The sequence below is a fragment of the Dermacentor albipictus genome, chromosome 5, assembly GCF_038994185.2.
Source record: "Dermacentor albipictus isolate Rhodes 1998 colony chromosome 5, USDA_Dalb.pri_finalv2, whole genome shotgun sequence".
In the NCBI taxonomy this organism is placed as follows: Eukaryota; Metazoa; Arthropoda; class Arachnida; order Ixodida; family Ixodidae; genus Dermacentor; species Dermacentor albipictus.
In genome coordinates, this window is record NC_091825.1 from 65,495,591 (window position 1) to 65,567,679 (window position 72,089).

The 72,089-nt window shown below is 46.5% G+C and overlaps 2 protein-coding genes and 1 non-coding gene across 3 annotated transcripts in view; 2 read left to right on the forward strand and 1 right to left on the reverse strand.

Annotated features, from left to right (window-relative positions):
- Window positions 1-8,608: 8,608 nt before the first annotated feature.
- Chmp1 (charged multivesicular body protein 1) lies at window positions 8,609-37,685 on the reverse strand. Its single transcript, XM_065444105.2, has 6 exons — window positions 37,472-37,685; window positions 27,570-27,667; window positions 25,588-25,803; window positions 21,609-21,760; window positions 19,945-20,020; window positions 8,609-9,395 (listed from the first exon to the last, which is right to left on the reverse strand). Exons 1-6 carry the CDS (start codon window positions 37,488-37,490, stop codon window positions 9,354-9,356), a joined length of 603 nt encoding a protein of 200 aa, XP_065300177.1. The 5' UTR covers window positions 37,491-37,685; the 3' UTR covers window positions 8,609-9,353.
- Window positions 37,686-38,394: 709 nt separating this feature from the next.
- Window positions 38,395-38,478, forward strand: TRNAL-CAG (transfer RNA leucine (anticodon CAG)). Its single transcript has one exon. It is a non-coding gene; the product is annotated as a tRNA-Leu (tRNA).
- An 8,897-nt stretch (window positions 38,479-47,375) lies between these two features.
- Window positions 47,376-72,089, forward strand: part of LOC135912368 (uncharacterized) — a 28,456-nt gene continuing 3,742 nt past the window's right edge. Inside the window, exon 1 of the mRNA XM_065444821.2 lies at window positions 47,376-47,748. The gene's annotated coding sequence lies outside the window, so the exon portion shown is untranslated. The remainder of the gene's footprint in view (window positions 47,749-72,089) is intronic.

The following is a 72,089-nucleotide window of genomic DNA, read 5'->3' on the forward strand; positions in this document are numbered from 1 at the left end:
CAACCGCCGTACAAGCTCTACCCACTACGGAGGAATTCAATCACTGGCCGCCGACGACCTACGCGAGACTATCCGAGCTGTCGTGCGGGAGGAGCTACAAAAGCTGTTCCCATCATCACAGCCTCAAGTGGCTTCGATTGCCGACGCCGTGCGTGAGGAACTCCAACAACAACTTGGAGTAGCCCCTGAATCGCCGCAGCGTGAGCCGCAAGCGATAACCTACGCCGCCGTCGCACGCCGTCAAGGACCCCCTCCGCGACCGCGCCACGGCCCTGTCACGCCACAGTTTCGTCGTCCGCCGCCGCCGCCGCCAGCACGACCACCCGTCGCCCAGCGCACCTACGCGAGGAAGACGGACATCTGGCGTGCTCCTGACCACCGCCCGCTCTGCTACCACTGCGGAGAAGCGGGTCACGTCTACCGACGATGTCCGTACCGGGAGATGGGACTGCGAGGTTTCGCCGTCAACGCGCCGCGTCCACAGCTTGGCGAGCGCCCACGTGACATCGCCGATTACCTCGCCGCTACTCAGTGGAGCCCTCGACGGCCGTCCCGTTCGCCATCACCAGGCCGCTACCTGTCGCCGCAGCGCCGACCATACACTGGCCCAGCCCGGGGCCGGTCAGCGAGCCCATATCCGGAAAACTAAAAGGAGCAACCGATGGAGGTGCGGTTGTTGTTCGTCGAACTGACGAAGATCCTCCGCCGCCGACGAAGACGACGACGAAACGATCTCGACGACATAACAAAGACACGCCGCCGTCCCGACGAAGTCAGGAAGGCAAGACTACACCGACGAACGACGACTTGACGACGCGACGTTCCAACTTCAGTTCAACACGACGCAGCCGTGATCCGACGCCACGACCTAACTGCAACGCCAGACAAAGAACCACCGACCTCGACGTGCTTCTCGATGGCCACGCAGTCACTGCCTTAGTCGACACAGGGGCTGATTACTCCGTCATGAGTGGACACATCGCCGCCCAGTTGAAGAAAGTTAAGACTACGTGGGAAGGCCCTCAAATTTGAACCGCTAGAGGACACCTCATCACGCCGTCTGGAGTCTGCACGGCAAGAATTACCATTCATGACCGGACATACCCTGCCACCTTCGTTATCCTCCAACAGTGTTCTCGAGACGTCATTCTCGGTATGGACTTCCTGAACCAACACGGCGCAGTCATCGACCTGAAGTCGAAGTCAATAACGCTGTCGGAAGATAAAGCGATACCGCCAGAGAGCCCTCGTAGTCACCACGCCTTGAGTGTGCTCGAAGACCAAGTGAGCATCCCGCCCCGCTCCAGCATTGTTATTTCGGTCGGCACCGAAATACCCGCTGACGTGGAAGGTGTCATCGAAGGCGACCAACGTCTCCTGCTAGACCGTGAAATTTGCATCGCAAGAGGGATCGCTCGACTGCATTGAGGGAAAACTGAAGTGTTGCTGACAAACTTCAGCCCGGAGTTCAAGCACATCAACAAGGGCACGACGATCGCGTACATCGAGGAAATTCTGGAAACCGGTAATGCGTTTGTCCTCTCGGATTCCGCCGCATCTACCCCGACGACCATGGTTCCCGAACCAGACTACGACATTAATCCAAGTCTCCCAGTGATTAAGCAACAGCAGCTCAGAAGTCTGCTTCGACGATACAAAGACTACTTTTCGACGTCATCGAGGATTCGACAAACCCCAGTCGCAAAGCATCGCATAATAACCGAAGAGTGCGCTCGACCACTCCGCCAGAGCCCTTACCGAGTTTCGACGAGAGAACGCGAAGCTATAAGACACCAAGTCGACGAAATGCTGCGCGACGACATCATCCAGCCGTCGAAAAGCCCGTGGGCGTCTCCAGTTGTTTTAGTGAAGAAAAAGGACGGAACCCTACGTTTCTGCGTCGATTATCGTCGATTGAACAAAATCACGAAGAAAGACGTATACCCCCTCCCACGGATAGACGACGCATTGGATCGGCTCTGCAATGCTAAATACTTCTCATCGATGGACCTCAAGTCTGGCTACTGGCAAATAGAAGTCGACGAAAGGGATCGCGAAAAGACCGCCTTCATCACGCCAGACGGCCTCTACGAGTTCAAGGTTATGCCATTCGGACTGTGTTCGGCGCCTGCAACGTTCCAGCGCGTCGTGGACACAGTATTAGCAGGACTGAAGTGGCAGACCTGTCTCGTTTACTTAGATGACGTCGTCGTCTTCGCCGGAAATTTCGACGATCACCTTAGGCGGCTTGCCACAGTACTAGAGGCCATCAAGTCATCAGGGCTCACTCTGAAGCCAGAAAAATGCCGGTTCGCTTACGACGAGCTTCTGTTCCTAGGCCACGTCATCAGTAAATCCGGAGTACGCCCCGACCCGCAGAAAACAGCTGCCATCGCAAAGTTCCCGCAGCCCACCGACAAGAAGGCAGTGCGTAGATTCCTTGGCATGTGTGCCTACTACAGGCGCTTTGTCAAGGACTTTTCACGCATCGCCGAGCCATTGACACGTCTAACTAAATGTGATGTTGAGTTCAAGTGGGAAACGCCGCAGGCCGACGCATTTGAAGAACTCAAACGACGCATGCAGTCGCCGCCGGTACTTGCGCACTTCGACGAGCACGCCGATACAGAAATCCATACTGACGCCAGTAGCCTAGGCCTCGGTGCCGTTCTAGTCCAGAGGAAAAACGGAGTCGAAGAGGTGATATCTTACGCTAGCCGGTCGCTGTCAAAAGCGGAAGGCAACTATTCTACGACCGAAAAGGAATGCCTCGCCATCGTTTGGGCTACAGCTAAATTTCGCCCTTATCTTTATGGCAGGCCATTCAAAGTCGTCAGTGACCATCACGCTTTGTGTTGGCTAGCGAGTATAAAGGATCCTTCAGGACGACTGGCGCGGTGGAGCCTCAGACTACAAGAATACGACATCACTGTAACCTACAAGTCCGGACGAAAACACTCCGATGCCTATTGCCTATCGCGCGCCCCCATTGACCCGCCGCCGCAAGATGACGAAGATGACGATGCCTTCCTTGGCATGATAAGCGCGGAAGACTTCGCTGAACAGCAACGGGCAGACCCGGAGCTAAAAGGCCTGGTGGAATATTTGGAAGGGCACACCGACGTTGTCCCCAGGGCATTTAAGCGCGGACTATCTTCCTTCACGCTTCAAAACAGTCTCCTCGTGAAGAACTTTTCACCAGTCCGCGCCAACTACCTTCTTGTTGTCCCGTCAGGACTTCGTCCAGAAGTATTGCACGCCCTACATGACGATCCGACCGCTGGACACCTCGGTTTTTCCCGGACACTCTCGAGGATACAACAAAAGTATTATTGGCCGCGCCTGACCGCCGACGTCGCCCATTATGTCAGAACATGCCGAGACTGTCAGCGACGTAAGACACCGCCGACAAGGCCAGCCGGATTACTACAGCCAATCGAGCCTCCTTGCCGACCATTCCAGCAGATCGGGATGGACTTGCTGGGACCCTTTCCGACGTCAACAACCGGAAATAAGTGGATCGTCGTGGCGACAGACTACCTCACCCGCTTCGCTGAAACTAAAGCACTGCCGAAAGGTAGCGCAGCCGAAGTGGCGAAATTTTTTGTCGAAAACATCCTGCTTCGACATGGCGCCCCAGAAGTCCTCATCACGGACAGAGGAACGGCCTTTACAGCGGAGCTCACCCAAGCCATTCTGAAATACAGTCAGACAAGGCACAGGAGGACCACGGCCTACCACCCGCAGACGAATGGTCTTACGGAACGGCTGAATAAGACCCTCGCCGACATGCTAGCGATGTACGTCGACGTCGAACACAAGACCTGGGATGCCGTCCTGCCGTACGTGACATTTGCTTACAACACGGCGATGCAAGAAACAACACAGATCACGCCGTTTAAGCTGGTTTACGGCAGGAACCCGACGACGACGCTCGACGCCATGCTGCCCCACGTCACTGACGAAGAGAATGTTGACGTCGCTAGCTACCTCCAGCACGCCGAAGAAGCCCGACAGCTCGCCCGCCTACGGATCAAGAACCAACAGAGGACCGACAGCCGACACTACAACCTCCGACGACGCTTTGTTGAGTACCAGCCCGGCGACCATGTTTGGGTTTGGACACCGATACGCCGGCGAGGACTCAGTGAGAAGCTGCTGCGACGCTATTTCGGACCCTACAAGGTCATCCGACGTATTGGCGCACTAGACTATGAGGTCGTGCCAGACGGTATTTCGCACTCACAGCGGCGCCGCGCACGATCTGAAGTGGTCCACGTGGTGCGCCTTAAACCATTTTACGGACGCTGATGAACTTGGTTTGTTTTCTTTGCTACGAGTGCTTTTCTTTGTTACTTTCGTTTGTTTGCAGCATCGGGTCGATGCTTTTTAAGAGGGGGGTAATGACACGTGTACTTATCTTTATCGGGCAACCACGTTTCGCCGCTTGACAACTGTAATCGCACAGCGAGGGACGCGCCTGAATGTATCCGATGTTTCTGGAAAGTTATCGATGCTTCTACCCGGCTGTCTGTTGTCGCCGAACCTTGTGTTATCTGATTTCATCGCGTAACGCGAATGGTGTAGAACTTTGTGGAAGGCACACGGGTCTGAACGATTAGTCTAGAACATTCGACGACTGCTCCATAAAAGCCGACGCGCTTGACCCGCCGATCAGATTTTCGACGATCGCCGACTGTATTCGCCGCTATCGTTGTGCTTTAAGTGTAGCCTGTTTTGTGGGCACAGGTTCGCCCAATAAAAGCTAGTTTTGTCTTTCACAGTACTGCTACTGTGTTCTCTCTTCACCGTCACTACCACGTGACAATATAATCTCCGATACTGCCCTGCCTTATACTACACTTGGAGGTCGTCAGATTTGGTTGCATTTGGTCTAGAGTGACGTCTCCGTATACACTAGACAAGAGCATTACCGCATTGGCGATCTCTGCCACCGACGGTTGTCAGCGGTCATTATCATCATCTTCATCTGAGCAGTTTTCTGGCTGCGGGACAGCTTGACACACAATTTCATCATCCGTGAGCTTTGCACACAGTACAATGTTGCCATCAACACAAGCGAAGTTCTCAAATGTCATTGTGGTAAGAATGTCCGTGGCCACCACTTCGCAGATTACACATTAGGTTCTCCCATCCATCCACTGAATTGGTACCGTCAGTCGTGCTCTCTGTGTCGTGTGCCACGGGCGCTTCCGAAACGCAGAAACCTGCATGCTTAAAGCACCGTGTGATCCCCGCCCGTTTTACTGCCTTCCACGCATTGGCCAATGCATGTATGACTGCCAGGATGTCCACAGTGTACTTCTTCCCACCGTCAAGACGCAGGACAGTGGGGCCAAGCGAGTGGGTGCGGCAGTGTGCCTCAAGATTTCGGATCATGCCTCCATCCATCGGGTGCAGCATGCTTGTCGTATCTGGAGGCAAAAATCCCAGCCAAATGGCCTCAAGGTTCGGCACATGCACATCGCAGTTGTCTACGAAAAAAAATAACTTTCCTCTTCTCACAACTAACTTTTGGTCGAGTTGGCGTAAGTGTTCTTCAAACAAAGAGTGTGTGATCCATGCCTTGGAGTAGCTGTTATATTTCACTGGTAGGATTTTTACTGCTCTGCAGCACTTCGGGCTTTTTGTTTTTGCCAATTACGAGAAGTGGCAGTTTTTCTGTACTGAGTGCGTTGGCACCATCCATCACTGTAATCGCTTCTTTGCTGTGTTTACCCCCTTGTGCAAGATTAAGCAAAAGATGTGAGGGTATGATCAGGCAGCATCTTGAAGAATATCCCTGTCTCATCGCAATCAAATTTGTCCAAAGGAGCACATTCTTCTAGCAAGGACTTCAATTTGGTCACACAGTAGGCGGACACAATGGCCTTGTCTGCCGCTCTGCTTTCGTCACACAATATCTTGACCAAGTTCACCTTACCTCTTCTTAAAGCCACAAAGGCATCTGTTGGTAAACTTGACCTCCTGGATGTTCATCTTGAGGGCAAATGTATCGGCTTTATGCTTAAGCAAATCTCCTCACATGGGTAAGTTCTTTGCCAAGGCTCCCTTCAGCCATAGCTTTAGAACCTCCTCAAGGGCTGGATGTACCCTCTTGCTATCGCTCTTCTGGCTCGTGTTGTTTGAATTTTTGAACATGGTCAAAATCTTCAGGCAGTTCTTGACATAGTCAAGACAGTGTTTGCTTGGAGAGATTGTATTCTTTCACAACATCAACGAAGGAATGTTCACTCTCTAGGATTAGCATAATAATTGCCACATTTTTCCAACGCCAGCATCACATACTTTTTCACTTTTCTTCACACCACAGTCTCGCAATGACACAAATGCTGGCAACATGGCACCGAGCACACAAAATTTGAAACCGCACATACACACACAAAGATGAGCACGTCTCAAACACACACTTCATAGCTGACATACCACACGCAAAATGGTGAGTGGAACAGCCGGAACAACAAGAAACAAAAAGTGCATCTTGCACCAAGTGACGATGATAGTGCTGATTGAAAAAAGAAAGAAAAAGTGCCGTCCCCTGGAGTGTTTTGTCAGCTACAGAAGAGCGGGCATGGCCTCCGAGACTGGAGGATGGCGCGCACTCTATTGATAGCACCCGCCGTGGTTGCTCAGTGGCTATGGTGTTAGGCTGCTGAGCACGAGGTCGCGGGATCGAATCCCGGCCACGGCGGCCGCATTTCGATGGGGGCGAAATGCGAAAACACCCGTGTACTTAGATTTAGGTGCACGTTAAAGAACCCCAGGTGGTCAAAATTTCCGGAGTCCCCCACTACGGCGTGCCTCATAATCAGAAAGTGGTTTTGGCACGTAAAACCCCATATATTATTATTATTATTCTATTGATAGCGTGCACCTTCCAATCTTCTGATGCTATAAAGTGGGCCACTGGAAGCCAAGCCAGCAGAAAATCCAACATTGCGGCCTTTAAGATCGAGTAGCATGGCTCGGAACAAGTGATCTAATCTAGAAAATTGAACTTTGGGGCCTAAATTCGTCTGAAAAGCCGGTTGCGAAAATGTTTTAGCTCTATGGGAACCCTGACGGTGCATTTATGAAGTACAGAATATCCATCAAGAATTACTGGACTACGAAAAATCTGTCGGTGACTCTAGTGTCTTATAAGCTAATAAAAGGAAAGGGCCTAATAGGGTGCATGACGGCTCAGCAGACATCGAAAGATGAAAGCTACAATAATAATTGCACACTGTCAATTTCGGAGACACAGGAACCCATCAAAAATATTTCCCCATACAGTGCCCCTTCCAGAAGCTGGAATTACGCATTGGCAGCATGCATCAAAGGGGCCACGACACCGTCCTCCAACTATATTCAATTTATCATCGTAACTGAGAGTGGAAGGGCCAATATGGTTACAAGCACACATAAAACTGGGCTCTAGGAGCACATTATAACTGGAAATTTAAATTCGAAATTGCTGCCTTGAAGCTCATTTCACTGATGGCGACCACCATTTTGGTGCGCATTGTGAGGCATCGGGAAGCGTAGCGTCGCCCGAACTACTAGAAATAGTTCGAAATCATATTGGACATCTTGTTGTGCATGCTCTCACCCCCAACGATGCCGCAATAGTGTCACTGTTGAATTGTGTCTGCAATTTTTTCATTTAGACGAGAAAAGCAGCAAGAACTAGAGAACGCCTGCAGAAACTCTCTCGGGCTTCCCGTTGAGATGTGTACACAGAAACAAAGCAACACGTAGAGACCACGACAAATTTAGTGTTCTTGAAATTGTTTCCAGTGCTTCTAGTGCACGAAAGCATGGCCTTCAAAATTGGCTTCTACTAATGTGAGCGTGCTGTAGCTCAGGACGCAATTCATTTCTTCTCCAGTTAGTGATGAAAGACTCGTGTACAGTTCAACTGCGGGATAAAAAAAATTCCACTACAAACGTTCTACAGCACCGAATGGGCTCAAACATTGCCAGCTAGCTGTGGGATACATATGATTAAGCATGCATTACATAATTAAAGCTAAGCTATTTGGTGTTGTGGCCCCTTGATACTAGCAGAAGTCACTCCAAGTACACGAAATACTTCAGCCTACAATATTTCGCCAGAATATAGGTTTCTTACAGCTTTCCCTTGTACATTATAGTCTCACCTTGAGGATTCACTGCATACAAGATTGTTGTACTGACACGTTCAATGCAAGTTTAACGTGGATATAATTCTTTATGAACTCTTCCACTTCCCTTCCTGTATGCACACTTCTCCTACAAAATGCGAATAGACAAAACTGCCCAGATAACACCACTACTAAGCTATTGCTTAGGATGCTTGGACTATATGCATAAACTTCTCAAGCATTGATGGAATGTCAACAAATGCGAAAACACCCGTGTACTTAGATTTAGGCGCACGTTAAAGAACCCCAGGTGGTCGAAATTTCCGGAGTCCTCCACTACGGCGTGACTCATAATCAGAAAGTGGTTTTGGCACGTAAAACCCCATAAAAAAAAATGTAAACATGTCTTAATTAAACAAGTAGCTGAGAACAACATGCAACTGCCGAAAATTAAGAAGGAAATTGCAATATAGGCCTTGGAATACAACCTGCAAAAGCTTTTTTATTTGCATAAAAATGATGATTCCCACCAACTGCTGTCCACAAACATCTAAGCACCTATAAATATGGCAACAAAAATCGGCTTACTGGCCCTTATACCATACTTTATTTATTTATCATACTTTCTCAATTCATACACTTCTCTGCCATGTTTTCTTGTGGTAATCGTTACTGAATAACAAAACCACGCAGCATGTCCAACAGCAACGGTTGAGAAAACGTTGCCTGTAAACATTATGGCCTTCATGAACGAAAACAATTTCGAGTTGTCTCTTGAGCTAAGCACATGACGCAGTTGGTTAGGGGAAGCCACTTCCGCATGTTAATTTTATTTCATCTCAGCACTAGGAAGTCATCAAATCAAAGATGGTCGTGCTGGGCAAGACATATTCCTGTGCACTTAGTTGCTGCTGTCAGAATTTTCTATGTACAGAAAAAAAAAAGAAGACGAAAGCTCTTAATGCACTACACAGGAAAGGCAACTCCGGCATGGTTCCCAGGTTCCATGTTTCCAGAAGTGCTCTGTCTGGGTGCAGCATAACAGAGGCGGCACTGCTGCCCTCTAGATGACGAAGCTTGTGTTGCTCTTGACGCAAAAGAACGAGAAAAAAAAATATGTGTAAAGAAAATAAAAAGAGAAGCGGTGCACCCGATAAATGGGACTGTCTTTGCAGCAGGAACTTCGGGTGGTGTGTGTGCAAACGTTGTAGAGCACAGAGATGCCGATCACAGTTGCCTCAGTTTGGCAAGGCGTTGCGTTAGCTCGTCCTGCGAGACAAGACAAAGTGAACGAGTGCGTCAGGCAATAGTACTATAAGCAAAAAGACGCTAAGAAATGAATAAAAGAAAGGTTAGCAGACTACTGTGCCTCTTGAACAGGAGCCAAGCGTCATGAGTGAAAAAAATTGAACTACAGTCGCCGGCCGCTTTTCTGCACTTTGCAGGGACCAAAAAATACTCAGTCGCATGGCACATGTAATGTCATTTGCAGCGAATGAGATTACGTCTTAATGCCATTTTTGTTGCTTCTACATGGGCATATTGAATGACATTCACAGCTAATGGCATTCGCCCACTAAATGAGGTTCCAGAACTCCTGCAAGTGCGACTTGTGTAATCTCAACGGCAGGCTTGGCAAAAAATTATTAAATCCATAAGTTAAAACGAAATGGTATCAGAGAAAAGGTTGTCGTAATTGCTGTTATGAACTTTGATATAATTTTACGACATACAGCACAACAGAGTGTTTTAGTTGGGTGTCTTTATGGCATGCTCTGCTCTGAGTTGCCCTGCTAAGCCGAAGTGGAGCGGCGGGCGATTTTCACGTTTTAGTTAAACGTTTAGCACAGAGGAGCGGACGGACGGATGGATGGATGGCTGGATACTATAAACGTCCCTTTTAGAACGGGGCAGTGGGTTGTGCCACTAAGATTTTCCTATTATACTGCCTAATGTCCAAACTAAGTAAAAAAAAGAAAAGAAAAAAAATGCATGACTTCCTATAACTAAATTTTCTGACCCCCTTGTGAACTTTCTTTTTGTATGTCTCCGGAGCTCTCTGGCTTGAAAGGGTAATAAAAAGGGTAATATATATATATATATATATATATATAGCTTATTTGTCCATGACGTATCTAGACGTGCAGTTGTAATGTGTTACCGGTTCATTTTATCCCGTGGAAAATAAAGCGCCATCTCGAAGAATGCCACGTGATAGCCAGCGAGCTTGCTTTCTGCATCCGATACAATCCTTTCTGCCGCCAACGCTAGCCAACGCCCTGTGCAGCACGCTCCGCTCAGGCAGCTTCTAAGCAGACCACGTTCCTCGCTCCGCTAGCCCGCTTACGCCTAAGCGGACGACACATGCTCATTTGCGCTTTCGCTTTGCTCAGCTGCTGAGTGGAGCGTGAACACGCTCAACCAAAACACTAATAGCTGAAGTAGATCACGCAGTTACATTTTTATTCCCAGTCTCCGACCGGACGCTAGCATCTCTTGTCAGCGATGCTTACAAATGCTCGTCTGTCTTTGTTTGATTTCTGTATATATTTTTTAAAGTGGTGCCGTGCTAAAGCCTATCTGCCAACCACGGAAGCCAACTCTGCGGCTTCGTCAGAGAAGAATGGGAAGCAAAAAGTGCACTAGACCGATGGCGGGACGCACGCTGCTGAAAGTGTGGGAAGACCACCTTACCGATTTGCGCAGGGCGATGTGCAGTCTGAAAATATACATGTTGACTACCAAGTGTTTGTATGAGTACGGTGCTGATAAACATCGCCAAAAATTATGAATGTCATATTGTACACCTATGCAGACAGGGAACGAAATTACATGTGCCGTGTGACAGAGGTATAAGTCAAACAACTAAGGCCACGTTCAAAACAACAGTTCTGTTGCTACGGAACAGTATTTGCGATGACGAAGAGGCGAGCAGTGTGAAGACGACGATGACGATTAGAGCCTAGCGCAGGCTGTTGCCTCTTGCTAAGTGCGGCATAGATCCTTGTAAATATACTTGTATATAGCTTTTCGTCTGCGCCTTCCTACGAAACATATCTGGTGGAGGTGGACGTTCCCTGTACCTCATCACGGAGTTTCGCAGTGGACGATACGTCGAGCATTCCTTCATGGCTCCCGGTGACAACTCGACTCAGCCACCTTCGACACCTGCTGCCACTTCGACGACCTACATCGCTTTCCCCGCTCCCTGTGATCCTGGCGTATTCTCGGGCAAAGATGGGAAAGACGTCGAGGACTGGATCAGCCTGTAAGAACACGTCAGCCGCAGTAACCAGTGGGACTCTACTAGCATGCTCGCCAACGTAGACTTTTACCTCGGTGGCACACCACGAGTTTGGTTTCGGACACACTAAGATGAGCTCACCAGTTGGGATTCACTTAAGCAAAAGCTCCGAGACTTGTTCGGCAACCCCGGTCACCAACTTGCCCTGCGGAAGGCGTTATCCAGCTGTGTGCAGCCATCAACAGAGCCCTACGTCACTAATTCAGAAAGTCTTGGCTCTACGCCGTAAAGTTGACGCACAGATGACTGAGTCAGACAGGGTTTCCCATATCTTCAAAGGCATTGCCGATGACGCCTTCAACTTGCTCGTTTTCAACAATGTGGCGATGGTGGATGCAGTTATAAAAGAGTGCCACCACCTGGAACTCGCTAAAAGCTGACGTATGGACCAGCAGTTTGCCCGTCTGCCCAACACCCCAGTGACATCTTCCTGTGCCGACGCTCCTCGTCCCAACAACACTGGCAATGTTACCAGGATCATCCGGCGTGAGATCGAGGCTGCCTATCTGGCTGCCTTCGACTCCAGCTCCTCCAACGCACCTGCAGTCACGGTTTCTCTGATCCACGCAGTTGTCTGCCAGGAGTTCGCAAACATGGGTCCTCACACCATCTGCTCGGCCCATCGCCCTGATACCCACCCGGCTTCTTCGATTCCGCCCCGTTCCGCATCTTATTACCCACCACGTGTCCGCGACTCATCCGAATGGCGCACTGCTGACGACAAGCCCATTTCTTTTCACAGCCGTCGAATCGGGCACGTTTCTCGGCACTGTTGCAGTCGCTGGAGCTCCCCGACCCGGTCTACTTATACTGCCTACTCTCGCCCCCCAGGTGGCCCTTCTCGTTCCTATGCCGCACGCTCGGTCAGTGCCGCCACTGATTCTTCTGCACCGAACTGCCCCTATTCTCGTTTGCCTTCGCCCCAACGACGACAATCTCGCTCTTCCCAGCCCCGTCGCTCCTATTCGCTGAGTCCCTTCGGACGCCGTTCCCAGCCGGAAAACTAGACGATGCAGCGCCTCGAGGTGACGCTGCATTGCTCCCTACACCGCCAAATCCTCTACTGACGTTGCCCACTCATCTGAACCTTCTTGACATTCAAGTCAACAGTGTTTCTTCATCTGCTCTTATAGACACTGGGGCATATTTGCGGTAATGAGCGCTGACCTTTGTAACCACCTGAAGAAAATAATCACGCCCGCCATGACGCCTGTTGTCCATGTCGCCGATGGCGGAACAGCCCCCGTAATTGGTATGTGTGCCGCCCGCGTCTCTTTCGCCAATCGCTCCGCTACTGTGCTATTCACAGTCATCGCCCACTGTCCCCACGACATCATCCTTGGCTTAGACTTCCTCGCCGCACATTCTGCTCTCATCGATTGTTCCGCCAGTACTCTCCGCCTTGACCTGCCTGTTCTGGATCCCGCTGAACCACACCACAGTCGCCTCAGTTCCGTCGACTTCGTTCGCTTGCCACCTTCGGCACTGACTTATGTTGACTTAGTGTCATCCCCACCAGTGCCCGACGGTCACTACAGTGCGGCTCCTACGCAAGACGTCCTCCTTACACATGGGATCACAGTACCTCATACAGTTTTATCTATTACGGCGAATTGCGTCTGCCTGTCAGTGGTGAATTTTGGCTTGCTGCCACACGGGATGTCTCTGGCCCAGCTTTGCTCATTCGAGGATCACTTAGTAGCATCTATTGCTGTAGACGACAGTTCAGGCGATCCTCCTCTACCATCGCAGTCGGCAGCTTGTACCATCGCCGACTTACAGAAAATGATTGCACTTGACATGCCGCCCAAGCACGCTCGTGAGCTCTACCATGTTCTGTTTTCCTACCACAATATTTTTTACTTTAACGATCGTCCTTTGGTCCAAACTAGAGCTGTTAAATATCATATTAATACTGGCGATGCCCCTCCTATTCATCGCCACCCATATCGAGTGTCACCGGCTGAGCATCAAGTTATTCACGCAGAAGTTCCCAAAATGCTTGCCAAGAACATTATCGACCTGCCATGTAGTCCAAGGGCATCACCTGCTGTACTGGTAAAAAAGAAGGATGGCTCATGGCGCTTTTGTATGGATTATTGGCACCTTAACCGGGTCACCAAAAAGGATGTGTATCCCCTACCTCGGACTGATGATGCCCTTGACTGCCTCCATGGTGCGCGCCATTTCTCCTCTATCGACCTTCGCTTTGGTTACTGGCAGATTGCCGTGGATGATCTCGACCACGAGAAGACTGCTTTTGTAACACCCGATGGTCTTTATCAATTCAAAGTGATGCCGTTCGGTCTATGTAACGCTCCTGCCACTTTTGAACGCATGATGGACTCCCTTCTTCACGGTTTCAAATGGTCGACATGCCTGTGCTACTTGGACGACGTTATAGTATTCTCCCCAACATTCCCTACGCACCTCGAGTGCCTCTCGGCAGTCCTGGACATTTTTTTGTCAAAGCAAACAGTTTTGTTTTGACTCGGTGCAAAGCTGACGAGGATGAAGAGCATCGGCTACATCGTGATGTATAAATGCTGCGCGGGCAACCAACCACCTCACTGGCGACAAAATAATTGGTACGCGCAAGCAGCAGTGAAAAGGGTGTCTCAGATGAAAGCATGCGCCGCAGTAGTGCTGTTAACCCTTTCGCTGTCACGGACGTACCGGTACGTCATCTCGCTCCCGCCCCACAGTGTCACTGACGTACCGGTACGTTCTCTATCGTGCGTTCAAAATTTCGCGCCTGAGCACAAAGCTGGCGCTCCTGGATCGGCCACGCCATCTGTTGACTCTTTCTACAAGTTCGTATATTCGCCTCGACCTGTGTTAGTCCATGTATTGAAGAGTACGGTGCGACTGCCACTCCCCACTTTCTCTTTGCTGAGTGGTGCGGTGGCTCCGTGTTCGCTGGATCATGCGTCGCGCGCGTGAAGTTACGGGTTCAAGGGTTGTTCAGCCATCTCCGCTGGTTTGAAGGTTTTTATTTTTCTTCTGTTGGTGTGCCCGCTACGGTGTGTCAAGTTCAGGCGCAGGTGCCGTTGCCTCTCCGAAAATAGTGACTAGATTGCTGCTTTCGCTCTCTCGCCGCACCCTCGTTCCGACTTGCAGCAGTAAACGTAAAGCTCTTCGAACTTTGTTTTAGCCTTTTTCCATCTCCCTCTGTCTTCTTGATCACGCGACGTCACATTTCTCTCCGTTGTGCGGGCGACTGAAAGCGCATCCTTCCTGGGCGCGGTTACTTTCGGATGGCTCAGCGCGCGGGACCTTCGTCTGCTCATTGTAGCGGTGGCTCAATTCCGATTCAGATTACGAGCCGAGCTCGGATTTGGACTCGGACAGAGTCGCATGCGAGGAAGAGGGTTCCGCATCGTCAGATTCGGATGTTAAACGAATTTTATAGTCAGGCTGATGATGATGATGATGCTTACTAACAGCAGCTGCAGAACACTGAAATGTGCATATTGCATTGACTATGTTACTTGTATACCAATTATAATCAAAAATAAATTGCTATGTTCATTCCCTGTTATGCTCGTTCCCTGAAACCAAGCCGACACTGAGGGTGCGTCACGGCCAGAAAGGTCCGACAGCGAAAGGGAGCTAGTCAGTCACAAGGTGACGAAAACTGCAGCTTCTGCACTGCTCTTGTGCAGAATAGAAACAGGATTTCCTCATTCATTCAGTAAGTAAAGGTGTGTTGATCTAGTAAGCATTTGTTTATTGTTTCTTGATACCCTCAATTATTTGACAGTCAGTTAATTGGGAAATTTTTTGCAATCCAATGAAATACGAATTAACGAGGTTACACAGTATACTACAGGAAGATGGAAGAGGGCACCTTCGAAGGAATAAAATAAAAATTTTTTAATTATATAACTCCAATTATGCCTGTGCATGCATACTTGCGTGCATCATGTGTGCAGACTTCGTGGTAATGCCCATTGCAATATGCTCCTTGCCTGCGACATCTGTACTACAATTTTGGGTCTCACTCAGGCACATATTGCGGTAGAGTATCGGCCATCCTATTTTGACATGTTGGAAGAGGCATGGGATACAATGCACGGAGGCGTGACATGGGCAGGCGGCAGAGAGATGGCATATTTGCATTGTGAGGCCACATGGACGGGCATCACTGCTGAGAATCTGCCCTTAGACCTATACTCCCAAAAAAGAGCATTTTTAATGTGGTTGGATTCTTTTGAGAAATCGTCCCCGTCCCCCTTCATTGCGCTTCAAGTGCACTCTCGCTATCCCCAAACACGAGCACCTTGCTATGGAAAAGCTGGCTTTTCCGAAAAGCTCAGGTGTCTAGTGGCTGAGCGTGCTTTACATGCAAAATTTCACCAGCAGCAAAAGATGATCCACAATATTCAGCACAAGATAGGGTACATATTTTTAGATTAGATAAAAAAAATACTAAGAAACCCATTTGGTTTTGAACAGCCAGCAATATATTCAATTTGTTTCAAACATAGAATATTAAAAATATACCATTCGATGGTATTCAAAATTTTTGAATGTTCGCACGCCCATGACGAAAACACTTTAAAATCTGCGATACCACAAGGATGTATTGGCGCTGACAATGCGGCATTCTTTTAAACGTCACTTTGCCTTAGGGCATTAGAGGGCCTCTCATCAGGCCACATAGCAAAATTTTGGTTATGTGCTGGAAGTTGTTGCACGCTGTCTAAGCAGTGTTCTACCGCAACAATTTTTCAAATTTGTTCATTAATAGCAGACATACAAATATTCGAAGTACTGCGAACGCACAATTTCAGGATGCCAGCGTCACCACCATCATAGACACTCTCTCCACTTGGCCCATCTCGCCTCTGCAAACAAAATTCCTTTCCTGTGTTCTCTCATACCGGAGCCAGAGGATCACTTGGCGGATACGTCACAGGCCTTATGTTCGCTCTCTCTCTCTCGCACACGCGCATTTTTGCTGAGTGGTGCAGTTCTGGTGATGGTCTCACGCGCAAGCTGTTGCATTTGTCTCGCTCAATGCAGCGGACGATTTCGCCAACAGTGCACGAGAACAGCTGATTAGCTGTATAAGTCAGTGCCACAATCACGAGCACTGAGGCAGACACGAGAGGATGAAAGAGCATGATCACAGTGCTGGGACATGGTAGAAAATGACATAATTTTGTTCTCTGTGCATGCGACTGCACGATGTGGGAACAACTAGACGAAGTAGAAGTACACAGCTCCTGCTAGAGTACGAAGCAAAACAGAAAAACGCAGCCATTGGATTGGTATGTTTTATTATTTCTCTAAACCTCAATTAGTCTAATGAAGTAACAGATTAAACAAATCAGTGATGTTGCCTTGAATAATTCTCGAAGTCACTTGTCACTGTGAGTGACGTCACAACACTACCATATACTTAGGCGCACTTGTGTGATTGTTGTCGACTCTCCGGCTGGGAGCATGGCGCCCGCGAGGATAAGGGCAAATGGCGTTTGGTTTGAAATTTAAGCTCTGTCTGTAGCACGTAGGGATACTTAAGGGGGAACATGGGTCTTAACAAACAAAAATCGTGAAAAAAAAAGATTTTCAGGAACTACTTGTTCCGGCATCTGTAACGTCTAATCTACCCCCTATCCAAATGATTTGCCGAAAGACGCATCCTAAGTGTCTAAAAAAAAATATTTTGTCAGCACAGATGGCGAGGAACGACCTCAAGAACGGGCAGAAACACCGGATTTCACAGAGCTATTTTTCGTCTTTCACGTCGTTGACAGCCGCAATCTTGGTATCATTCGAAAGCTCAAAGTTCCACCTTTCAGTTCCTCACATCCTCACTGACGATAGCATAGAAAAAGTGCCAACATAAAACAATCAGGAGTCGACCTGGTAAAACCTGTGATGCACACGGCCCTCCTAGTGGCTCAGTGCGCCAGCGCGCTGACAGACACCTTCTGATTGGCTGTGGCTACGGCAACTAGGCCTAGCAGATGAGCTCCTGACAGTGGGTTACTTCTAAAACTGCTGATATGCTGTTTCTTTGTTCATCGTATTGCAAACGTAAGCAATAAATTGACCCTCTCTAAAAAAAAGAAGTTTGAAACCGAACACGCGTCCATAAAAAGCGAAGCGCAAGCTGTTTCTGCTTCCTACAGCAAGAAGGAGGTGGTTATCCCAAAGTTCAGGCAAGCCGATAAGATCACGCCAGAGATAAGTCACTGTTGGTGCATTTCAGATTCTGTTATGAGCCTATACGTGTATTAATTATATTGTAGTTATTGTTTTCCAGTTTTGAAGCTTGCAATTTATAATTTGTCATTTTTTAAAGTTTTTTTGTTTTATCTCAAGTATAGCTTTTCTGTCTCAAATTTTGGGATCAGCACTGTGTCCCTTCTACTCATTCAATTCTCGTAACTCCTTTTTTTCTTTGAATGCAGGCGAGTCAGTTTTTTTGCACTCTCTATGACGTAGTGTCTTAGGCGACTGAAATATTTTGAAATCCTGTAAAAATCCCCAACAAGAATTCACATTTGTAAAGCTACAACTTTTAAAATTTCATAACCTTGGCTGAAGTACAGATACAAACATCCAAGTACTAACTTGCAGTATTTGAACATCCAGGAACATACCTGCTTAATTTCAGCTATGTTGTTGAAGCACTTTTTTCCAAATCACATTCCCAATTTTGAACACAAGAAAAATTGTAACATTTTTATTGACTACAGAAAAAATTTAATTGAATATTTATAAGCAGCACTCAAGATTGGGTGTGTCCTGAAAGTTTCATGTGTCTAGAGCGAGTATCAAAAATGTATTTTCTGGGTGCCATGTCCCCTCATATTTAATGCTGTTTGTCTTTTGTACTTTTCTCAAAACACAAATTTTGGGCTCCATGTAATATTCAGGCCTCGATATCTTAACACCAAGAACAGATAGAAATAAAATTTTTTTTGCAGAATGGAGCCTAATGTATACTTTAGGAAGTATAGCAAGCAAATTTTTTTGTTCTCACTTTGGAAAATAATTATTTTTCTACAGTTCCTGCCACATGGTTGCCATATTTTATGGGCTTGTATTGAATGGGTTGTAAGATATCTATTAAAGGTCAGATAAAAATGTGCTTGCTATCCATTTTTTACTCTTTATGCTATCTAAACATGCCTTACAAATAATTTTTATTGTGCCATTTATTTTTCCATTGTGGCCTTAAACAATGGAAGTGAAATGTTAATTATCGTAGAAACTAACTGATCAACAACAAAACTATTTACATATTTAAAATCAACACAAAAATCTTAGGAGTACTGGAAAGTTTCATTAATATTGATGAAAAAATGATTAACATTGTTTCAGTAGCAGTGTCCCTCCTTAACAGACACAATCGTTAGGGTGCATTGTATGCACTGTGCTTGTCAGCTAAAAATGGCCAAAGCTGGTGAGGGACCTTTTAAAGAATTTTGCTACATGTGATTGTGAAGCCTTGCCTACCCCAGAAAGAAAAGAACTTTAAAAATGGGTGTTTGGCTGTAATTTTCACAGGGAATAACTTTCTTTCCCACCAAATCCATGAAAACAGAGCTGGAAAAGAATGCTTTGCTCCTCTAAACTGAATCAGCATTGCTCACCGTGTCCCTTCAAAATGAATTGGTGATGAATCGCTGACACAGATGGCACATAGCTTAATGTACTGTCTGGCCAGTTAATCAGCAGTGCTGACTCATTGCATACTTATCAGTAAGGATGTACAGCCGGTTTCAGTTACTCATGCGAATAACTGAACTTCTGCAAACATAGGCTTCTTAGAGCTCATAACAAACAATGTTTACCGAGTGATGCGCTTAAAAGCTCTAAATTTCAACAGTCTGTGAAAGAAGCACTGTACAGTATGGTCCACTGCTAATGGGAACATCTAACCAGAAGTAAAGAATATTTCAGTAGAAAGAACATAAAGTAGTACCTGGAACATTTCTTTGCCCTTATTGGAAGGAAGTGGATGATATCACCAACTAGATGTGCATTTACACATGAAAAGGTTAATCTGTGGGACGCTATGTCCTATCTCAGTGATAATCGATGGAAAGGTACTAATAGTACACTTCTTTCAACAGCGGACAATAATCTGTGTAGTTGTGAAGTTTAAGAGTCTGATGCACAATGTTCTTGCATTAGACTGAAGCAAGCCTCAATGGACACTTGATGACCATCCTAATGAATGCAAACTGCTGCTTTTGGCCCTGACATCATTGTAATTGCAAACTGTTGCAATTAGACAGTGCCACAGAATTTCAGATGATTGTACCACAAATGTCTTCTCCCTACATTGTTCCACTTTATGTACGTATCCCGTCCATGTTGGTCACCAATTTTCACGTTCGTGCTCTTTTTGCCCCTGTGGCAACAGCACAGCATGCAACACAACCGAAAACATTTTTTTCAGCATTGTAGGCATGGGACAGTTACTATTTGGCTAGGCCACCTTTCTAACTCTTTGCAGATCAGCCAAAAGTAAGACTCTGGCAAGCGTACCTGTTCTGTAGAGGCTGCTGTTGACTGGCCGATGGTGCTGTTGACACCCTGGGGCAGCTCCATGTTCAACTCCAGGCTGCAGACAAGTAAAAACAGGGCACGACATCATTACTGTTATAATTAACTAGAGGATAACGTACAATTAAAACTTAAGCTGCCAACACAGAATAGAGATTAGTTCATCATAAAAGGATTCTACAAAAGACATCACTTTTGTCTGTACTTAAAGACAAAAGCAAAAAAATAAATCTCCGTAAGAATAGAAAAACGAGAGAGACAAAAGTGCTACAGAGGGTCCAAACAATGGAAATCCTTTGTTGACAACACAAATTATGAAGACAAATGATGAAGTTAATGGGATTGTCAATAAAGTGTGTGGTCCGATTTTATCCAACCAAGCAGTAACTTAAAAAGACTATGCAATAGAAAAAATGCCAAAGCATGCCTCAGGCTGCTTGGGCCCGACTTGCTTGACACGCGTCAGTATCTCGTGTGGCAACGATTCTCGCTGAGCAGGCAAGTCAAAGCTTCTTACCCGAATGCCCCGCCCAAAGAAGCTGCTGACCCAAACCCAATTCGAGGAGGCTGAATGTAAGCTTTCTGAAGCCGCACAAAAAGTGACAAAGCACGTCTCTGCTCACCCAAGCCCTACCCGTTCAGTATGCATTGGCTCAGTACATTTTGCGTTATGTAGACGTCAACTAATGTCGAGCCTGCCGAATGTTTTAGTGACTCCGGGTTGTTTGTTTTCCAGTTAGCATGTCTTTTCTCTAGTTCTTTTTCTAAACATTGTTAGTGAGGTTCTAGTATATTTAGGCCCGAATTTGGAGCTGTGGCTTTACACAACAGTATATGGTAAGCTGATGCAATGTCAAACATCATCCAATCTGACAATCACTGATTGTGCTATAGTTGGTGACAGGTCAAGATTGTAGTGGCAAGTGCCCCAGAAAGTGCATGTGATCACCTACTCCTATCCTATCCCTTGTATCCATATCCACACATTCACTTTGCTCAGACTGTTCCCTATTGCAAAGCTCCTCACCCTGAAGGGGGTGATTTTTGTGTGTCAGGTGCACAAGATGCAACTTTTCATTCAAATTTGTATTGATGTGGTGTAATCTAACCTGTTGTAATGTTTTTTCTATTCTTTCTTAATTTTTTCCTGTAAACTTGATTTGCATGCTCTTCCTTGTTGTCAGTCGCTGTTTGCAATGCAGGAGAACGAAGTTTAATCAGGCGACATCAATTTTTTTTCCGTGGCAGAAGGGATCAATCGACCCATTCAGCGTTTCCTGGTAGTAAATCTTGTCAGTGGTGCACATCCCTGCCCAAAAATAGGGAGGGAGCATTGACGAGGAGGGTCATTGCGCGCAAGGCTGGTTAAACCTTTCTTATAATGCCCCTTATAAATGACTCATTTGTGCAGTCCGTGCCTTGCTAATTTCTGCTGAACTAAAGTATGTCTCCTCTTTGCTTCGCCGCTGGCATTCGTAAGCAACTTATTCCTCAAGGCACATAGGGATAAGTTCCTGCCATGCAACAAGACATAACTCCTGCGCTCTGTTTCAGTTGTTAGACTCTGCAACTCTTAATTTAGAACGAGCCAGGAAAGTGATCCGAGGCAAAAGAGGTACGTCTCCAATACACTGACAGACGCTCACCCAGCCTCGTCTGCGACTTGCTGCATGAGGCCCTCAACCTCGTGCTGTGGGGCAGTGACCGTGGTGGTGGAGCTCATGGTGTCTTCCATGCAGGACGCCTGCACGTCCAGGTCCTCAAACTGCTTCTCAAACTTGTCCATCAGGCCAGAGATCTGCGCACCAGGAAGTAACGAAATAAAAGGTTGTGTTCGGGCTAGTTAGTTCTTGATTATGGATGCAAAGCTGCTGTGCGTGCACAAAGTTTCTTACAAAAATTACTATATGGAACTGTGAAGTGAACAACTTCCCCCAAAGCACAAAAAAGAAAAAAAACCCAGAAAAACAGAAACAGAAAACTGACTGCAGGAAAACCACCTAGTTCTTTTTTGCTGGCTCCCAGCCCTCAACCTAACAAGTATTTTCATTTACATATACTTTGATAACTGGGGCAGCGGGTCTTCATGATCCTGCAATCTCGAATGCAATTTCACTTGCGCTTCCTTAAGCTGCTTTTTTAAAAATTAAGGCTTTGTCAATGAAACATGTACAAGTTATTAGGCCAAACACGTGGAGGTATCATTGACATAATAATAGGAAGGTGCTGACCTGACCGTTGCACCTGACCATCCACGATAGCTTACCCAAGTTTTTTATCTTTCACTGGTTCGACACATGCTGTGAGAACAGCGTTATTCTTTATTGGAGGTGCCAGACACAACACCCACAAGCTCTACAGCGACCCGCCGTGGTTGCTCAGTGACTATGGCGTTGGGCTGCTGAGCACGAGGTCGCAGGATCGAATCCCGGCCACGGCGGCTGCATTTCGATGGGGGCGAAATGCGAAAACACCCGTGTACTTAAGAGATTTAGGTGCACATTACCCCAGGTGGTCAAAATTTCCGGAGTCCTCCACTACGGCGTGCCTCATAATCAGAAAGTGGTTTTGGCACGTAAAACCCCATAATTTAATTTTTTTTTTAAGCTCTACAGCTAGCTCAGGGTGCAGCAAGGCTACTGAAAGCTGTGCTGTGGGATTAAGACAGAGGAGATAGAGACAAGATTGCTAATGCAATTTAAATCCCACGAGAGTTACACAAATCTAGCTTTCACAGATGCTTTGGTTAACCGTAATAAATGTGTATAAATAACAGAAATGAATTAAGTTTAACTTTTGCATTCACAGCGCAGATTTAATAGGAAGTTTAAAGACATTCATATCCTTAGGCAAGTGCTCCATTGCATAGCAAAGGCATAATAACAGCTCAGTTCAAGCCCACCAGGAACCACAAGTATTTTATAGCACAGTCTAACAAGAGGCTCAAACTGATAGCAGTGATTAGTTTTCTGTACATTTTCTTAATTTTTAAAGTAAGTATCAGTAAAATCAAAAGTAGTTTTTTTTAGTGTCTTCCTTGGTGCTTCTAAAGAAATTACAAATTGTAATGAAGAAGAAGAGCACAAGAACAAGGCCAGCCAGATCGTCTCTTCCATGCCTGCTGTGCAACCAGTGGGCCAGCCGGATCGCCAGTGCTTCGCACGAGTGTGAGCCGGTGAAACATTTCAAACTTTATTTGAATGACTGCTTCTACTTTGCTTTCTGTCGAGGAACCAACAAATAAACAGAAACTGATACATTTCTGACTTGCTCATTTTTTTGCATGGACCGAAGGTCTTGGACATTGAGACACTAGAGAAAATAGTGGAAAGCTTCCGAGTGCCCTACATATTTCATTGTAGTACTTCTTCTGCAAATCAGTTTTGGTTTAGTTTCCCAGGAGGAGTGTGTGTTGTGAAGCCATGACGCAGGTGGTGGCCACGTGAGAGTGGAACATCCCATCATTTTCATAATCGGTACAGCTCACTTGGTCCTCTGTGACGTGCCAATACTCTTGTGTCCGAGCATCACAGTGTCGTACACAAACAAGAGAGCTAGAGCCAGTGCCACAATGTCATACTGTTCTGCTCCCACATTCGTTTACTGACTTAACATGAGTGGTGTCATGTGCCCAGAGAAGCACATGAACAGTGTTCATGCTATGACTGCGAACACTTGCAGTCACAACTCCGGCATTATGAGGAGTTCTGGCAGGAGTGCTGGACTTAAAGCGATCGCTTCATGCTGCCACTGCCTTCACCATTTGAACTGCATTGAACCTCCGAAACTCAGCAGGTTATTAACAACACCAGTATATCTTTATGTCCACTGCAGGACAAAGGCCTCTCCCAGCGATCTCCAATTACCCCCGTCTTGCGCTAGCCAATTCCAACCTGTGCTTGCAAATTTCCTAATTTCATCACCCCACCTAATTTTCTGCCAGCCTTGACAGTGTTTCCCTTCTCGTGGAACTTATTCTGTAGCTCTCAAAATTCACCGATTATCTTGACAGTGCTTCCCTTCTCATGGAACTTATTCTGTAGCTCTCAAAATCCACCCGTTATCTACTCTACGTATTACATGGCCTGGCCAGCTTCATTTTATTCTCTTAAAGTCAACCAGAATATTGGCACTCCCCATTTGCCCTCTGATCCACACTGCTCTCATCATGTCTCTTAGTGTTATGCGTAACATTTCTCGTTCCATCACTCCTTGCGTGATCCTTAACTTGTTCTCGAGCTTCTTTGCCAACCTCCAAGTTTCTGCCTTTTATGTTAGCACCGGTAGAATGCATTGATTGTGCACCTTCCTTTTCAATGATAGTGGTAAGCTCCCAGTCAAGATTTGGCAATGCCTGCTATGTGCACTCCAACCCGTTTTTATTCTTCTGTAAATTTCCTTCTCAGGGTCAGGATCCCCATGAATAACTGACCCAGATAAACACACTCTTGTAGAGACTCTACAAACTGACTGGCAATAATGAATGCTTGATTTCTTGCCAGGCTATTGAACACTAGCTTCGTCTTCTGCACACTAATATTCAGCTTTCTCAGTTAAGGTCCTCAATCATTTGTTGCAATCCATCTGCAGTGTTGCTGAACAGGACAATGTCATCTGCAAACCAAAGGTTGCCGAGATATTTGCCATTGATCCTCACACCTAAGCCTTCCCAGTTTAATAGTTTGAATACTTTTTCTAAGCATGCAGTGAATAGATTGCATCTCCTTGCCTGACCCCTTTCTTGATAGCTAACTTTTCTTGTGGACAACGAAGGTAGCGTGGAATCTTTGCAGAAATTTTCGAAGATATTCATGTATGCCTCCTATACTCCTTGATTATTCAAAGCTTTCAAGATTGTTGGTTTCTCTACTGAATCAAAAGGCCTTTCATAAACTATGAAAGCCATATAGAGAGGTTGACTGTACTCGGCAGATTTCTCAGCATATCAAGTGACCTCCAACGCATGACTTGCAGGAAGACAGCGCTCGTGAACCTGCTAGCCTTACTGGCTCACCCTTGCATGCTGGTCCTTTGGCTTGGCATTCAAGGCAGATTACAAGACCTCCAACACAGGATTCACTGTGCCTGGGCCAGCCCAATGGCAGCATTGCACCTCGAGTGCTTTTAGAATTGTTATCGCAATAAAATCAAAGTACTATAGGGCTTAACATTCAAAAGCAATGCAAGCTCTATGGGTGGAAGACTCTGGATTGATTCTGGCTACCTTGGATTCCTCGATGTGTGACATAAGCTCAGTACCTGAGTGCTTTTGCATTCTGCCCCCATCGAAATGTGGCCTCAGAAACCAGAAATCAAATCTGTAACCTCATGGTCTGGAGAACAGCACTATATTCCCTTAGCCACAGCGATAGACAATTTGAAGAATTTCAGTCAGTCCAAGAACCTTATGGACTGCAGACGCTAAGGGTACAGATGAAGTGCCCTGCAAAACTATTCAATCCACGAGTTCCACTACCTACCTTACTGCAGATGTGCACAGTAAGCAGCAGGCACAAGGTCAATGAAAGACCAAAAGAATGCAAAGAACCAACCGAGTAGACCAATCTCCAACATTGCCAAGTTACTATGTTTTTAGCTGTGCAACGTCCTGGTCCCCGTGCTCACCTTTTCCAGGTTCATGCTCTTCATTGCCGCATCCATTGACTTGACGACACCCGCCATGGACGAGGTGACCTTCTTCGTGGTGACAGCCGTCTGCACACGGCTCGCCACGGCATCGATCCGCGATGCCATGCGGAGGTAGTTGAGTGCCTGGTTCTTCTGCCGGATTGAGTTTTCCGCATGAATCCGTGCACCTTCGAGATTGTTCTTTTGAATCGCCTGCGTGAACCAGGTGGCATAGGGGGTAATGGATGGCAGACTTTTTGAGTACGACCAGACTGCACAGCGAAATCTACGATTTGAGGTACCAAAATGGCAGAAAGTTTGCTAATGTTTTAGGTGTGCAAGTGCAGCAACCCTTATTGCGCAACTTGCACCGGGTCTTTCAAATGTACTGAAGGAGTACTTGACATTAAATTTCTAATTTCTCTTTCTTTCCTTTTGCATTATATGAAAGTGCAAACCTAAGCTATTCACCGGTAAGTGCCAAAGCACACTAGATAATTTACTCGGAAACTTATTCTTATAGACTAATTTAGGTTAAGTTCACTAAGAAGCGGATGTGTCACGATGTTTCGATACAGTGGCTGGCTCTGTTCCTGTGGTCACTGTCCTGCCACACGTGAGTGCACCCAGAAGGAATACGTAATATGTGCAGCACTTGCTGTTTTATGAGAAATGCCATCATACCCAGCCTTACATCTGCACAACTTCAGCAAATATTTATCTACCTCATGAAGTCTGGATAATGTCAGATGTGACAATGTGGGATGACATTAGTGCAAAATAAAATAGCTTTAAGTGTTCCATAAGCTTTATGGTTGCCAAGTTTGGCCAGTTGAAGTGCAAGAAGCACGTCGCAGACTTTGTACAACTCCAGAAAATCTGTATCAGTACTCCTCTAACATTCCAAGTGCACACACAGCACCCCCGCCAGTAACTGAATGCAGTGAATTACAACAAAGTCGGATGGGCAAACTTAATGACACTTTGAGTGAGCGCACTTCACCGCAGCCAGTGTCACTTGGGCAGTATGCTGCTAGGTGAGAAAGGAAAGTGGCATTTGGAACTGATGGCAGTATCGACTGGTAAATTAGTCAGCAAGTTATATGCTTATTTTAGGTAATAACTAAAAAAAAAAGAAACATTAACACAATTGATTCTGAGGACCATACGACACTGCATCCCACACCCAAGCGACATGCTGCACATGTGGAAGTCTTGAGAGTGGTGATGCGTGGGCGCACGATAAACAACACAGATTTCGTTGGCAGAGAAAGAATGGTTGTTTTCACAAGCAGGGATGCTTAGAACATTATAAATCACAAAAATACTGGTTTCAGAATCAGCACCGGCTGTCCACTGAGTATTGTTTTGCGTACATTTGAAGTACTGCCATCGCGGCTGTGTACTTTGACACAGCAAAGCGAGTTTGACAATGGCACTTGTAGACAAGTGTTTCTACAATGAATTTCATTTAACCTCGCGGTGCGACAGCCTACAAATGACAATAACGGCAAAGTGCACTCATTCAAAGTTGCATTAAATTTGTGCGTCTGACAGGGGTATTGATCAAAGCCTTCATGACAGCCATGGCGTTTGAATATGTGAAATCCTGGTCCTTTATGTTGCTTACACTAGTTTGTGGATTTGTAACCTTTCATCTGCAGCCTACGTTATGCTCTGACTTGGCAAGTCAACTCTGCAGGCTTGCCTATACCCTATCAGTCCACACAACAATGTCAAAGATGTCATTAGCTGCCAACACAATATGCTATGGTGAAACAGGAACAAGATAAAGGAGAAGCACACACACAAAATATTTTTCTGCACTTTCGGTGGCATTAAGGTGTTTTAGTCTTAATTATTTCTCAAGTGAATGAATAACTTATTGCTTCCTGCATGTATTGCAGCTCACAATGGCCAGGCAGTGCCCATTGCAGCTGCCAAACGCCCACACTAAGAGATTCACAGCAGTGACTTGCCTTTTTCAGCTTGGTCTTTTCCACCTTCTCTTCTTTCTCACACTTTTTCGCATTCCTCTCAAGCTCCTTGGCTGCAAACTTGAGGTTGAACAGGTGCTCTGTGCTCAGTTCGTCAAGGAAGCGGTGCTAGAGCCCGAGACAGACGTCATGGCAGTATGCATGCCTTTTTGAAGTATTCACAAGAACAGTCTGAGTTTATGACTCAACATACTGCAGTCTGTAGCAGACATGTATGTAAAGAATTGCATTTTTGTGATTAATGAGTTACATTTTTAAACAGTACCTTGGTCGTATTAGAATTGGTTCCTTTTGGTAAAAAATTACCAGTTACATTTCAAAGCGACACTTAAGGCAGATTTTAGGTCAACGTGGACTGTTAGAATACCACTCGAGAAACTGTGAACAATGTGTTTCGTGCCAAGACTTAGTTCCAGACAAAATTGTGACTGAGAGGGCTGTATTCTTCCAGCGAAATTCAATATGCAAAGCATGAGCAAGGTGGTGTGATGCTGATATGTCATCACTGCCTTTTACTCCAGCCAATGAGCAAAACAGTGCCAGAGAACTGAGACTACGGGTTTTCACATAAAAAGTGGCCAGAAGCCGAGCAAAGATATCATATGGATGTAACATATTCTGCTGCTTGCAGTTAGTGCGAGCTTTGCAAGCAAGGAAAACTAGCACCACAGTATGCGATACCAGAACTGGCAAAACATGAAAGTGCAAGCGTTGCTGGGTTGAGTGAAAATGAAACCTTTTCATCATCCACATTGTTGTCAAGGGTAACATCGATAAGTTATGTTTTTCTGCGAACAGGATAAAATTGGGAAAGTAGCATTTTCTGCAGTCTTATACTGCCATGCAGTGATCAGTGGTTGAGTACTAGTGACAGAATAAGAATGCGCTATTACAATGTCATAGGGCTAGTACTTGAAAGTTCTGGCAGATTCTCGAATCGTGTTCTACATTTATCTCAACTCCTTGCTTACTAAAGCTCTGCTTTTGATAATGTTGACGTTTTTTTTAGACATTTTTGAGAATTAGCTTATCACTTTAACTTTGTATTTGCCTTTAGTGTCCCTTAAATGTGATCGAGCTACTACCAGCAACACAATATTGAGCACACATACTGTGTGGCAAACAATTGTGCAAGTAAGAGTATTTCATCATAACAAAACTAGATTGGCAGCATGAAGTGTCATGTATGTGTATGTCTACACATACGCATTAGCCTTAGCAACCAGCAATTTTTTTCACTGTATTTCACAGTATAGGGAAGGTTAGGAAAACCATGGTAAAACTTGTAGGAGAATAAAAAAAACCAAATAACACATAGATGTGTAGGGTTGCCACCATTACCCAAGAAGAAAACGGGAGTGTGACAAGGCGTTATTGCACTAACTACTGTATGGAAAAAAAGAGAAAGGCAATACACTATCCATTTTACATGACCGAAATTTATTGAGGGGCTTTATATAGAACTTGGCACACATTGAAGTTTAAAAAGATAAAGATGGTGAAGCGAATAGCCCACTGTGCATCATTTCCATAGCCTAGGGTTGTGGGAAACGGGAGAATTAAACATTAATGCATGCTCATTTTGCTCATGCAGCCAAAACTGTTTATGCCAGCTGATGTGATAAGTGCCAACAGCTGCTGAGAACATACATTGGAGAGAAGCAGAAGTTCTGCATGGACTCATAGGAGAAAGTCCAGAAAAAAAAATTTGAAAGTGAAAGGAAAAAGCACTCAGTCTTGCAACTTCACTTAACACTAAGTTTCGGGACAGTGAACACTTTAAGGCTGACTGCTTCAAGTGTGGTCATCGACATGCTTCGACGCACAATTGTCAAGTGTGTGGAAAGAGACGCTTCTGCACTCCAAGAGAGGATATTTCACCCAGGTGTGTCACAGTAGCCGTTTCTTGCAGTCGCTGTCGGGCCATTGCCTTTGAGCACCCAGGTCACCCAGCCCTTATAGCCTGTTGCTCGCCTTTTAATTAAGTGATAGTCCAGGTAGTCAATTAGTTCTGCCAGTCTTCGATTCAACCAGGTTTTTTGTCGATGTTGAGACAAATGAGAAGCACCTATCCTCTTTGTCAATACCAGATCCTCGGCTTCCATTCTGCCAAAAGACCTGTTCTTGACTTGCTTTACTAAAGCTCAGATAATACCAGATCTTCGGCTTCCATTCAGCCAAAAGACCTGTTCTTGACTTGCTTTACTAAAGCTCAGGTAACTGATGAACAAAACCACCCCCCTGATGTTTGTGCACTGAGAACACACTGATCAATTTCTAACTCAGAATTATTGCTAGTTGCATCACAAGGAGCTTACAAATTCAAACAAATGGTTCATGGTCTACCGAGGCAGGCATACACTATCCCCGGTTTGTGCCTGGTGGCATCACTAAGGGTGCTGCTATGTCTGCAGAAATGTTCAGCTATTTCTTGCGAGGAGCCACATAGGAGCTGACAAGGCCAACAAATATCTTGCTTGAGAAATTTTTATGGCTGGGAGAAGTAGAACCTCAGTGCAACTATTAGGCAGCAGCAATTTTCCTGCTTGGTCTCCACAACATTTTCTTTCTAAGGCCTTCTTCTATGACTTGTTGCTATGGTGACCTTATAAGTAGCTTCCAAGTCACCTCGAGAAATGGTTTATGCATTTAACAGCTGCTCTTAACTGCTTTGGTGACTCTCATCTTTCTTTCTTCCCAAGAGCATATAAAACAATTACAGTAGGTGGTATTGAATTCATTCCATAACAAAGTTATGAAAAATACCAGTTGCAGCTTGAGGGGAAGCTGGCCACCTCATACAGCAGGCAGCTTCATAGAGGCTGAACAAAAGCACAAGCTCTTACACAACTTCATACTAAAAGACACAAAAACCACAGGCAGATTACGTAAACAAAATTATTGTGTGAACACTTCACACAGCATTTTTAAACAGATATGAGTCAGTGTGGCCTCCTGTCTGTACAAGATGGTCAACGGAAGAGTGCATTTGCTTCTCTTAGACTGGTTCTGGTTCCTATTACCATAGGCTGTTGCTAGCCTTTTAGGTTTGCATTTGTGACGATGATACTGTTTAGAATATCAAACAGAGAATCAATCTTGGCAATAATAAGTTAGATTAAATAAACCTGTTGTGGAATTCTTTGTCACTACAATTAGTAAGTTAAAACCATTATGAGTGTTGGAGAACCATTTAGACAACCTCCATGCAGAAATACGAAGCAACTATAGTGATTATGTAAGGTAGCCAGCACTTTTGGTATGGCCTACAGATGGGTACATGGAGATATCAAGAGCTTAAAGTTACAACAGCTACAGCTGTAAAATTAATCAGCAGGAATAGCAGAGCACCTGCTTTTATGTAAAATTTGGACACAGGTATTCAGTTCCAGAAAGGCCTACAAACACTTGCACATGTGTTGTGGTGAGTCCAAGCAGCTGAATGCAAAAGAACGTGGAAAGAGAGAGAGAGATCTTATTACTCCAAACAGATGTTGCCAGCTGATCTCCCACGCCTTTTCAAAAGGCTCTTCATGGAAAACACTTCCTGTGCATTGTTGCCCACTCGAGGGCAAATGTTCTTACTCATCCATGGTTAGTGCAACATTAAAGTTCACAATGGTATCCAAAAGATTTTGTAATTTGCGCACTATTTCAAGAAACTGTCACATGCCTACATTATGAATGCTCAGTAATTGTAAGCAGTTGCTTTCAAGAATAAGACAATCAGAAGGGCAAGCTCTCTTCAAATGCTTCCAGCTGTCCAAAGACATAGCTGGTAGCCTATACCAACCGTGAAATTGACAGGAGGACCACAAACCAAATGGGGCAGACAATGAGTATTTCTGCAGAGTCATATATAAAAGCATACCTGTCAACTGCTGTGAAGTCCATAACCAATGCACTTTAATTCAATTGAAACAAGTAGTTTTGAACACACTAAAACCTCATTATAATGAAATGGGATATAACAAAATAATTGATATAACATAGTAAGTTTAAGTACCCCTTGAAATTTTTGTAGAAATACATGTACTTAAAACATCATTTCAATGAACAGAATACTCCTGTCAATGCATATAACAAACTATATTTATTTGAAAGCAAGAAAGGCCCAACTCTTGCACGTCGAATATATTGCTTTCTGTGGGGTCTGGCAGATTTGGTGTAGAAATTCAACACTTCCAAGTCCCCGTGCAGAATATGGGTCGAGCAACAACGTTCTTTCTCACCACTGCATGTAGCTGAATGTAGGTGCGTGTAAACAGAAGCTCATTATTGCTGTCGCGCTTGTCTCTCACTGATGTGCCACGCAGGCTGGTGCAGCTAGGAGTGGCCTCCAAGATTAGGGTGCCTAGACGTCAGCGCTGCCTCCCGCCATTCTGGGTATTGATGGCCTTCGACCATGCTCGTGCTGCACTGCCGCCATATTGTGTTGGAGCTGTTGAATCGGCCGTACATGTGCAGGCATTAGTCAGTGTAGTGCTGTTGTGTTGCCTGGTGTTTGTACTTCTCACAGTGCCGCAGATATGTTTGCCAAGTTGACTCTTCGGGCTCGCAAACATAAGATGAAAGCTGCATGACAGTTTTATAGCTAAAAGCACTCCATCCTGTCTGGTTGTGCACACCTTTTTGCACCAGCGAAAGAGAAAACGATGCCTACGTCTTCAGATTTCCCTGCGACCCGAAATGCAGGAAAAGGTGGGCAAGAACATCATTAATGTAAGCCATGATGTCCCAATTCTTGTCTTCGTGTGAAACAGTGTTTAATAAATTGTTTGAAGCACTAGGCGTTTGCTGTCAGTCATTGAATCAATAAAATAAGAAGCCTGCTCAAACCCAACATGTGATTTACAGCAATCGCATGTCCATACGGAGGTTTGTCGCATTGTCACTCACCATTTACTTAAACCAATTGTACCAGCCAGATGTAAAGAGGAGGATGCACAGAGTGAAACCGCTGCAGGTGCAAACTTGGATTGATATGTTCATGCTTGTGAGAAATGCATAATATTAGCTTTGTTTCATCAATGTGCCCCGAAACGATTATGGCCTCCAGCGGCTTCCAGCATGTGAATGTGTTGATTATCTGCTAGGAACCATACTTTATTTCCAGGATGTTTTCGTGTGGTTTCACTCAAGTGACAGCTATATATTTTGGCAGTAAACATTTTATTTCGTTTGGTGATATGCGTCACTATCCTGCTCTCCCTCACATCACTATGCTCATCTAGTGGTAGTTGTATAATAGAATGTAAGGTAAACATGTTTTCCAACAAAACACTAAAGCCCATGCTTACCTCACATGCAGGAAATATTCACAAGCCGAACACATGGGCTAACAGTTAGCAGTCTGCAACAACGCTGTTAATTTACCAGTGTTTAGAGGTTGTAAAGCGAGCCTTACGTTTACACTATAGAGTGGGCCTCCAGAATAACCTCACGATTTTAACTATCTGGGGGGCTTTAGCGTGCACCTAAAGCTAAGTCCATAAGTCTTATTGCATTTTCCATGCACATCTCGTTCACTGAGGTGCACCGCTCAAGCTGGAGTAGTTAGGCTTCACCTCCACAGTCACATCAGCGCTGGTGCAATCTTGGAGGCCATGAGTCAGGCAAGCCAGAGCAGCAAGGTTCGCTGGCATCCTCCTTTACACAGTGGAGCGATGTGAGAGTGGCGGATCAGCCTGGACCAGCTGTGTAGTAGGCACACCGTGTTGTGTGCCACATGCTGCTCGACCCCGATGGACTTTGTTGGCATTACAGCATGCAAGGTCTTTTCTTTGATCACATCCACGTTTTGCAGATTCCAAAATGCTGTAGACGAGCCAAGTTCAAAGCGAGAATGAAAGACCATGGCCTTGGAACAGAAAGCCGCTGCACAGGACTGTGCAGACCATAGGTGGAAAGTTTTCATTTTCCTCTGGGGGGGAGGAATGAAGACTGCACCACCAAGAGACGCCAGATTCCAAAGAATCTGGCGTCTCTTGATGGTGCAATCTTCATTCGTGTAATCGTATGCTATCACTGATACTGTTTCGCCTTTCCAAACAAAACTGCAGCCTCTCTGTGTCTTTTCTTTTTCTGTGAGTCCCAAGTATAAGCGCTCCTGCGCATGACTGCTGTTGATTCTCACATCGAGTGAGTCCGGCTTTGCCTCATTTCAGTTACTGAGTGAATTTACAGCGTGTGCCAACTATCATGCACCAACACTTAAAAATAGAGCAGCTGCGTTACTCGAAGAAAAACTAATGCCTATTGTTTCCAGTACAGTGGAGTAGCCGCCAGTAATTCTTTCATTCCTAAAATTTAATTTGGCAATGAAAATTAATTATCTCATTCGAGAAGTACTGTCCGAATTATCAGTCAATGAGGCATCTGTAGGCAGGCCAAATGACCTAGCCGGCCAATTTACAGGCCCATGCTGCCCAATCTATTGCGCATAAAAAGTCACATCCAGCCAGTTTCGTGCTCGGCTGCTGCTGTGTGCTGGTGCTCTATCTTCTTGATACCACAGAAGTGGAAGATGTGACAGCGTACCACCACTCCTTCAAAAAGTTTGTCCACATGATGTTATTTAGTCAGTGTGTGATCAAAGAAGACGGGACAGATTATAGCAACGGCGTAGATTCCGCACCACACATTGAACGACCACAGGTAGTGGTGCCGATTGCGCTTTAACCAGTATGCATTGTAGTAGTCACTCCAATAGTGTGCATTATGCAAATTTACCTGGGCGTTCCTGTGAAAATTGGCTTCATCTGTGCACATGATGTTGCTCAAAAAGTGACTCATCAGCTTTTGTGAGGACCCAATACGAGAAATCTACACGATTCCACATGTTTACATCTTCCAAGCATTGTTGCTGGTTAAGGTGGCACAAGTGAAAGGCTGTCGTTCAGAATCCTCGCAACTGACGACTTGGGAATTGATACCTGGGCGGCCACGTCCCACAAGATAGCATGCGCGTTTGAGCCAATAAATGCTAGAACATCCATGCGTAGGCTAGGACTCAAAGATGGAGTCCTATGCTGCTGTTTCTTGAAACTGCCCGTTTGTCTCAGGTTTTCATCATTTCTGATGATAGTTGACGCGTTTGGTCTACCACCAGACTTCCAAGACTGATATATATATTTGCAGCCTTCCTCTCGTCATATGCTGCTCCCAAGGCAAGGATCGTTTTTACCTTCTACTCATTAGAGAAAGACATGGCAACTGGGACGAAACAAGAGATAATATTTAATGGCAGAAAGGGGGAGAGGTCGGCCTGAGTGAAGCGCCTGTATAGCCTGCTACTCAACACTGGGGAAGGGGTTTGGGGAATAATAGAGATAGGATGTGAAGAGGAAGGAGGGTGGTGGTATGGTGAATATGATGAGGGCTGCACAGCATACTGTTTTTGTGCAATGCGTATGTGTACACTTTACAGCACAGCACAGTCATCTTCGCGGGCAGGCACAAAACAAAACGCACCTTTAAACATTTGCAACAAAATTCACTTTTGTAGTGATAGGTATCGTGGTAAAACAACAACATCTGTGCACTTTATCTATGCCAAGACAACAGCTATCACAGCTTCTTTCCAACTAATACCAAATGTGACGTGTTACTTCGGCTGAGGCGTGTCAGATAAGGCACTAGCTCGATCACAATGTTTCACAGCGAAGCTGCATTTGGCTAGCTGATTTGACCGGCTGTCGCCTGTGTGCCAAAAACTCCTCCGGCGCAACCCAATGCTACGGAAAAAAAAAAGAAAACGAGAGAGGCGCGCGATCGGCTCTCGTCATTGCTCTTCTTCACAGTCGAGCGGGTGCACAGCAGTTTCTCTCCGGCTCCGAAGTGGGTGGGCCACGCGTCATACGTGCTCCTGAGGAGCAGGCAGCTTTCGATCAGCAACGCCGCAAGCATAACCAGGAACGAGCTCATCTATGCTGTCCCGATGCTGCAGCTCAGACACAAAAACAGGCTCATGCAGCCGAGCGCAAGTAGCAACTGCGTACCGAGGATCTGGCAGCCTACCCAGCCGTCATTTCATGAACCATCAAGATTAATCCAGTGACAAACACCAGGGCTGCACGTTTCAGCTTCACTGGTTAACCATCTGTGTGGAGCGCTTGGGTGGAGCTTTTTTTGTTTAATTCCTTTATTTCTTTCTGGCTAACTCAGAAGAAGCCTGTTTGAGGGCGCTGCTTTATGATGCGGGTGGGAGGGCGGTCACATGGTACTCATCATATTTCACAGGGTTTATTTATCAGTCGGAAAAAAATCAGTATGTAATTAGTATGTCGCTGAATATACAGCAGTTAGATGTCCCTTGGTTGTGCCTCAAAATGCCCCACTGACACTTTGATAATTATGATAGTGTCTTGAGTTGGATAATTAATTATAGTTACCTAATTAAACATCAGTAACAAAAATATTACTGGCAGTTACTCCACTGTACTGGAAATAATATGCACTGGGGTTTTTTTGAGTAACACATAGCTTTCTTTTTAAATCTTGGTGCATGATAATTAATTGGGACACCATGCATATACTTATGACCTCTGCATGCAAGTGACAATGTTTCCGTTCCGAATATATCTTGTAAATTATTAGAAGTTTTTTAATGAGCCGTCAGCTTTGCTTACTGGAAAGAAGCAATACTGGGACACATAAAATTTGAGTGCATTTCATACACCATTGATAAAAGACTGCCTAAGGCATCACTAAAGTCCCCAGTTTTTTTTCTTCAGGGTCAAAAAGGCACGCAAAGCATTTTGAAGTGAGTGAACATACAGCAAGGTATTCATTTTATTGGCATAAGCTATACATACCTTTAGAAATATTTGTTAATTGGCTACCTCCTTCTCTTAAAAATATAATAAACTTTGCCCTGTGTATATATATATAAATATACTGTGTATTTTCATGGTGTTTACAGTTGAAATTTAGAACAATGTCGAAGTGAGAAAATACGGATGAGACAGCCGCTGCTGGTACTTCTAATGCGCTTGTTCTCCTGTTGCCAGAATTTGCAGAAATAAAGCAAAGTATGAATTAAAATCCGTGCATGCCCCGGCCAACAATGATGCAGTAAGCTATTAGCCACAATAAAATTTTAAGAGAAAAGGTTGAGGCAAGTGAAAAGAAACCTCACATGATGTGGGTGAAAAAACGCTCACAATGACACGTTAGGTGTGTGTGGGGGGAGGGGCTCAGCCCCTCCCCGGAAAGCTCCGGAGGGGGCTCGGGCCCCGGAGCATACGTTAATTAACTGAATTGCCAGAACTCGCTACTTAGTTAATGGCACTTAATGCCACTAAATTTCAAATTGCGTGTATCTACCAGTTTGCAGATACTTGGATGTGTGGATCATCATGGTTTGGTATCACAGGAGGAAAATTAACCATCAATACACTGTACAATGACAAGCCTATAACCAAGCACGTAGGCCATACGGCTGCCTGTGTGCGTATCACTGTGGGATATAAGTTGAATAAACTGGGATAAAGTCAGACAGGCCGGCCGTCGTTTCGATAAGTGGACCTCTCCTTGTCATGCTTGGCGTGTCAGTTTTCGAGGGTAAGTAGGGTGATCTAACCTCGCAGTCGTCTATAACGGAAGAAACTGTTTCTTCTTTTAATGAACCGCCTGCGCTAGTGGCAGCACTACAGTGAAGTCACCGTGAACGAATCTGATACAACGCCCATGACATCGATAAACTGTTACGCCAATGACGCGAACGGTCTTACAAGCTACGAATACATTGAACAATGCGATTTGGTCGGAAAAGCGCCCGAAAAAAGAAACAATCCGTAATCAATACACGCTACAGAACGAAGTTACTGGCAGAAACTTACGATTGCAAAGGAATGACGTAAGCGAAAGCATAGAAAGGATACTTTCCATGGCCGTAGCCATTTCTTCGGCGATGAGTACCTCCTAGGCGTTTCTTACGTTTCACAACACAGCGAAAATGGAGCGTTGCACAGCACTTCACAGGAGAGGACGTAATCAATGCGATTGTAAGCTTTTTCGTACACTTTGTAACAAGCCAGCGGCGAAGCTGTGACAACTTGCTGTTACCGTGCGCTTCGAAAACATACAGCGGAAGCGGCTGAAATAACAACTTGCAATGGCTACGAAAGTGCAGCGATAGTTGGATGGAAGTCAAATTTTCGGCCAAGTGTTGCCATAGGTAACGCCTAGAACGTGGCGGCCATGACGTTTCACGGCTCTACTGTCACTTTCGGCTCACACAGTGCGCAAACGCGTAGCCTTCGAGATTGGCATTTGCTATCACTGGGGCGCGGAATTTGAAATGGCACCCTTCGAACGCCGTAATAGTAACGGACGAAGGCGTTTTTTGCTAGTGAGCTAATTAATTTCCCGCGTTCCTACGGTTGCCTTCAGCAAGAAGACAAACAGCAGATCTTTTACGGTACACTTGAACGCCGGTACCCGTACATAGTAGAACTTGACTTACTAGCTCCGCGTTGTCTATGGAGCACGACCGGCTGATATGGAAGTAAGATATAAGCAACTACTTAGTTCCCTCTTAGGGAGTTATTACCTCAAATGTCATAACATGATCTGTAGAAACGTGTAACCCACTACATGATCCCTGCTTCAGAACTTTGGCCAGCAGGGATAGCAACCCCATACTGCATCACACCACGCTGCTGCAAAGCCATTTTTCAGAGGTACACAAAGGTCATAACCATCATATCGAGGTAGTGCCCCAACGGTGAAATGTGCCACGACCACTACGCGTCATTTTATGCCATAGTGTCGCATCAGCCGGAGTAGCTCCACTTCGCGTTCTGTCAGGATGGCCGAGCGGTCCAAGGCGCTGCGTTCAGGTCGCAGTCTGGTCTTCCAGGCGTGGGTTCGAATCCCACTTCTGACAATATTTTCTTTCTTCCCCGTGTATTTTCAGGCGATCTTTATGAAGAGTAGTGCATAAAAAAAGGTATAGTCGTTATAGTCGCTATAGGACACTATAGTCGTTTGCGGAGATATTAATGTTGACCTTTTAAAACAGAATTGTTATGATTACACGTTCTTACTTGAATCACTCAATCTAAAAAAAATGTAATTTCTTCTCCGACACGTATTACAAACCACTCAGAAACTCTTATTGATCACATCTTGTGTAATCTTAAATTTAATGTATCAGCTGGTGTCTACGATGTTACCATTGCAGATCACAACCCCACGTTTCTCTTCTTACCTTGTAAATATATGTCCTCCTTGCGTAATACACGCAATAGAAGATCTTCCTGTATAAATTATGCAGAAGTACGACGATTGCTCCAATGCATAGACTTTAAGAAAGTATTTGATTTGTGTGATGTTCATACTCAATGTGAAAATTTTATTCAATGCATCTGCAAGAAATCTACGAGGGTATATGTGCGCCACAATTACGAGCGACCAGTGTGTCCTTGGATAAGCAGCACTATACTGGAAACATTAAAGCAGAAAGACTCTTTTTGCCGTAAATGGAAACGCAACAAATCAAATTCATATTACAGGGAGAGCTTTCAATACTTTAGAAATATCTCAGTTAGTATGATTAGAAAATTGAAAAAGCAATACTATACTAACCTTATTAAGAACGAGAGGGGTAATACGAAAAGGATATAAAAAATCGTAAAAGAAGTTATAGGAAAAAGCAAAACACAGAGAATTCAACCTGATAAACCATCGACCCAAGTAGCTAATGATTTTAACTATTATTTTGGTAACATAGGAACGAATTTGGCTAAGCAGATTTTATCTTGTAATCCCGTACCTGCCCTACCTAGAATAGTTCACAACGACTTTCAGCTTGAAGAAATAACTCATGATTAACTTATACCAAAGAAAAATCAACCGCATCTAAAGAAAACGGCTGGTCATGATGGTATATCCACTAGGATTTTAAAAGATAATATAGACATTCTCTACAGTCCCATATGCAATGTATTCAATCTAGCGTTAGCTTCCAGCTCGTATCCAGATATATTAAAAACAGCCAAAGTCGTTCCCGTATACAAGTCCGGAGATCCGAACCAACCAGAGAATTATTAGCCAATTTCTGTTCTGAGTGCGATAAACACTGTTTTTGAAAAACTAATTCCCAAGAGATTGAAGCAATTTCTAACTGAAAACAATGTAATTTGTCCTCAGCAGCATGGTTTTGTTCCCAACAGATCGACATCAACAGCAGTCCTAACACTTTCTCAATTAATAAATTCTGCACTTCATCATAATAAAATAATTGTAGGAATATTTTTGGATATAAAGAAGGCATTTGATACCGTTTCTCACTCTATACTATTGCAAAAACTTGAATGTTATGGCGTCACAAAGGACTCCCTCAAATATTTTTTCCAGCTATTTATCCTCACGGAAACAAATGGTAGTAATGGGTGATTATTATTCTACATACAGCACAGTCACCAGCGGAGTCCCACAAGGTTCAGTGCTCGGTTCTGTGTTATTCTCATTGTACATTAATGACCTCCCTAATGCTCTTCAGAACTCAAACGTTCTAATGTACGCAGATGACACAGCTTTATTATTCACAGGAGACACACTTTCTGCACTGCAAGCACATGTGACGTCCGAGTTATCAAAAATTTCTTCATGGTTCTTATAAAACAAATTGACTTTAAATAGCAATAAGACAAAATATGTAGTTTTTCGATCGAGGACAAACAATGTTGACACCAGTCAAATAAATATCACGTTAAATAAAAGCCCCATCCAAGAAGTTGATTCGTTTAAATATTTGGTTGCCATATTTGACCAGCATATACATTGGGAAGCACATATTCATAATGTATGCAAGAAGGTCGCATATGGTTGTTACTCCCTAATTAAAGCAAAGCAATATTTCCCCCACGAAGTTCTCAAATCCCTTTACTATGCGTTTTGCCATAGCCATATTAGTTATTGCTTAGAATCATGGGGCGTGATTTAAATGACATACTTACAACCTTTACAAAAACTACAGAAGAGGGCCCAGAAAATAATTAGCTCTTCAAATTATACCAATGATACATTAAATGATGTTTTTCAAACACATGCGTTATACGTTAATGCACTATGTAATCAGAAGATCTCAATTTCAGTTAATAAGATTTTATGCACTAACTTGCCTATTCCTCGAAACGTCTTTTCATTTCCAACTCGCAGTACAAGACATGCTTTAAAAGGTAACCTCAACTTACCAAAGTGTTACAATGTATACGGCGAAAGGTTAATTGAATTCAGTGGCGCAAAAATCTGGAATATTTTACCCCTAGAAGTTCAAACCGCAAGTAATTTCAAGCAATGTAGCAAATTCTTTTTTCTTGATAACCAGAATCTCTAGCTTACTTGAATTCATTATGCACGAGTATTTTTAGAATGTTTCTTGTCTGTATAACTCGTGACATGTTCCGGAATACAGTGCTGTTAAAAACTGTGCCTGACCTGTCTTTTGTAATTTGTCGATGGACCGCAAACTAGCCTTCCCTGGCTATCGGTCCAGATATCTGTTTAACCATGGTTTTGTAAAGAAAAATAAAGCACTTGCACTTGTAAAAATAAAAAAAACGAAAGGAAAGAATAAAAAAACTAAATTATGGGGTTTAACGTGCCAAAACCACTTTCTGATTATGAGGCACGCCGTAGTGGGAGGACTCCGGAAATTTCGACCACTTGGGGCTCATTAACGTGCACCTAAATCTAAGTACACGGGTGTTTTCGCATTTCGCCCCCATCGAAATGCGGCCGCCGTGGCCGGGATTCGATCCCGCGACCTCGTGCTCAGCAGCCAACACCATAGCCACTGAGCAACCACGGCGGGTCAAGGAAAAAATACGCTGCTAGACATCGCTGCCTCCCCCCTCTCCCCTTTTCTTTTTACAGCAAAAGCTGTATATGACTAACCTTCCGTAGTGTTTTTCGGCGTCCGCGTCAACAGAAATAAATCGTCATGTGGGCAGATCCTGGTGATAATGCAGAAAGGGTCCAAGCTCAATGACACATATGAGGGTCCTGTAAGGTCGGGGACCTGTAACGCGCCCTTAAAGGGAAGCTGAAAGGTTTTCCAGAAAAATTAGTGAACATCTATACACAATGGTTTTCAACCCTCCAAATTCGAATATCGTATCGAAATTGAGCCAAAGAAAGCACAAATATATTTTATTTCGCCGAAAAGTGCAGCAGCGGACACGCCCAGCTCGCGCGTCTCGTTTCCGCCTGTGATTGGTCGGGCTCCTCGTGACGTCAACTCTAGTAACCGACCGCTACCGCTGCACATGAAGCGCGGTGCCAGGTAGTTTGGTGCTGTTTTTCCGAGGCGGTAATGGAAAATTTAGAGAGACTGCGTTTTTCTGAGGAGTTCGGCGTTACTCCCTACATGTACGAACCGATTGCGAAGAGCCGGCCTCTCGAAGAAGCAAACGATGCTGGTGCGAGCAGTGCTTTCGACGCGAACGAAAGCAAAGTCTTGGGATCTCCTCGTGTTGGAAATGCTCTTTGGTGAGTATGTTTTTTGCAAAGCGATCTAGTGATCTCGCCGATCTTTCGCCGATCTAGTGAGCTCGTTTCCGGTCAAACAACTGTAGTGTTGTGTTCCTGCATGCCTCCTCGTGGAACGTAAGCGGGGATGCCATCGTCGGCATTTGTGCGCTGTCCAAAGCTGTCGGCAATCTACAAAGACGGTTTAAACGCGTGAAAAGTTTCCCGGTTCATGCAGTACGTGTAGTGACCTTCATCTGTTGACTACCACGTTGACTACCACTCACGTTGATTACCACTCACGTTGACTACCACGCAGGTTGACTACCCCTCTACATACACGCAGACGCACCAACGAAGGAATGCAGGGTCGATCGAAGCAGATTACGATGGCACGCACGCAGAAACAAGCGCGGTCAGGCACGGTCGCGGACGCTGCGAAGGAACGAAACACTAGAGTTGACGTCACAACACCGCGGTTTCCGGTCTCCGCTCGCATCGTCAGCGTCAGCAGCAGCGCGCGGCATTCGACGGGGGGCGGAGCTACAGCGCAATTTCAACCGACGATTACGTCGCTCCTAATTGAAAAAAAGAACCCCAAGTTTTACCTACATGGTTTATAAGATTCCCGCATCCGTATATGAGCGTCTTATTGAATTCGACAGACTCTTCAGCTTCCCTTTAAACTATCGTCATACGTGGGACCCAAAGAGGCCCCAGGCACCAGGGTAAGAACGTAGTGTTTTTAGCGTCCGGCAACGGAAACGGACTTAAAGCGAACAAAACCATACGGGTGCAGCACGGCGGCGCAGATCTCAAAATGCGGAACTGATGAGAGTGCTCGCCGTGAACAATAGCGTGACGTCAAGGTAATCGCAGTATATAAGCAGCAGAGGTATTGGCACTGAAAGCATGCGTTGTCGATTGGGCGGACACGTGTAGTTCGTGCAGACGAAGAACAACTTGCGTACGAGGAGCGCCGGAGGGAACAGCAACGCGAATGTAAACGGCGCCGGCGCGAAACGGCCACGGACGAAGAAGGTTCCCGCGACGCTGAACGAAAACGACAATCGCGAGCCCGCGCTCCTCCGAACGAGCAACGACGCCAGAATCGCAACGACGCCAGAATCGCAACGACGCCAGAATCGCAACGAAAAGAATGACAACCATTCCACTCTGTGAAGGTGGAATGGCAGCGAAAGCACTTTGCTTTTCGTTTGAGAGCTTTGACTGTCGCCAGCTTTCGGTGCCATTCCAACTTCACGGAATGAAATGGTTGTCATTTTTTAACCTAATTTTATTGCGCTACTTTCCTTAATTCATGTCAACACAACTAGCCCAGAAAAACGCTTTGCTCAGTTTTTGTTAATTTTTTAGGCAGCGTACTTTCTTTTTGTTAGTACAATGATTGTAAGTATGCAAGGTTATTACAAGGATTTAGTCTCAAGGTTAGTGGTGCTGCTGTCACTATCCATTTGCGCCCCACAGGCTCCCAATCCCGAACTCTGTGTAATCCGTGGTCACGTACGTGGGTCTCATAGTAGAGGTCGCGTGTGTAAGGCTTTTGTGGATCATAGGACCAGACTTGTACACGTTACAGAAAAAAAAGGTAACCGACTACAATAACAATTACTTCTTTCAAAAACGTACTTGATTACGATTACCGATGACAGCCCCACGAAGGTAATTGAGCAATTACTAAAATGTAACAGATTACTTCATGCCACTTTATCAACGTTGAACATATAAAGCATGTAAAACGAGTTGGGCTGGCCCTTTCGATGTGTCCTTAAGAATTGCTTTTCAAATTTTTCTTCAGTAATTTTCCATGTTTTTCTTGTGAAGGCATCAGCAGCGACACTGAAATCTCGTTCGGTGTTCGAGCTGCAGCCAAGGTCTGCGTTGTAGTTAGCGCGTACGAACACCAGGGGCGGCGCCAAGATTTTTTCGCTAGGGGGGCACCCACAATGAGCGAGTTCCTTCGAGGGGGGGGGGGGGGGGGGGAGGGCTGAGTGGTGGCCGAGTAACTTGGTAAATAGGATTAAATGGAAGAGAAACGAGAAGTTAATTTTCTCCAACAGACCCCTAGCTTCCGTTGCCCGACTGCTGCTTGTAGCGATGACATCGGCGAGACATACAAGGACAGCAGGAAACCTTTTCGTTGCCGCTGTGCAAGCCGCTATCTGGCAGGCCCATCGTATATCGCTGAGACGCTGCAGCTCTATCACTGGCGAAGACAACCTTTTCTGCACATCTACATACAGAAAGTGAATTGCAGGTCCACTCAGGGAGAAGTAGAGGCATTCTAAAGGAGAGAAAAAATCACTCACCCGTTTTATCACCTTGCAGACATCCACGATGACCATAGACTGAGGCGGTGGTTCATGCAGTGGACGTACACTGCCTGCGGCACTTCCTGCCTGAACAGCGCCTGGACGAGGTACCACTCATGGCCCTCGCACCATCATATGTTTGAGCAATGCACAGCTGAGTATCTATGCCGCTGCGATTCAACGTGTCCCCCACGTAGCCCAGGAGCGACCTTGCATCCAGGTGCTCAGGGTTGCGGAATACAAAAAACCACTCAAAGACAGCTCCACTTACGTAGCAGCTTGCTACAACTGATAATGGCTCCGTCTTGCTCAGGTCCTTGGTTTCATCGACAATGTGTGCAAAGGACTTGGACCTTCTTTTTCAATTTCTTCCTTTACATTTGTTAATGCGACGTGGCTGAGAATTTCGAGGATCTGGTCCTGTACCGAATGATGAACGTACTTCGCGTTCGCTTCTCCACCATTCAGTTTCTCCCTGACAATATCGTCATATTTGCCAAACAAGTTCAAGAGCTCAACGAAGTTTCCCTTGCTTTCACTTGTGGCACTTTCATCGTGGCCCCTCTGAGCGATTCTCTGAATGGCAGTGAATCATCTGACATATTGGAAGAAATTTAGGGAATGCCGAACTGAAGCCCTGAACCTCAACACGGCGCGAGACTTGACGGGGGTATCTACGGGACGCGGTTGAACAAGTCACCAGACAATTTCAAGCCACACAGGAAAACCCAGTGGTCGACAACCTTCTGAGCCACCTTTGGGAAGCAAGAAGAAGCCTTACCCAAAGATGGAAGAAACAACGGCAGAACCGAAAACTCTGAGAGCGCATAACACAGCTCACGGAGGCAGTCAATGCGTACTCGCAAGAGTTGTGCACTACGAACTGGAGGAATTTCTGCGACTATCTCCGTGGCCCTCTAAACACGAAGAAAACGTGGGCAATCATTTGCAGTATGCTCACCCTTGCAACAACACGAAGAGAAACGACGCTCTTCCTGAGGCGCATAGCTAGCAACTACGCAGGCTCAGGCGCGGAGCTACCGCATGAGCTTCAAAGTTCGTACGTAGGAGAAAGGGTGACCGCGACCACCACACCAGGTTACACGGGACCGGCTACCCCGCCCTAGACGAACCGATGTTGCCCCCCTTCCAGAAGTATACGCTGCAACACACGCTTTCAAGAAAAACACGACTCCCGGACCGGATCGTATCACAAACGCCACGATCAGGATCCTGGGCATCGAAGCTTTAGAGAAACTAATGCAGCTCTTCAACGATAGGGGTTGGAGAATAGGAGGCTGGAATGGAAAGAGGCTGAGGCCATTCTAATACCTAAGCCAGGGAAACCAAAATCGTTCCAGAAACTCCAAGCAATCTCGTTAACCTCCTGCCTTAGAACACTTTTCGAAAAATCATCCAAACGCGGCTTGGTCAAACAGGATGTCTTCCTACTTCTCCTTCGGGACGAGGTTCTCAAACCACCACCCCGAAGTATGAAAACAATACTGCTTGCCTTGGACCTGCACTAGGCCTCTGACAACATATCCCATGGCGCTACGTGACTACGAGAAGTAGGCTGTGGGGTGAGGACCTGCAATTACGTGCAGAGTTTTCTCAAATACAGAAGGGCGTTCATAGGGATGGGCCACCTAAGATTGGACAAGATTCACATGGCTGCACTAGGGCACTCCACGGATATCTATATTCTCCAAGCTACTTTTTCCCAGAGGGATGAGGAAATTGTCTCTAGTGTTGGAGGATGACCCGGAACTTGGAGTAGCCATCTGTGCGGACGACGTCACCCTTTGGGCGACCAAAGGGTCCTACTGGCAGAGACAAAACACTGTATACAAAGAACGATCAACACAACTGACGAACACGTGAGGAGGTCGGACCTGGGAAGCCAGCAGGCAACCATGGATCAGGCCGAACGAGCCGCTAGAGCCAGTGGGGCCCTGGAATAGGGGCTCCACCCGCAAGAACCTCAGTCTGCTACTTAAACAAAATGTTTATCCCGCACACTTAGCACCGAACTCCTCTAGCCCAGCCGTGCCAAGCCTCAGCTACTCATCATACTTCACTACATACAGATGGCGGTAGTTGTCTGGTCGGTCTGATCGGTTGACTAGTCCGGCGCTTCCAGCGTGCCAGACAGCTGCCGGCGAAGTCGGATAAGTCTGTCATTATCCAATCAATATAGTAATCACCATATGTTAAACCAGTATAGCCATCGCTATACACAGCTTCGCTGGTCATTGAATTAAATTGGATTCCGGGGTTTTTCGTGCCAGAACGCCGATTTGATTATGAGGCGCGCCGTAGTGGGGGACACCAAAAATTTAGACCGCCTGAGGTTCCTAAACGTGCTCCTATTTCTAAGTACACGGGTGTTTTCGCATTTCGACCCCACCGAAACGCGGCCGTCATGGCCGGGATTCGGTCCAGTGACCTCGTGATCTGCTAATTCAACACCATAGCCATCATAGCAAGTTAGAAACCATGGCGGGTTTAGCTGGCCATTTTCCTTCCCAGAGTCAAATGGCACTGAATTTTTTTTCTTCGTTTAACTGCTTCTTTCTTCTGCATTTACTCCTGCCGAGTAAATTTTCAAGTAACGATATTTTAGAAGGTTCCAGGGATGCATGCTTCGCTGTCCAAACATTCCTTACAGAATATAAACGAATGCCCTGCTAAATTATATTTTTTATTATTACTTTTAAATTTCTCATTCAACAGCACCTTCCTGATTTTATTTTAGCCGGTTATTCAACCCTATTCAATGCTATTCCCATAGATATTAGGAAATTTATGCTATATATTATTTTGGAATAATCCATCCATTTCTTGGCCAATCCCCCATCGTGGGTAGGAGCCACACGTGCCACAGGCTACAACAACAACAACAACAACTACTCCTGCCGCCTGATTTGCTCCGCATCCCCCTTGTGGGTACGAGCTGCAGCTAGAACCATCATCATCGTCGTCACGCAGTGTGGGCACGAGCAGCACGAGCTAGAGCGTGCTCCCAGAAGAAGGAACGCCATCACGAGCTGGCAATCGTGATCGCCGCCGGAGTGACTGCGATAATCTCCCTGCCTCTCTTGCAGCATCTCTAGATTATCCCCTGGGGCTCCTCAGCCGGTTGGCAACGCAGACAGACGCTCCCTGTCAGCCGATAACGTCAGGGCCCATAACGTCGTCTGTCCTCGCGCCGGTTCACCTGGTCACCTGGCGCCATGTCCGTGAGCCAGACGGTGTCGCCAGTGCCCACTCCGCGGTCCATTCTGGTCGACTCATCGCGGCGAAAGTCGGACCGCGTGCACACAGGACCCGACGAGTGCTCTTCCACTGTGAGTATATATGCACGCACCCAGCTTGCGGGACAAATTTCGAGCCCTGTGTTGTCATAGCTCTCCCTATAGGCGTTGTCCTACTTGAGCGCAACCTAAAGGGATGCCAAAAAACAGGCAAATTAGTTGCATGCCCCAGAATTTTGGACATTGCCCCTTTGGCTTTCTGTTTAACTTCACTGAAGGGCACCAAGCAGTGTAACTAAACGGGCAAGATTTTCAAGTAACGATATTTTAGAAGGTTGCCCGTCAGGTAGCAACGTCGTGAGAGTACGCGCTTTTATTAACAAGCGCAATTAGAACACCTAATCCTAACTTATTTGCTGCGTTGTAGAGAATTTTTCCCAATGTTAAAACACTTCGAAATGCAACACGAAAGTCACGAATAAGTGCGGTAAATATCGTTTTACTGGAAGGGCATGCCTTCTCGATGTTGCTAACTGAAAGTTGGTTAAATTGAGGCCGTGTTCTGAAAGTCCATTAAATATATGCTGCCTATGAGCTACGCTGGTGCATAGGAGCTAAGTTGGACAGAAGGCCACCCGCCGTGGGGGCGCAGTGGCTTTGGTACTGCGCTGCCAGGAGCGGTTGTGCAGGATTAAATCCCGGCCACACTGCCACACTTCGATGAGGCTGAAACCCAAAGACACCCGTGTACGGGCACTAGGTGTACGGTTAAAGAATCCCAGCTGGTCAGAATTATTCTGGAGTCACCCACTATGCGGAGTGCCACATAATCATATCGTGGCTTTGGCGCCTAAAACATCAGAATTTAATTTAAATTGACAGACGGTCGCAGTCGCAACGTCCAAGATTCTTGAGTACGCGCTGTATATTAGTAAACTAGCATTTCATAGTAGCAAAACAAATGAAAAATTTGACCGCTCTTCGACTACTGTGAAGATGGGTGCAAGCGAAACTCGGGATCCGCGGCTCTTCGTTGTCGCAACTACTCGGCTCGCACTGCCTCATGGCCAAGTCGGCACGTCGACGACGAGCGTTTTCTCAAGCGAGTTCTCGGCGGCGTTCATCAAACGCCGCCCGTTCTTCGGCCGAACCGATGGCCGAACGCACGACGCGCGGCCAGCTCCCGCTGCCGTTCCTTCAACGCAGCCTGCTCTTCGGCAGAACGAACCAAACATTGCCTGCCCATGTGAATGCCGGGCCTGAACTGGCGGGAATCGCCGGTGCGAGGCAAACGAACACGTGATCACACCCTTTCCCTCCGGAGCGAGGGGACGCCTGTGATTGGCTCGCTCTTTGCGCTGCGTCTACTTCAGGCACATAAAATCCCAATTTATAGGGCGCGTATGATGAACCCACAATGGCTGAATCGGTTAGCGTGGTGGTCGCGCAACCCGCAGCCCGACAAGCAATTCACATTTTCGCGCGGCCTGAATTGTTTTGTACGGCGACGCCGACGCAGGAGGGGAAATTGAAGCTTCGCTTGAAAAACATAAGCGAGAAATCTAAGTTACCGTGCGAGCAGGCTTGGTAAAAAGAACGAAAGGCGGGCACTGCCGCTAACTTGAAGCGAATGCGCCAGCGCGATCGCCGTGACGTCATGAATTTTGAGTGCGTGCGATTATACGTAGGCAAATATTTTTTATCAATACAGACCGTCAAAATTGTATTCTGAAAGAGCAAAAGCTACAACGGCCAAAATATGGACCAAGAAAGCGAGATAGGTGAATTGACGCGGACGTGTCGGCGCTGGAGTTTCAGCACGAAAAGAAAAACAAAGAAAATTGAGCTGAACTTTTTTCTGATAGCACATTATAATTAGGCTAGCGAAGATAGAGCTTCAGGAGAATAGTTTATCTGTTAGAACTGATTTAGTGGTCGTCGTCACTATTAAAGCAACGGAGTGAGAGCAACGGTACGTTAATTGATAGACTTAAATCAGATGTAAGTGCATTTTCATTAATTTGACGATGTCATTAATTATTAATATCGTCATTAATTTGACGATATATATATATATATATATATATATATATATATATATATATATATATATATATATATATATATATGGGTCATTCCATCTCAAGTGTACTCGGTGTTTTATAGACCATCTGCGATTCTGCTGAAAAGAATCATACTGTTTTACCTCAAAGTGCGAAGTAATTATTCAAGCGATTTTTCTTGAAAAAAAATTTTCTAATGCCTTGAGAACGCTTTGAAGATTGCGCACACAAGTGAAAGTATGCCAGGTAGAAAAATTTCTACAAAGTTATTGCTTTGACCTGTTACTGCGAATATTTTTTGAAATAGTCGCCAGACGGTGCTCTTTCGTGACTATTGTCGTTTAATACTTTTTGTTTTAATTTACATAATTTTTAGCCGTAAGGAAAAGAGGACAATGCCCCTTTTTTAATATTTTTTATAAAAGAAAGTAACGTTTCCATGAAGAATATATTTACAATAGGGGCTTGGTATGTGTGTATACTAGATGATAAAAATATTCGTATAAGAAATAAAGCCTAAGCTTTTGCTTAATGTCATGGTAAATATGAAAAAAATTACGTTCTGACTCAATTTGTGGGTTCATTTTCGCAATGTAGCGTTCCAAGTAAAAATATGGCATAGTCGGCATCGGATAGTATTGTCACGTGGGAGTGACGGTAAAGAGAGAACACAGTAGCAGTACTGTGAAAGGCAAAACTAGCTTTTATTGGGCGAACCTGTGCCAACAAAACAGGCTACACTTAAAGCACAACGATAGCGGCGAACACAGTCGGCGATCGTCGAAAATCTGATCAGCGGGTCAAGCGCGTCGGCTTTTATAGATCAGTCGTCGAATGTTCCAGTTTAACTGACGGGACCCGCGTGTCTTCCACAAAGTTCTACACCATTCGCGTCACGCGATGAAATCTGATAACACAAGGTTCGGCGACAACAGACACGCGGATAGAAGCGTCGATAACTTTCCAGAAACATCGGATACATTCAGGCGCATCCCTCGCTGTGCGATTACAGTTGTTAAGCGGCGAAACGTGGTCGCCCGATAAAGATAAGTACACGTGTCAATACCCCCCTATTAAAAAGCATCGACCCGATGCTACATACAAGCGAAATAAAAACACCCGTAGCAAAGAAAACAACAACAAAAAAATAAGGAATTTCGTCAGCGACCGTAAAAGGGTTTAAGGCGCACCACGTGGACCACTTCAGATCGTGCGCGGCGCCGCTGTGAATGCGAAATGCCGTCTGGCACGACCTCATAGTCCAGTGCGCCAATACGTCGGATGACCTTGTAGGGTCCGAAATATCGTCGGAGTAGTTTCTCACTGAGTCCTCGTCGGCGTATCGGTGTCCAAACCCAAACACGGTCGCCGGGCTGGTACTCAACAAAGCGTCGTCGGAGGTTGTAGTGTCGGCTGTCGGTCCTCTGTTGGTTCTTGATCCGTAGGCGGGCGAGCTGTCGGGCTTCTTCGGCGCGCTGGAGATAGGTACGGGCGTCAAGGTTCTCCTCGTCAGTAACGTGAGGCAGCATGGCGTCGAGCGTCGTCGTCGGGTTCCTGCCGTAAACCAGCTTAAACGGCGTGATCTGTGTTGTTTCTTGCACCGCCGTGTTGTAAGCGAATGTTACGTATGGCAGGACGGCATCCCACGTCTTGTGTTCGACGTCGACGTACATCGCTAGCATGTCGGCGAGGGTCTTATTCAGCCGCTCCGTAAGACCATTCGTCTGCGGGTGGTAGGCCGTGGTCCTCCTGTTCCTTGTCTGACTGTATTTCAGAATGGCTTGGGTGAGCTCCGCTGTAAAGGCCGTTCCTCTGTCGGTGATGAGGACTTCTGGGGCGCCATGTCGAAGCAGGATGTTTTCGACAAAGAATTTCGCCACTTCGGCTGCGCTACCTTTCGGCAGTGCTCTAGTTTCAGCGAAGCGGGTGAGGTAGCCTGTCGCCACGACGATCCACTTATTTCCGGTTGTTGACGTCGGAAAGGGTCCCAGCAAGTCCATCCCGATCTGCTGGAATGGTCGGCAAGGAGGCTCGATTAGCTGTAGTAATCCGGCTGGCCTTGTCGGCGGTGTCTTGCGTCGCTGACAGTCTCGGCATGTTCTGACATAACGGGCGACGTCGGCGGTCAGGCGCGGCCAATAATACTTTTCTTGTATCCTCGATAGTGTCCGGGAAAAACCGAGGTGTCCAGCGGTCGGATCGTCATGTAGGGCGTGCAATACTTCTGGACGAAGTCCTGACGGGACAACAAGAAGGTAGTTTGCGTGGACTGGTGAAAAGTTCTTCTTCACGAGTAGATTGTTTCGAAGTGTGAAGGAAGATAATCCGCGCTTAAATGTCCTGGGGACAACGTCGGTGTGCCCTTCCAAATATTCCACCAGGCCTTTTAGCTCCGGGTCTGCCCGTTGCTGTTCAGCGAAGTCTTCCGCGCTTATCATGCCAAGGAAGGCGTCGTCATCTTCGTCATCTTGCGGCGGCGGGTCAATGGGGGCGCGTGATAGGCAATCGGCATCGGAGTGTTTTCGTCCGGACTTGTAGGTTACAGTGATGTCGTATTCTTGTAGTCTGAGGCTCCACCGCGCCAGTCGTCCTGAAGGATCCTTTATACTCGCTAGCCAACACAATGCGTGATGGTCACTGACGACTTTGAATGGCCTGCCATAAAGATAAGGGCGAAATTTAGCTGTAGCCCAAACGATGGCGAGGCATTCCTTTTCGGTCGTAGAATAGTTGCTTTCCGCTTTTGACAGCGACCGGCTAGCGTAAGAGATCACCTCTTCGACTCTGTTTTTCTTTTGGACTAGAACGGCACCGAGGCCTAGGCTACTGGCGTCAGTATGGATTTCTGTATCGGCGTACTCGTCGAAGTGCGCAAGTACCGGCGGCGACTGCATGCGTCGTTTGAGTTCTTCAAATGCGTCGGCCTGCGGCGTTTCCCACTTGAACTCAACATCACATTTAGTTAGACGTGTCAACGGCTCGGCGATGCGTGAAAAGTCCTTGACAAAGCGCCTGTAGTAGGCACACATGCCAAGGAATCTACGCACTGCCTTCTTGTCGGTGGGCTGCGGGAACTTTGCGATGGCAGCTGTTTTCTGTGGGTCGGGGCGTACTCCGGATTTACTGATGACGTGGCCTAGGAACAGAAGCTCGTCGTAAGCGAAGCGGCATTTTTCTGGCTTCAGAGTGAGCCCTGACGACTTGATGGCCTCTAGTACTGTGGCAAGCCGCCTAAGGTGGTCGTCGAAATTTCCGGCGAATACAACGACGTCATCCAAGTAAACGAGACAGGTCTGCCATTTCAATCCCGCTAAAACCGTGTCCATCACGCGCTGGAACGTTGCAGGCGCCGAGCACAGTCCAAATGGCATAACCTTGAACTCGTAGAGGCCGTCTGGGGTGATGAAGGCGGTCTTTTCGCGATCTCTTTCGTCGACTTCTATTTGCCAATAGCCAGACTTGAGGTCCATCGAGGAGAAGTACTTAGCGTTGCAGAGCCGATCCAATGCGTCGTCTATCCGTGGAAGGGGGTATACGTCCTTCTTCGTGATCTTGTTCAGACGACGATAATCGACGCAGAAACGTAGGGTTCCGTCCTTTTTCTTCACCAGCACAACAGGGGATGCCCACGGGCTTTTCGACGGCTGGATGATGTCGTCGCGCAGCATTTCGTCGACTTGTTCTCTTATAGCTTCGCGTTCTCGCGTCGAAACTCGGTACGGGCTTTGGCGGAGTGGTCGAGCGTACTCCTCGGTGATTATGCGATGCTTGGCGACTGGTGTTTGTCGAATCCTCGATGTCGTCGAAAAGCAGCCTTTGTATCGTCGGAGCAGACTTCTGAGCTGCTGTTGCTTAATCACTGGGAGACTTGGATTAATGTTGTAGTCTGGTTCGGGAACCATGGTCGTCGGGCTACATGCGGCGGAATCCGAGAGGACAAACGCATTACTGGTTTCCACAATTTCTTCGATGTACGCGATCGTCGTGCCCTTGTTGATGTGCTTGAACTCCTGGCTGAAGTTTGTCAGCAACACTTCAGTTTTCCCTCCATGCAGTCGAGCGATCCCTCTTGCGACGCAAATTTCACGGTCTAGCAGTAGACGTTGGTCACCCTCGATGACGCCTTCTACGTCGGCAGGCGTTTTGGTGCCTACGGAAATGACAATGCTGGAGCGAGGCGGGATGCTGACTTGACTTTCGAGCACACTTAAGGCACGGTGACTACTAGAGCTCTCCGGTGGTATCGCTCGATCTTCCGACAGCGTTATGGACTTCGACTTCAGGTCAATGATTGCGCCGTGTTGGTTCAGGAAGTCCATGCCGAGAATGACGTCTCGCGAACACTGTTGCATGATAACGAAGGTGGCAGGGTAAGTACGGTCATGAACGGTAATTCTTGCCGTGCAGATTCCAGTCGGCGTAATGAGGTGTCCTCCAGCGGTCCGAATTTGGGGACCCTCCCATGCAGTCTTAACCTTCTTTAACTGGGCGGCGATGTGTCCACTCATTACAGAGTAATCGGCCCCTGTGTCGACTAAGGCAGTGACTGCGTGGCCGTCTAGAAGTACGTCGAGGTCGGTGGTTCTTTGTCTGGCGTTGCAGTTGGGTCTTGGCGTCGGATCACGGCTGCGTCGTGTTGAACTGAAGCTGGAACGTTGCGTCGTCAAGTCGTCTTTCGTCGGTGTAGTCTTGGCTTCGCGACTTCTTCGGGACGGCGGCGTGTCGTCATTAGGTCGTCGAGATGATTTCTTCATGTTCGTCGACGGCGGAGGATCTTCGTCAGTTCGACGAACAGCAACCGCACCTCCATCGGTTGCTGCTTTTAGTTTTCCGGATATGGGCTCGCAGAGCGGCCCCGCGCTGGGCTGGTGTATGGTCGGCGCTGCGGCGACAGGTAGCGGCCTGGTGACGGCGAACGGGACGGTCGTCGAGGGCTCCATTGAGTAGCGGCGAGGTAGTCGGCGATGTCACGTGGGCGCTCTCCAAGCTTTGGACGCGGCGCGTTGACGGCGAACCCTCTCAGTCCCATGTCGCGGTATGGGCATCGGCGGTAGACGTGACCCGCTTCCCCGCAGTGGTAGCAGAGTGGGCGGTGGTCAGGAGCGCGCCAAACGTCGGTCTTCCTCGGGTAGCTCCGCTGGGCGACGGGTGGGCGCGCTGTCGGCGGCGGCGGCGGTGGTCGACGGAATTGCGGCGTTACAGGGCCCTGGCGCGGTCGCTGAGGTGGGCCTTGACGGCGTACGACGGCGGCGTAGGTCATCGCTTCGGGTTGGGGTTGCAGTAATTGAGGTTGCACCTCCGGAACTCCAAGCGACCTCTGAACCTCATCTTTGACGATGTCAGCGATCGAGGCCACTTGAGGCTGCGACGACGGGAAGATCTTCTGAAGCTCCTCTCGTACGACTGCCCTGATAGCCTCGCGCAGGTCTTCGGAGGCGAGTGATTGAACTCCGGCATAGTTTGTAGCGTTGGTGTGGCGGTCGAATTGCCGGTTTCGCATCTCGAGTGTCTTCTCGATGCTAGTGGCGTCGCGAAGAAACTCGTCGACCGTCTTCGGCGGGTTTCGTACCATACCGGCGAAAAGTTCCTCCTTAACACCACGCATTAGTAGCCGGACTTTCTTTTCCTCGGACATTTCCGGGTCGGCGTGGCGGAATAGGCGGCTCATTTCTTCTGTAAAAATCGCCGTGGTCTCGTTGGGCAGCTGCACTCGGGTTTCCAGTAGTGCTTGGGCTCGTTCTCGGCGAACGACGCTTGTGAATGTCTTCAGAAAGGCGCTTCGGAAAAGGTCCCAGGTCGTTAACGTGGCTTCTCTGTTCTCGAACCACGTCCTGGCAGCGTCTTCCAATGCGAAGAAGACATGTCGCAGTTTGTAGTCGCTGTTCCAGCTGTTAAACGCAGCGACCCTCTCGTACGTCTCGAGCCAGGTTTCCGGGTCCTCGAATGTTGAACCGCGGAACGTGGAGGGCTCCCTGGGCTGCTGCAGCACGACGGGGGATGCTGTGGCTGCCATTGGGGGGGACTTGGTGGCAATCTTCCTGGTCGTCTCAGGTAGGAGTCCGTGCTCTGGGGGCAGTCCTTGCAGCCGGCGCCTAGCTCGCTGGTCTTGGGCGACGGTGGTTTTGTCCTCGGGCTTCGGACTTGGATCGCGGCTTTGCGGGGGCGTTCGGTACATGAACGCACAAGCACCTCCACCAGATGTCACGTGGTAGTGACGGTAAAGAGAGAACACAGTAGCAGTACTGTGAAAGGCAAAACTAGCTTTTATTGGGCGAACCTGTGCCCACAAAACAGGCTACACTTAAAGCACAACGATAGCGGCGAACACAGTCGGCGATCGTCGAAAATCTGATCAGCGGGTCAAGCGCGTCGGCTTTTATAGATCAGTCGTCGAATGTTCCAGATTAACTGATGGGACCCGCGTGTCTTCCACAAAGTTCTACACCATTCGCGTCACGCGATGAAATCTGATAACACAAGGTTCGGCGACAACCGACACGCGGATAGAAGCGTCGATAACTTCCCAGAAACATCGGATACATTCAGGCGCATCCCTCGCTGTGCGATTACAGTTGTTAAGCGGCGAAACGTGGTCGCCCGATAAAGATAAGTACACGTGTCAGTATGCTTTGCTGTCTATTTATTTATGTGCAAAGATTCAAAAGATTAAATTTTGTTTTAAGCGAGAAAAAAAATTTTTGAACTGCACCATCACAAGGTTGCGCGGAGCATCTCTTTGCTTCGCCTTCACTGCATAGCACGTCGGCCGGTGTTTCAGTCTCGCTCATTTTACGCGCTTCTTCTTTTTCTTTTTGAAGACGAGGTATTTTTTGGCGACTTCAGGTTGATTTGACGTTCGCGGGGACTGAGTTTCTGGCCATTGTCATCTTGTAAGATTAGATAATTGCAGGCCTTCTAGTGCACGTAGGACAAGAAATAGGCGTCTGAGTTAAGCTTGGAACGAAAAAGATGCAGAAAGTTAGTGTGCTACTATATACGGAGAAGTTACGATGCCTAATGGCGAAATAACTTTACATGTGCCCGTTCGCACAGCATGCGCCTAAAACCGGAACCGGTAGTGTTGCTCTACGAAAGATATGGGCCAATCCCGGAGAGATTGCTGTCTAAAATTTTTGGCTGATCCCAAAGGCAGTACACTATAGACAACAAACCACATGGTGCTCTAATGCGACATGGAGGACACTTTCTTCGATGACCACCGCTAGATGTTGAGTCGTGTTTTCTTTTTTTACCCAGCGCTTCGTTTGCAAATATTTACGATTCCCAAAATAAAACATCACAAATAGAATATACGTTCTCATGGCGGCTTTATTTCGCACGGCATTATTTCAAACTTACTTTGATATAACTTATATACCTGCCCGTCTTGTCTGCGTTCGCGTGTAGCCTTCCACTGTAAGCACAGTTCACTTCGATACTCGAACTATTTCTGTGGTTGAATAGGATGTAACCCCAGCGAGAATTGAAGTCGGTGAGAAGGGCTTAAAGTGATGAAACTTCCGTGTGCCTTTTATAGTAGTCACTTTGCTGAACCGCGGGGACAGCACAATTTTTCTTTTTTGAACAGTTTCCTTCGAAACCCAAAGAATAGTTATCCCTTGGATACCCTCCTTCGCCCACGTGAACAGCTGGTGTGGGGTCATGATTTGGTCACGAATTGGCCTCTGAGGACTTGCTCGGGCTGCTAGCCGTTTCACGGTGCCGCCAAGACCGTCACAGGCACTCTTGCCATGAGCTGTAGCATAAAAATTCCATTCTGCACCAATTCCGAAGTCACCTTCGTGATTGCAGAGGTTCACAAGGTTCCTTTTGTTTTTGTACTCTGCTGGAGCTCCGCCAGAAAAGTAGAGGATTTTTCGTAGATGTGGCAACTGTTGCTTAAGTACTGTCACAACTTCTGCCTGGAACGCGGACACTGCAATGACGTCGTGCTCTGTACAGTCAGAAATGACAACGTAATTCTTGACTACAATTTCTTCGTCAGGGCAGCAAAAGACTACAAATGGGTGCAGTGTTGCTTGCTCATTCACCCAGTGGTAGGCCTGCGGGGCATCTTGCACAACGAATGTATAGTTATCTGAAAAGTCTAGAAGAACAAGCGCTTCGGTTTTGGTAAGCTTTGACTTTGCATGACGAAGGTAGGATGCTTGTTTCTTGCTGATATAATGATGAATTTTCACTTTGGCTAGCATCTCCAAAAATTTCTCGCGAAAGCCATCCGGAGCTAGCAGAAGAGTTTCGAGTTTGCGTCGTAGGCCACCTACCCACTGCTGTACATGTATGTGGTCGACTTCTTCGTTGTTAAGTAGTGGGCTGTTACGAAGCGCCGTTTCGACGTTTTCTGTACCGGGGCAGGTCTGGCACCTCCCACGCATGCAATCTTCATTTCCCGTGTCACACACAGTGGTTGCCAACAGTTCTTGCAGGGATTTCCTTAATCCGGAACTGTGGATCATCAACTTAAAATTTTGGTGATCCATGCAGACGAAAATGGAGTGCGTGCCACTTGCCCCTGCTACCGCGCAGTTTGATGGTCGCAAACTTGCAAACATGAAAAATCCACACTTGATATTATGAGTACTTTTCCACTCTGCATACAGCTCCTTTAAATTCAAAAGCAACAGTCGCTTTTGTCGACCTGCTATTACATCTTTCTTCCCCGAGAGACAGTATGAAACACTATCGTCTTCATAAAAGTCCTTTATCAAAGTCTTCACGCTTTCGCTGATCGGGTGGCCCTTCTTTATTGGTGGGGTGCTGAGGATTCCATGCTCAGTTCTCAGTTTGATTGCTGCCCGTACTTGTCTTTGCGAGACTCCGAAATATTCCATAATTCTTTTTTTAGACCACGACACAGGAGCAAGGGTTAAGAGCTCTATTTTCCTTTCGCGTTTTGCTTCGGCGTGAAGCCTTTCTCTTACATTTTCCATTAAAGTCACATAGTCGCTAAGCGTAAAATCGATACGTTGTCTCTTTGTCCTTGCAGTCTGACTGGGTGCGGGTGTGGTTCGCGCTTGTCTCTGTGCTGGGGTTCCGTGGCTCAGGCCTTCGTCTGTTACACAATATGTTGGGCTTCCTTCATCGCTTGCTCTGCTGGCAGATGTCTCCACAGCAGTGGCCTTCAACCCATTCACACCTCCCACATGTGCGACTACAGAAAGGGCCGGCACCTTTATATACTGAAGTGCCTCTCGAGAAGAGCGCCTCTTCTCCACTTCATAGCACCGGCGCATGCAAGCTTGGCACAATCTAGAACCTGGAATGAGATCCAAAGATGGGTGCGAATCTGACAAGGATAGGGATATCACAGATGAGCCTCGGTAATTCTTGATGTGTGAAAGAAACGGATTCGAGCACCATTTGGATGCTATGTGTGATGTGTACTTCTTTACGTAGAGGTGGTGATGATGGCCACATACTGTATCATCCAGTGTGCATTTTGAACGCAGAATCAAGAGCCGGCGATCAAGTTCGCTCAGTTCTTTGACACTACTGATGTACTGATTTTTCACGTAGATTGTCCTGTGGCATCCATTCGGTGCAAGTGAACAGTGCGGTAATTCAGCACCTGAAAATAAATCGTAAAAATACTATTGCCAGGAACAGGTGTCATTGAATTAAATATTGATGAATACATGCCAGAAAGTCTGACATAAGCCACCTGTGCCACGCAAAAAGAGCAAGAAACGTAATTCAACTTTACGGCCCCGTTTTTTCGTCCTCCTACAAATGTAAGGCTAGAATTTTTATGTGCATCCGGCAACACAATGGCGTTAAAGTCACCCCTTGTCCTGGAGAGGAAATACATGAACTAGAGACATCGTGTAGTTTAAACGTGCCATGAATTATTACGCAAATCCATGTACCTGAATTCCCAGAAGCTGAAGACGCACAAAAACTGTCGTCCAGTCTGTCGACTTGATACATTTTCTTCACACCTCGATCATAGGAAAGAAAGTGTAAACATGAACGCCGGTTTGCTTCTGTGACAGCTGTAGCTTTGCCTGGGATAAAGCGGAGCAGTAACAGACGACACACCTATCGTCTGCTCGTAATGCACGCTCCTCCCGTCGTCTTGACGTCGCTTTCCCAGCCTCGGTGGGTGGCATCGCGGGACGCGTTTACGATACGAATACGTGTTCCAACCAGACATTTAAAGGCGCTTCGCAGACATTCTAGGTATCAAGCCAGCCAGTGGCCTTTTTCGTTGTTTTAGGTTTAGCAGAACGCCACAAATCGCCTGTTCGTTGAATAAAGCCACAGTTCTGGTTCCTGTTCTGGCGCGTTTTTAGTGACTGGTGGCATACTGATCGAATTTATTTCACCGTATTTTTTAAGAATTACGCGTTATAACTTCTCCGTATATAGTAGCACACTAACTTTCTGCATCTTTTTCGTTCCAAGCTTAACTCAGACGCCTATTTCTTGTCCTACGTGCACTAGAAGGCCTGCAATTATCTAATCTTACAAGATGACAATGGCCAGAAACTCAGTTCCCGCGAACGTCAAATCAACCTGAAGTCGCCAAAAAAGACCTCGTCTTCAAAAAGAAAAAGAAGAAGCGCGTAAAATGAGCGAGACTGAAACACCGGCCGACGTGCTATGCAGTGAAGGCGAAGCAAAGAGATGCTCCGCGCAACCTTGTGATTGTGCAGTTCAAAAATTTTTTTCTCGCTTAAAACAAAATTTTATCTGTTGAATCTTTGCACATAGACAGCAAAGCATACTATCCGATGCCGACTATGCCATATTTTTACTTGGAACGCTACATTGCGAAAATGAAGCCACAAATTGAGTCAGAACGTAATTTTTTTCATATTTACCGTGACATTAAGCAAAAGCTTAGGCTTTATTTCTTATACGAATATTTTTATCATCTAGTATACACACATACCAAGCCCCTATTGTGAATATATTCTTCATGGAAACGTTACTTTCTTTTATAAAAAATATTAAAAAAGGGGCAATTGTCGACTTTTCCTTACGGCGAAAAATTATGTAAATTAAAACGAAAAGTAATAAACGACAATAGTCACGAAAGAGCACCGTCTGGCGACTATTTCAAAAAATATTCGCAGTAACAGGTCAAAGCAATAACTTTTTAGAAATTTTTCTACCTGGCATAGTTTCACTTGTGTGCGCAACATTCAAAGCGTCCTCAGGGCATTAGAAATTTTTTTTTCAAGGAAAATCGCTTGAATAATTACTTCGCACTTTGAGGTAAAACAGTATGATTTTTTTCAGCAGAATCGCAGATGGTCGATAAAACACCGAGTACACTTGAGATGGAATGATTCATATATATATATATATATATATATATTGTGACGCAGCAGTAATCATGGCGTTTATTCCGCGTCAAAAGATTAGGCGAACCGACCACGCCCACAGCACGGAGCACACACGAGAACCAGCCCCACAAGCGATGATGAAGAAGAACCCCATATAAACCCCATATGATTATGATTGTGTACAGATGACAGAATATAGCTTATAAATTCCCACACTAATGTCCCCTCGCGCGAGAGCGGCCATCCTGGCCGCAATTCAAAGGGGCGGTGAACGTCTCGTGAAAGGCTTCATACGGGAAACGTGGACAATCTCAGCGGCGCGGCAGCGGCGGTCATTTGGAACAATAACTGGTTCCACGCGATAGTTCACTGGAGAAGTCTGCTCCAAGACTCTGTAGGGGCCGATGAAGCGAAGCTGAAACTTGTCACACAAGCCAGGAGTACGAACTGGTGTCCGGAGAAGCACTTCCTCGCCAGGGCGGAAGCACACGACGCGATGAGAGGCGTCGTAATGCTGCTTGCGGTCCTGTTGCCGTGCTTCGGTGTTGAGGCGGGCGAGCTGGCGACAACGCAGAATGCGGGACACATATTCTTCGCAGGAGGAAGGACATTGATGGACAGTTGGCGCGAAGAAAGAGACGTCAAGACAGGTAGAGGGCGAACGACCATAGACAAGGTAGTATGGCGAGTAACCGGTCGTGCGTTGAACGGCGGTATTATATGCAAAGGTAACGAATGGTAAAATTGCGTCCCAGTTTCTGTGATCCGGGTCAATGTACATGGCTAACATGTCAGACAGCGTGCGATGAAATCGCTCTGTGAGGCCGTTGGTTTGCGGATGGTAACTGGAGGTAGTCTTGTGGGTGGTTCCGGAGGCTCTGAGTACTTCGTCTAGTAGTTGCGAGAGGAATGCTTTTCCACGGTCGCTCAGGAGGACGCGAGGAGCACCATGACGCAGTATTAAGGATTGAAGTATGAATGCAGCAACTTCAGAGGCCGAGGCAGAACTCACACAAGTTGTTTCGGCGTAGCGTGTCAAGTGATCAACGGCTGTCACAATCCATCGTTTACCGGTGAGAGTCACAGGAAGAGGGCCATATAGGTCAACTCCAACGACCTCAAATGGTTGCGACGGACAAGGAACCGGTTGCAGTTGTCCGCTTGGAGCTGATGTAGGGAGCTTTCGACGCTGACATAGAGCGCAGGAAGCGACATACCTCGCTACACTGGCGGACAATCCAGGCCAGTAGAAGCGCCCTTTGATGCGGTCATAGGTTTTCTGGAAACCAAGGTGAACAGCAGTCATGTCGTCGTGAGAAGCCTGCAGGACATGAGCACGTAGAGAGCGTGGCAGGACAGGAACCCAGCGTTGACCGTCAGGGTGATAGACATGACGGTATAGGACGCGGTTTTCAATCTTAAATTGCGTCAGCTGCCGACGAAGGCGGGCGTTAGGCGGGCGCGAAGCTCCTTGAAGGTGGTCTATGATGCGCCGACAGTAAGAGTCGGCAAGTTGATGAAATTGGAAGGATTTGTTGTCGTGTGGAGGCATCTCGTCGACAGTGGCCAACAAGAAAGCATCTGAGGAGGGATCGAGCGAAAGCTTGTCACGGATGGTAGTTGGAGCTCCATTGCATGGTGTCGTAGGAAGCGGACAGCGAGAAAGCGCGTCTGCATCTTGGTGTTTTTTCCCGCACTTGTAGGTAATGGTAAAGTCGTATTCTTGCAAACGAAGAATCCACCGACCAAGTCGTCCAGACAAGTTCTTCAGCGTCGAAAGCCAGCATAATGCATGATGGTCTGTAACGATCGTAAAGTGGCGGCCGTGAAGATAAGGTCGAAACTTCTGCACAGACCAAATGATAGCTAGACATTCCTGCTCCGTGATGGTGTAATTCTTTTCGGCGTTTGTCAGAACGCGACTTGCGTATGCGACGACCCTCTCACCTAAAGTGTCGTCTCGCTGTAGGAGAATGCCACCAATTCCGTGACCACTAGCATCCGTATGCAGGAGGGTAGGAGCAGCTTCATCAAAATGGCGTAGGACCGGTTCAGATGTGAGAGCGCGCTTCAGATGGGTGAACGCAGATTCACATTCGGGAGACCACACAAAGGGAACATTAGAACCCAGTAATTTGTGCAGAGGTGACGCTATTGAGGCGAAGCCCCGTATGAATCGCCGAAAATAGGAAGCGAGGCCTAAGAAACTACGCAAATCTTTGGTCTTTTCGGGACGAGGGAAGTTCTGAACTGCGGAAACCTTGTCAGGATCAGGACGAATGCCATCTTTGCTCACAATGTGACCTAGAACTTTGATCGTCTTGCTGGCAAAATGGCATTTCTTGGTGTTTAGCTGAAGTCCAGCGTTGGCAAGGCACGTGAGAACTTCATCCAGACGTTGCAGGTGCTGAGAGAAGGTTGACGAGAAAACAACAATATCGTCCAGATAGCACAGGCAAGTCTTCCACTTTAGGCCACGAAGAACGGTGTCAATCATGCGCTCGAACGTTGCGGGCGCATTGCAGAGGCCGAATGGCATGACATTAAACTCGTACAGCCCATCTGGTGTTGAAAACGCTGTTTTCTCCTTATCGTCCTCATGCATAGGTATCTGCCAGTAGCCGGAACGCAGATCAATGCTGGAGAAGTACTCGGCACCCTGCAGGGAATCCAAGGCATCGTCTATTCGCGGCATAGGGTATACATCCTTGCGCGTAATCTTGTTAAGTGCTCGGTAGTCTACACAAAATCGAACAGAGCCGTCTTTTTTCCGAACCAAAACAACGGGGGAAGACCAAGGGCTAGCAGAGGGGCGTATTATGTTTCGTTGGAGCATGTCGGTGACGTTCTCGTCAATGACTTTCCTCTCGGCTAGCAATACGCGATATGGTCTACGGCGCACGATGGATGTACCATCTGTCTCTATCCGATGCGTCGTAATCGTAGTCTTTCCCAACGAAGTTGAATGCGCGTCAAAGGAAGCTTCATGTTTTTGGAGCAAAGCAAGCAATTGTTGTGACTGCGAAGGTGTCAGGTCGGAACTGATGGTAGCTGCAAGGGCTGAAGGAGATGCGGCCCGTCCGGTACAAGGACCTTCAGAAGAAGCTGGTTTAAAGGAAACAACAGATATAGACTCCGAGTCAGTGGCGCAAGCCAATGTAGTGCCTTTAGGGATGAGAATCTTTTCGGATGTCGGGTTTGTAGCGTAGAGAAGTGCAGAGCCATGATCAATCCTAACCAGCCCTGATGCAAAAGCTATCCCTCTTGCAAGACAGCGTGTAGATGGCAATACGAGCACGTCGCCGCAGTCAATCACACCAGACGTGATAGTAACGATGCTTTGATGGCGAGGAGGTAACGCGGTATCTTCTGCAGCAAGGAAGTGAAGGGGTGCGGCATCTGCATGAAGTGAATAGGTCGTGTCGGTCATGTGGAGAACGCGTTGTCCACAGCAGATGGAGGCGGAGGCCGTAGAAAGAAAATCCCATCCCAATATGAGCTGCTGGGCACACGAACTTAGCACTGCAAATTGTACGTGATGTAGAAGTCCATCGATGGAAATACGAGCTGTGCACCAGGCGATAGGTCGAATGGAGGCCCCCTGAGCAGCGAGTAGCGTAGGTCCATCATAGGGGGTCATAACTTTCCGAAGTCGCGAACACAAATCACGGTGAATGACTGAAACACTAGCACCAGTGTCTATTAAAGCTTCTACTTGTACGCCTTCCAAAACAACCAATATCACATTGTACGGACGCGATGGAGGAATTTCTGTCCTGTCGTTCGATGCAGCTTTTCCTCCAAAAGCTGCATAATTCAGTTTTCCGGACGACGCTCGGCAAATTGAGAAGCAGGTCTCAGTGGGGACGTAGAGCGGCGAAGGGGTGACGGCGAGCGGCGTCTCGCAGGACGGTAAGCCGTCTCGGATGCTACAGTAGGCGATGGAGAGCGTCCGCGCGGTGGACCATAAGGACGGCGTTGGTCATGGAAGCTCCCTAGACGATGGAAAGTAGCTCCGGGCGAAAAGTCATCCCGTTCGTAGACATCATATCCGCGACGCTCGTCTTGCTGGCGCTTGCGGCGAAAACGCGCTATGTGGCCACGGTAGCCGCAGTAGTAGCAGATGGGACGAGGAGGACGCCACGGCGGATAGCTGGTTTGGGTAGGTGCGCTGGTAGTCATGGAAGCGATGTGAGCCGGTGTTGGTTTTGGAGGCATCGGTGGGACGATGACTGGAGTAGCTGCGGCTACTTGTGCGTACGTTGATGGGGGCCCTAGGGGTTAGAGGGTCCGTGTACGCTGCACCAGCCATGGATGCCAATTCCTCCTTGATGACGTCTCGCAGATTGGTATCGGAGGCAGGAGAAGGCATAGGTCTCGCGGCTAAGCCAAGATACTGGAGCTCTTCTCGAATTATTGCGCGTATCATCGCTCTTAACGCAGGGTCGTCGGTGGTAGTGTTTGTAGTGGTGTCTGGCTGCAACCGTACTGATTCGAGTTCGTCAAGGCGCTGGCAAGTAGCGACGATATCAGTGACGGTAGCGGGGTTCTGGATGGCTAAAGCATTGAAAGCAATAGCTCCGATGCCTTTGAGGATGTGGCGAACCCTGTCTGATTCGGTCATGGCCGTGTTCACGCGTCGACAAAGAGCAAGCACATCCTCGATGTACGACGTATAAGATTCACCGGGCTGTTGCTTGCGAGTGTCGAGCGTCTTTTTTTGCGAGGGCGGAACGAACAGCCGGTGTGCCGAAGATTTGGCGGAGCTGCTGTTTGAAAGCGCCCCAGTTCGTGAAATCAACCTCATGGTTGAAAAACCAAGTCTTCGCTACTCCTGTCAGATAAAAGGCGACGTGACGTAGCTTGGACGCATCGTCCCAACGGTTAGCCGAACTCACTCGGTCATAGTCGTCCAGCCAATCCTCGACGTCTTCGCCGCGAAGTCCAGCAAACAGATGCGGATCGCACTGGTGCCCACTGACAACCCAATACGGAGAGGCTGGGGTAGCCGAGGCCGAGATGGTGGAAGTAGAAGTGCCTGTTGGCTCGTCCTGCGACATGCTGGCGGACAGCTGGCACAATCGGCGACCCGATCGAAGCTCCAGGAGGTTGAGAGGGGAGTCAGAGGACGGGGGACCGAAGAGCACACTCCACCACTTGTGACGCAGCAGTAATCACGGCGTTTATTCCGCGTCAAAAGATTAGGCGAACCGACCACGCCCACAGCACGGAGCACACACGAGAACCAGCCCCACAAGCGATGATGAAGAAGAACCCCATATGAACCCCATATGATGATGATCGTGTACAGATGACAGAATATAGCTTATAAATTCCCACAATATATATATATATATATATATATATATATATATATATATATATATATATATATATATATATATATACATATATATATATATATATATATATATATATATATATATATATATATAGTAATATATATATATATATAGTATAAAGAACCCGCCGTGGTTGCTCAGTGGCTATGGTGTTGGGCTGCTGAGCACGAGGTCGCGGGATCGAATCCCGGCCACGGCGGCCGCATTTCGATGGGGGCGAAATGCGAAAACACCCGTGTACTTAGATTTAGGTGCACGTTAAAGAACCCCAGGTGGTCTAAATTTCCGGAGTCCTCCACTACGGCGTGCCTCATAATCAGAAAGTGGTTTTGGCACGTAAAACACCAAATATTATTATATATATATAAAGAGTGTTTCAGCGAACTTTCAAAATTATTTGAAGGTTGCCTACGGTAGATGACTCAATTCGAGTATATGAACCGGTCTACTCGAAGCGGCGGACACTACTTGCACAGAAAATTGACATGCAAAATCGACTAAGAAGGATTCACTAATTATTTATTCAGCTAATTATCTTATGACCCATATCGCAATTTACAAATTCTAGCAGTGGACTTTGCAATGCGGATCCACTTGAAACGAATTCTCAGGACGACACCAGTTTCGAGATATAAATTGCCGAACTTAGCGTAGAAATGCACTGGCATTCCAGTTACTTGCGTGCTTCAGTGAATGAAACGACGGTTTGTTAACAAAGTAACTGGAACGCCAATGCATTTCTCGGCAATGTTCGGGAATTTATATCTCCAAACTGGTGTCATCTTGAAAATTCGTTCCAAGTCCACGGCTAGTATTTGTAAATTGCAATGTGGGCCATTATATAATTAATTAAAAACATAATTAGTGAATGCTTATTAATTAGTTGATTTTGCATCTCAATTTTTTATGCAAGTATTGTCCGCTGCTTCGAATAGACCTGCAGTAGACTGGAATTCCTGCCACACATCTTCCTTGCTTAGCTTCGCCATTTAGGTGTATTTTTGTACATCCACATAAGCTTGTAAATTTAGCTCTAACAAAATCGAACCTTATCGAATTTGTTGTGTGAAGTCCTTCCAAAGTCTCAATTTTTCGCCTTATTCCAATTATGTGGGTTCCTGAAATCCGTTGGGTGCCCTTCTGCTTGGAACTTTGCGATTCGTAGTATTAAATAGATAGATAGATAGATAGATAGATAGATAGATAGATAGATAGATAGATAGATGGATAGATAGATAGATAGATAGATAGATAGATAGTAGATAGATAGATAGATAGATCGATGGATGGATAGATGGATGGATGGATAGATAGATAGATGGATGGATGGATGGATGGATGGATGGATAGATAGATAGATAGATAGATAGATAGATAGATAGATAGATAGATAGATAGATAGATAGATAGATAGATAGATAGATAGATGGATGGATGGATGGATGGATGGATGGATGGATGGATGGATGGATGGATGGATGGATGGATAGATAGATAGATAGATAGATAGATAGATAGATAGATAGATAGATAGATAGATAGATAGATAGATAGATAGATAGATAGATAGATAGATAGCCCTTGGTAACACACGTGCAAAGTTGCCCTCCGAAGCATTTTATAAGGGTGTTTGTCGGAGGGTATTGATTGAGCAGTGCTGGAGATGTGCCACTCAGGAAGCAACTTCCCGAAATGTCTCTGTTAGTAGGCGGCCGATCCGTTGTATGCCATATACAGTGTGTCCCAGCCAACTTTAGCCAAACATTAACAATATGCCGATGCACCCTAATACGACGCGACCAAATTCATGTTGCTGACTATTGTATGTAGTAAGTCGCACTAGTATTGTATTCCGCTTAATTGCATAATAGTCAAGATTAACTAACCAACTTCTGAAGCAACGAAGTTAGGCGAAAAATTCCAATTAGAAAGTTGTAGAGCGGTTTGCAAAACGTCCGATTAAACAGCTAACTTTCTATCTACTAAGTATTAGATTTTTTCCACTTACTGCAGATGCTGCTTGTATTCTGCTTAATTCCAATTACGGAATTAAGCAGAATAGAAGAAATTACAATTACGGAATTAAGCAGAATACAAAAAATAGTGTGGCTTACTACATACAGTAGTCAGCAACATGCATTTGGTCGCACCGTCTTGGAGTGCATCGGCATATTTTTAAACTCTGGCTAAAGTTAGCTGGGACACCCGCGATATACCGGATGTTTGACTGAACACTTCCACATTTTTTAAAGGTTGCCTGTGGTAGATAGTGCCATTCTAGCTCATGAGGTGGTCTACCCGAAGTGGCAGGCGCACAAGAAATTGAAATGCATAATCGACTAAAAAGCAGAAATTCACTGAATAAGCTTTTAGCTAATTAATTTATGGGCCATATTGCAATGCACAAATTCTAGCAGTGGAGCTTGCAAGGCGGATTTTGAAATAAATTCTCAGAATGACATCAGTTTCGATATAGTACTTCCCGGTCTTTCTGGGAAGTACTTACGAGTGGCAGTTACTATTGTGCTTCAATGCATAAAACGACGTTTTGTTAAGAAAGTAACAGGAATGCATGGCATATATATATATATATATATATATATATATATATATATATATATATATATATATATATATATATATATATATATATATATATATATATATATATATATATTGTCACGTGGTAGTGACGTTAAATGACACAGTGGCAGTACTGTGAAAGACAAAACTAGGTTTTATTGGGCGAACCTGTGCCCACAAAACAGGCTACACTTAAAGCACAACGACAGCGGCGAACACAGTCGGCGACCGCCGCAAATCCGATCAGCGGGCCAAGCGCGTCGGCCCCCATACAGAGTCGTCGAATGTTCCAGACCAACCGCCGGGACCCGCGCGCCCTCCACAAAGCTCCACACCACCCGCGCCAGGCGAATAAACCAGACAACACAAGGCTCGGCGACAACAGACCGCGGACAGAAGCATCGACAACCCTCCAGAAACCTCGGATACATGCAAGCGCGTCCCGCGCTGCGCGACAAGATCCGTTAGGCGGCGAAACCCGGCCGCCCGATAAATACAAATACACGTGTCAATATATATAACAACTTGCGTGGTTTTGTTTTTTCATCCACTTTAATTCCCATTATTTATCGTTTCCTTATTCCATTTATTAAGCACAAGTAATTTCCCCAACGTTGTCCTTGGTGTCAGTGTTTGTTGGCTTCTTGTGATACGACTAATGAAAATTGGGCCCCTCGGTTAACCCTTTTTTCTCGTTGCTATATATATATATATATATATATACATATATATATATATATATATATATATATATATGGCTGAAATAATAACGCGCTGCACTCTAAGAATCATGTCAGGGGCGGCACACACACGCGCACACACACGCGGCCCGCGTGCGCACACGCACGCGCGGATATCGCCCCTGAAATCATTCTGCAGTGTAATATTAGTTTAGAATGGCCACAATATTTTTGGCGAAACGGCAAGACAAGCCGATATCTAAACCTTCTGTTGCCACAAAATAAAGCTCACCGAACACGGCTTCGAAGCCACAGCCACTTTCGTCTCACCGAAATTGTTTAATTGGGGTTCAGCAGATATGGTTGTATCAGGAAAGGAAAGACACAGTTCATAATAAAACGCATGATTAACTAAATACTTGTTAAATAAGAGCACCGCAGCTGTTATTATTTCTTTTAATTAAATTATGAGTGTATGAGCGTGAGTAAAAAAATAAATTCTCAGAAGGCGTACTTATAGTGGCGGGGGAGCGATGTCGCGGCAGATTTGGTACTACTAAAACGCGCCACATACTGGAGTAGTTTAAGAAACATTGGTCTGATTGGTTGTGCATTGGGCGGCTGTGCTGACGGAACAGGGCCAGAAACCAATCGTCGGCATTTCTTATTTTGTTATAGCGCAAGCTTGACATAAACAACAGAAGGCACATCTGACACACACAGCGCTGTGTGTGTCAGATGTGCCTTCTGTTGGCCTTGTCAAGCTTGCGCTATAGCAAAATAAGATATGCCGTACCAACAAGCCCCTATTGCTATCCCCAGTCGTCGGACCCACTTGGTCACCGAGTACGCGACACTGGGTGTGTGGCGCTCTTCATTGAACCTCTTTGACGCCGATGGGGGTCACTGGGTAGCTGCCGCTGTTCAGTGAACTTCTTTGATGTCAACTTGAAGTACTTGGTATGTGGCGCTTGGTCTGCCTCCTTCATCAATGAACGTATTTGACACCAACTTGAGCCTCTGGGTACAATGCCACCATATGGATCTCTGCCTCTTTTCAACAAACCTCTCTGACTCCAATTTTAGTAACTGCAGTATGTGTCACTGCTAGTGTGCCAATTTTCAGTGGCCAAAAAAAAATAAGACCATGCTAAATTCACACGGTTCTCGGCGGAATCGTACGCACACCAGGCGCGGGCTACGCTACGACGCCGCTTGAGGGCGCTGTCGCCAATCTGTAGAACCCATCCCTCGTTTAACATGGACGTGAATGCGATTAGCAAGCAAGCAAGCAGTGCAGCGACGCACCGTAACTGCCGCCGCCGAAATGTGCCGTGTATCAAGCGCGTACTGCAGCTGGGCTCACCTGTCGTTTTTTTTCCTTTGCACGCGCTGTGCCATCTGGTGGCGCCGCCGCGAAGCCCGCGCGTGGCTACTGAGACGCTTGGAGTGGCTGTGCGTGCGGACGCCGAGAAAAGCGTCACGTGTGAGGCGTGTAGTACTCTGGAAACTCCGTTCTCGCACTTCGGTGACGATTATGGTGATGATGATTTATGGGCATTTCTTTCGAACCGGAGTGGCTGAAGTGACCTTGCCTGCTTGAGATAGTGGGACATAGTAACTACTTGTAAAGCGGCCTTGCATTTTGCGTATCTCTTGTCGATCATTTCTCTGTTCCTTAATAATCTCCATATCGAAATATGGTAGATACATATAGGATTGTAATGAATCCGAGACTAATCGATGTCTTCCTAGTTTTTATTCCGCGTATACTCCAAAACCTATCTTGCTTATCTCGTCTGCTGACCAGGTAATGCTTCCCTCCGGGTACGTTGTTCCAACTATACCTACGCCACTGCGAAATCCGCGCGTACTCCGTGATGCTATATATCCTGTGCGCTACTTTTTTATGAATAGCGGCACATGGCACATACCCAGTCATCAAAGTATGACGTGAAAAAGGTTCATTGAAATGCGGTACGCGCCTAATGCATTCGTGGCGCAGTGTGCTAAAGCGTGTGACTGCTAGGCTGATTAAACCGTGCGACAAGGGCTCGATTCCGCTAAGCGGAATGTTAGAAGTGTCGTCTTTTTCATTGAAGAGGCCGTGGAAAACGGCTAGATACACTTATCTAGGCATGCATACAGTAGACACACTATCCTAGGCATAATAATGGCGTTAAAAAGAGAGGTCGGCGGTCCTTGATTGGCCTCGATATTCGCAAGGGGGCAGCGACAGTGACGCAACACAATATAAAAGAAACTCAATAGACATGTTGTAAATAATTACGTTAGCACTGTACACACGCCAGTGTGTACAGTGCTAACGGTACAGTGCCTCGGTTGCCAGTGCCAAAACTTCCAACCCTAGTTATAAACGGCACCTTGAGTTCGTTGTTTCAGCCCTTGCCGACCAATCATAACCAGTGCTAC

What these genes read in the sequence shown, in the direction of transcription:
- Chmp1 (XM_065444105.2), bottom strand. An exon ending in AGAGCATGAACCTGGAAAAG is followed by an intron (nt 21,761 to 25,587) that starts GTGAGCACGGGG and finishes CCTGGTGCGCAG; the next exon opens with ATCTCTGGCCTGATGGACAA. An exon ending in CAGCAGCCTCTACAGAACAG is followed by an intron (nt 9,396 to 19,944) that starts GTACGCTTGCCA and finishes CTTGTCTCGCAG; the next exon opens with GACGAGCTAACGCAACGCCT.